Source organism: Rhinolophus ferrumequinum, chromosome 6 (assembly GCF_004115265.2).
Source record: "Rhinolophus ferrumequinum isolate MPI-CBG mRhiFer1 chromosome 6, mRhiFer1_v1.p, whole genome shotgun sequence".
NCBI classification, from domain to species: domain Eukaryota; kingdom Metazoa; phylum Chordata; class Mammalia; order Chiroptera; family Rhinolophidae; genus Rhinolophus; species Rhinolophus ferrumequinum.
The window spans coordinates 67,950,630-68,022,718 of NC_046289.1; the positions used below are offsets into that span (position 1 = coordinate 67,950,630).

Consider the following 72,089-nt stretch of genomic DNA (forward strand, 5'->3'; position numbering starts at 1 on the left):
AAGAAAATGCTGTGGATTTTATGGATAAGTGCCCTTTAAATTCAAGGAATGTACACACAAACATTATGAATCTAATCTAAATTGTTTTCCCAGGGCGCCATGGAGAGCCTATGTGGCACCCGCTGGGAAACTGCACGTACCTCCTGGGGAAGACATCGCTCTGCTTTCTAGTTTCACAGCTCCGACCTCTCCTCCACGTTTTCCTTGAAATGTGTTTAACTTTGAGTCACCATCTCTAGTGTTTGCTTACTCACCTTCTCAAAACCAACAGGTCAAAAGTCAATGGGTACTTTTTAAAAGTCATGACTGTCATAGGATGTATGATTCCCATGACAGCTGCGGCAAATAACCAGTCTTACAGATGTATACTACCCAGAATGTTATTCTGTGGCGAAGATTTTACCGGAGCTGCTCCTTAGGCCTACAAATAGGCAGTTTGCTTGGTTCCTCATTCCTTTCCAAAGGCACTTAGGAGGGGTGGAAGCCTAGAGTGAGCAGTTAAGTTCCTCCATGTGAGAGCACAAGTGAATTAAAGTTCCAGTGACTCGAGTCTCAGAGGCAATTACAGAGGTTTTCAGTAGTTAAACCAAGGTAACTTGCAAAGAACCCAATTCCATTGCGGACTTGATCTTTAAATCAATATTTTCCACAGACATTATATATGATAGCATATATAGGCTGGGAAACTAGGAATGGAAGCCCCAGAACAGATTTAAAGGGGAGAAAGCGAGTCTTTATATGAGGCTGAAATTTCAAGTATTATCTAGGGCAAGAGTTTTTTAAAATCTTAAATTACCTGTCACTCTATAGCAGAGAACTGTTCCAGGGACTCGACTTTGCTCTTACGTAGTCACTCCACATAATGTCAGAGACCCCTGAAAGGGTACTTTGCAAGATATATTGCAAATGGTTACACAATTCCTTATTCCTCTGGCCTGGAGAATTAGGAATTTGGAAGGTTTTTTTATGTGGGGTAAGGGAAAGAGAGGGTAAAGAACTGACATGGAAATGTATTTTTAAGGAAACTAAAACCTGGGCAGTTTTTACTGCATAGCCACAAGATACTGGCTAAAATAATGTAAAGGACGAAAGTAGAGAGACTGAACTGATGGCAACTAAGCATAGGTTCTGGAAAAACCCTTTCAATACAATTTAAATGGAGGAGGACATCACTGATTTCAGATTCATTCCAATTTCACTGGAAGGGCTGAGGAGCAAGGAGTTCAGATATAGCAGTTGCTAAATGACCAGAGTAGTTGGTGTGGCTATTACACGGATTGTGCGCAAAGAAAAACCAGTCAGTAGTGTCCTTTGAACCCTGACTGCAACAGAATACCCGTGTTGTGTAGTATTGCAGATGAATCAACATCTTTGTAAGTGTTTCATGGGGCTAAAACTTAGGTTTTGGAGTAAGACACACCTGGTTTCAAATCCTAGCTCCACAGTTACTAGCTGGGTGCACTGATAAATTTACTTAATCTCTTTAGGCTCAATTCCTTCACCTTTTCAATGAGTTTATTAATAATATCCATCTCATACTAAAACAGATTCTATGTGGAACATGCTTAGCAGAAGTCCTGGCACTCGGCATGTGCACAGTACAATTTAGCTAATTAGTTACATGAAGAAACTACCGTGTTTCCCCAAAAATAAGACCTAGCCGAACAATCAGGTCTAATGCGTCTTTTGGAGCAAAAATTAATATAAGACCCAGTATTGTATTATATTACATTATGTTATATTATATTATATTATAAGACTGGATATTGTATTATAGTAAAGTAAGACCAGGTCTTAAATTAATTTTTGCTCCAAAAGATGCATTAGAACTGATTGTCTGGCTAGGTCTTATTTTTGGGGAAATAAGGTAATAAATGGGAGCTGATATGATCATGGTAAACGTAATACAAAGTGTTTAGAGTAAGGCAGTTCTGAAAATCAGAGTTGGCTTCATGCAACTGAAAACCCTATTGGTAGTACATTGGGTTCAAAAAAAAAAAAAAACTTGGGTTCATCCTTATTTTCATCACTAGTGAAAACAATGTGGAGGGGCCACATTCTAAATGCTTTCTAACAGTGGCAGCAGAAATGTTATGATTAAAAATAGACAAATATGAAGTATTGAATATTCTTGGATAAGAGTGATTCACTATGTGTTCCTCTTAGGTGAGTATGTATTAGAATCTTTATAACTTTAGATAGAATTGATAACAATACTGAAAATAAGACATCATGAAGACTCGTTCTCAAATGACTTTAGGTTGTATAAATGAATCTTTTCTTAGTGAAACAACGAGAAGGATGTCATATCTTTCTTCTATTCACAAAGCCTAAAGTTTCAAATATCAGAAACATATGGTTTTAAAGTTCTGTGTCTGAGTCTGCAACATTGATGGAGTTTTATGTAAAGATATAAAAATCTGTGCATGGACTGTCACAATCTGTTTCAGTGAACAGAACCACTGTTGCTAAACCAATATTGATATTCTTAAATGGGTTGCAATGAGAACCACCTGTAAGCCAGACAAGTTTGGGAGTGGTGAAAATCATCAAGGGATCCAGGTCAAAAATAATGTAAATAAGATGGGTAAAGAGAGGTTGAACAGTATCAGTGAGTCACATGGTGATGAAAACCTCAAGAACAAAAAATGTAGAAACAGGTGCGACTTCTGTCAGAAGCATGGCAGGGATATGTTTCTGAGGGATGAAACTATGATTTACTCAATGGCAGTCTTGAAAATTGGAATTCCTGATCCATTCACCTTTTATATTATTTACCCTAATTATGCTAGGCATAACGTCGTCAGGAGAACCCACAGCTCCAGAAAGCATGTACGATATTGACAAACAGAATATAAATTTTGAGGCCAAGAACTTCCTGGAACAGGTACTTAACAGTCTTCACAACTGTCTTGTTGGAGCAGGACAAGTTGAGGGATTGATACAAATTTGTCAGCTGTTTTATACTTGCCAAGGTGAATTTCCATATCTTATCTCGTTTGACCATGTGACCCTCAAGTGGTAGGCAGGGTGAAGGTAGTCATGGCCGGCAAAAACATTTATAAAGTGTTTTGTTCTAGATGAATTTGATGAGGCATAGTAAAAATAAGATAAATGCAGATCAAATGAATTAAATTGAATCTTTTCTGAGCATTTGGTGTTCAAAGATTCTGACCTCATCCTTGGCCAACTCACATTAATAAATGTCCTAGATATTTTTAAATGATATTTATGTGGTGGTAGTGGTGTAGGATGATCTGAGAAGATTCCTAAACCCAAAGAGTTTTAGAGTACAGAGGAGAAATGCATGTTAATAATTAACCTTAGAACAAGCAGAGTAAAATAATAGACAGGTGGAGAGAGATTATTGCAAACGAGTCAAATACACGAGCTGTGTAATCAATGGCCTCGTTCTGCCATATATTAGAGGATAACCACAGGCAAGTTATTTTACCCACTAAACTTCAGTCTCCTCTTTGATAAGTACCACCTAAGATAATGTGTCTAAAGCCCTTATCATAATGCCTGGCATATACTGAGTATTCAAAGGTGGTAGCTATCATTATTAATCATTATAAGCTAAGTGCTATGATTAGGGGCATTATGAACTTAAAAAATTTTTTAAATTTATTTTCAAATTATGGTTAACATACAATATTATATTAGTTTCAGGTGTACAACATAGTGATGAGCCATTTATGTACCTTACGATGTGATCACCACGATAAATCTAGTACCAATCTGACACCATACATAGTTATTATAACATTTTTGACTGTATTCCCTATGCTGTACTTTATATCCCCGTGACTATTTTTATAGCTGGCAATTTCTACTTCTCAAGCCCTTTTACTTTTTTCACCCATCCCCTTAAACCCCCTACCATCTGGAGATCATCAGTTTGTTTTATGTATCTGTGAGTTTGTTTCCATTTTTGTTTGTTCATTTATTTTGTTTTTTAGATTCCACATGTAAGTGAAGTTATATGGCATTGTTCTTTCTCTGTTTGACTTGTTTCCTTTATCATAATTCCCTCTATGTCCATCCATGTTGTCACAAATGACAAGATTTTATTCTTTTTCCTAGCCGAGTAATATTCATGTTATAGATACATCACATCTTTATCCAATCATCTATCAATGGACACCTAGGTTGCTTCCATATCTTGACTATTGTAAACAGTGCTGCAATGAACATAGGGATGCATATATCTTTCAAATTAGTGTTTTGGATTTCTTCAGGTAAATACCCAGAAGTGGAATTACTGGGTCATATGGTAATTCTAGTTTTAAATGTTTTCCATAGCAGTAGCTGCACCGATTACAATCCCACTAATAGTGCCGTGAGGGTTCCCTTTGCTCCACACCTCGCCAACATTTGCTGTTGATTTATTGATGATAGCCATTCTGACAGGTGTGAGGTGATATCTCATTGTAGTTTTAATTTGCATTTCTCTGATGATTTGTGATGTTGAGCATCTTTACATACGCCTACTGTCTACTGACCATCTGTATGTCCTCTTTGGAGAAATATCTATTCAGGTCCTCTGACAATTTTTTAATCATATTTTTTGGGGGCAAGTGTTAAGTTATATGAGTTCCTTATCTATTTTGGATATTAGCTCCTTATTGGATATATCATTGGTGAATATTTCCTCCTACATTATGAAAAACTTGATGACATGTCTTTGGATCTGATTTTTGAAAGATTAAAATTTCAACATAGGGAAGTACTATGGTATAGTTAATTAAAACAAAGTGAAATAAATGAAAAAGATCTTGAACTTTGATGTTAAAAGACTTGGACCACTTTCGTATTTTGGTCAATTTTCATTGACTTTCTATTATATGTCAGGCACTGGCTATGTCACTTACCTGTGTGAACCTCAGTCTCTGGATAAGAAAGTTGAAATAGAAAGTATATCTATTTCTCATGGTTGCTGCTGTGAGGAAGAAATGTTACAATGTTGGAGGAAAGCATATTATGATTCAAAAATTATTGTTATATCATAATTATTACTTTAAGGTGAACAGATGGATGGGAAAGAGCACTTTAAGATGAGAGACTGGCATGAATTAAAGGCATGGAAGTGCTTGTATAATGGTACACAGAGTGTTTAGGAAATGACCCAAAGGTAGGAATGACTGGAGTGTAAGGGTATGAAAGAATATACTTTGATGGAGTACTTTATGGAGGGGTCTTACTGCTGGACTATAGGGTTTCAGCTTTATTTTGTGCCCAGCAGGGAGTCAATGAATGTTGTAGAAAGATTATCCTACTCTACATTACAATAGGCTGGAAAAGTGCCCTTTGGTACATTATTCGTGAGGAGATCATAAGATAGTTTTATCTTTAAGCACTGGTCACCATCTTACTTTAGTTCTGTCCCTTTTCCTGGCCCTGGCGTATGTCATTCTTTGACTATTCTCAATAATTTTCAGCCTGAGGTGTACATTAACAATCTCCTATGGAACTTTAGAAATACATTAATGCCTAAGCTTTGCTCCAGACTATTGAATTAACATCTGAAATGTAAGGCCCAGGCTATGCATTTGAAAAATCAGTACAGGTGATTCATGTCCAGACAGGACTGAAACTACCTTTTGAACTTCCTTTCTACCCAGTAGTACCTTATGATTTAGTGAGGAGGCTCGTTCAGTTGCAAGCAGTATCCATATGTTATGGTGGTCTGTTGTTAAGGTATTAGTGAATGTAAGAAAAAGAGGAATCTTGCCATTTGGCCACAGCTCGGGAAACCAACAGCAGGGTACTCGGTAGTATGGGATAAAGAGAAACCACTGCATGTGAGGGTTTCTGGGTGACTAGATCACAGTTCAGAGATAGGAAGGTGACTTGGGATTCAGCGAAGTAGCTGAGTAATCAGCAGAGCTCCACAGATCCCTTCTCATGTTGTACTGTATGACTCCACTACTTTCCCAGTACCTGTTACTTCTCTGTGTGAATTCTTACTCCAGCCCTTACTACCAACTCACTGACTCTCCTCTATATCCTTGATAGAAATTCCTGAGGAGGACAATTGAATCGGTCCAGTTACTCACGGTGGATCATCTGCCTTCAGTTAGGTGCTTTCTCTTTGGTCAAGCCAGTCATGATTGAGTGGCAGAGTCTCAGGGGGTGGAGTGTGTGTATGATTTCTTGTAGTAGGGACGTGGGTTTCCCAGAAGGAGATTGTTGAGTAATAGTATTTATAGCTAACCTTTCGTTAGCACATGAGATACAGGTCTAAGACTTTTACATATATACTAACTCATTTAATTTTTATAACTGGCATAATTTGAATTTAACACATCAAAACATTATATTTATATAAATATAAATTTACATAAACACATAAATATAAATACATATAACAGTTACTCTGTACTAGGCACTGTTCTAAGTACTTTACAATTATTGACTCATTTAATGAAAATTTATGAGGTAGTTAGTGTTATTTTCTCATTTTACAGACAAAGAGACAAGAGTCATAGAGTTAACACCTTTTCTGAGATCATATGGCTGAAAGTGACAAAACTGAAGTTTGAAGACAGGCATTCTGGGTACATCTTTACCTGTTGTGCCATTCATGGACCCTGGTTCTTCACATGTCAGATAACCTAAGGGACTAAGAGTATAATTCTTTTTACTTATGTACAGGGTGGTGTGAGGCTGGGCAGGTACCCCGGTGCCTGCTTCTCAGTGAACTCGGGTCGTCTAAGTCTGTATCTTGTGCTCTGTTCTACCCTTCACTTTTCTCTTTAAAGCTCTATGTGTCTGGCACTAAGTGCTGAATAAATATTTATTAAATAAATGTGGGATAAATGGATGAATGAGTGAATACACGAGGGAGTGAGATTTCAAAAAAATTAAGAACAATCGAATTGGAGTTTGAAGGAAGATGGAAAAAATCTTTGGCAAAGTGGAAAAAATCACATGTGAGTGTTTGAGAATTCCGAAATTAAGAATGATAGCACTGCTTGATTGCCTGATACCTCAAGGGATTCCACCAAGACTTGATGAAATCTTGACTAGATTTTTTGCTCCTAATCTTCTTAGTTTATAAAATTTGGGCAATTTGACACCCCAGAATTTAGAAAATCGTTGCTGCTTTTCCAGCAACACCATTATGACAATCAGTCATCATTTAGTATTTTGTTGTGAATCTTGAGAGCCATAGCGAAAAAAGAACAAAAGGAGAAAAAGTTAAGTAAAATCTTAACTTTGCAACACGCGGCATATTGGCATTTATTTGATGGGACTTTTATTTTATCCCTGCATTTTTTTTTTTTTAAAGGAAAAAAAAAGTAGTGATTAAAAAGAAAACTCAGATACATTTTTGGAACATATTCTTCAAAAATGTATTATGAAGAAAATGTATGTTTAGTTACTCAGCAGGGTAAGGATAAGGTCATCAGGGAAAATGGGATGCACACACTGAAAAGGAAAACCAACAGCAATGACGGCCCATTTCTATTACTTCACTATGGAAGAAGCAACAGACAGAGGAAAAGAAACTAACAGCTGCAGATGTGTAATAAACAAACACAAGGGACTAAGTAGGAGCTTGATGCCAAATTAAACCTGTGCAGGAACCTTATTTGTTTCCTTGTAGTTAAAGGAAGACACCACCACTCAAATAGACAAGTTACATAGGCAGGCTATGTACAAACTAGAAACAGCGTTTCTAATCGGAAAAGGTTTTTGTGTCTTTTCCTATGAAGAACTTGGTTTAGACAGCTCCGCTATATTAAAGACGTTGGCTCTAATGAGTTAGTGAGGGAGAGCCTAAGAAATTGTCACACAAAATAATTCTGAAAATGTCACGTGATGCCTGAAGAGTATGCCCTCATTTTAAATGAGAGAAAGGGAACATTTTCCTATTCAAGAGATGCTTCTGATTACTCGACATATGTGGTGGAATCTTACAAACACAATGTGTGGGGTAATAAGATACGCACGTAACAGAGTTATGTTACATGATACCCTGTACTGTTTACACTCTGATTCTTTTTCAATAAATCAAGTTTTAATTCTGTGAAATGGAGTCATTTCAATTTATTTACATGCATTTCATACGAGAAAACTAATTCATCTTGGATATCTCTTAAATGGCTTACAAACCTCCTTCCCATTCCTTTCCTTCCCTCAATTTCCTTTTTTCCCCCAACTCACTCACCAACTGTGGCCAAGGTGCAGAATATAACACAATGGAAATATGCTAAAACCTGGTTTGTAATTGAGATTCTAAAGAGATGCATGTATTCTGAACTGTCTTAGCAAGACTGTAATAACAAAATGCATCTTGAGTATAGGAAAAGATTGGAGGGATAGAAATCTTCAATTAGAATCCCTCAAAACATATCTTTAGAAATTAGTTCAAATAGAAAATTATTTAGATTGACTTATTTACTATTACATTTTATCAAGGCATCATACTTGTTATCTTAACCATTTTTATAGTCACCTGTATCATGGGGAGGAATGCTAATTTTTCTAAACACTATAACCTTGGAACAGAGGCAGAAATAAATTAAATAATATGCTCAAATTTTGAGGCAAACAAAGTAAATTATTTTGGTCAACTCAGTATTTAGGGGTCCCCATTGACCAGTCTCTCATAGCAAGTCCCCTTTCTCTGACTAAATGTGTTAGTTGAAAACCATTTTCTATAGGTAGATACAGAATAAGAATAATTTCCTTGGTTAATGATTTATCGATCATTCCGTAAGGTGTATTTAGTCTTAATTTTTCAGTAGTCATCTTTACATTATCATTGAGATGGTTGGGTGCAGTGCTGACCGTTAAGTCCCTCCATCTGGAGGTGATGTTGATGGAGGGTGGAGTGAGGAAGACATTTGGATGAGTTTCAGTAATAGGAAGAGTTCTGATTCTCTTACTTTTGGATATTTGGCAAACTCTAGAGAGTACAATTAGCTAGTGATGCTTTACAAATGGGAAATCAGTTGAGCAGACTTAAATCCTACTGAGGATCTAAGTAGGATAGGCAGCCTAGGAAATTGACAATGTCCTCCAGGGTACAACCTGAGGTGCCTCAGTGGTTACACAAGTAACGAGTGACTGTATTCAGAACCTACCACTGGAGAAAAGCAAGAACCAGTGTCATCCAGCTCGGCTGATCCCTATGACCCGGACCTGATCTTTAGCTAATTATGATGTCATTAGAATTTCATGTGCACAGCGGTTACTATGACTTCCATCATGCATCTGATGCCATGACAGTTCTGGAGGAAACAAATAAGGAAGAAAAAGGGGGAAAAGGAGGGTCCCGCCCAAGGAGAGGAGATGAATGAATCACATCAATGGGAGGCCACAAATTCTCACCAGCCCTCAAATCTTTTTTTTTTTTTTTTGCCAGAGCCTGAAAGGTTTATTTAACAATTCCAGATAGAGGATCGCCAAATAGATGTAGTCTTGTTCCTAGAAAGAAAGGCTGCAGCAGGCAGGAGGGGGTGGGGGCAGGCCCATCTAATGGAGGCAGCACCCCACTCACGTTGTCCACAGATGCTGCACCCTGCGTGAAACCTTCCCAGGGAAGCCAGTTCTGTCCCGCTCTAATCCGTGGCATCTGCCTGGCTCCCTTGTGCCTGCTGCCTGTGCCGCTCTCCTTCCCCGAGAAGTCTGGGGAGCACCTGGTCCGGTTCTGTGTCTTTTTTTATTTTTATTTTTTTAAATTTATTTTTAATTTATTGGGGTGACAATTGTTAGTAAAATTACATAGATTTCAGGTGTGCAATTCTGTATCACATCATCCATAAATCACATTGTGTGTTCAAATCTTAAGGCCTTTGGCATGGAAATAGCATCGCCAGCCTACAAGGATTCCTGTTTTAAATGAACGAAAAAAAAAAAAGGATTGGTGAAAACATAAACAAAAGAGCAAAAAGAGAAACAAAACAGAAACAAAAAAAAAAGATTGGTGAGATTTGGCAAAATAAAGGGAAAAATGTTAACTTTCTTTGGGGCGGAGGGTGGGGGGGGAGAGAGAGAGAGAGAGAGAGAGAGAGAGAGAGAGAGAGAGAGAGAGAGAGAGAGAGAGAGAGAGAGGTGACCACTGTAGTGGGCTAAACCCATCTTAATTCCTACAAAGATTTTCCTTTCTTTTCAATTATACTTAGCAAGGCTCTCTTAGTCTTCTCACCTTTACTAAATATGGCATTTAGAATAACTAGCCCTTTTACTATTCCATGCATTAAAACTTCTAACTTGTTAGGAGATATTTTTTGTCTCTTGTATTTAACATGATGCAAACTGGTTTTTTGAAAGTATAATAAAAAATTATGTCACAAAAACATCGTCCCTGCACTTCATTTTACTCCTGTCTGGCTTGCCTGCTTTTCTCCTTCCCTTCCTTCATCCCACTCTTCTTTCCTTCTTTCTTTCTTCTTTCTTCCTTCTTTCTGTCTTTTTGTCCTAAAATGTTTATTAAATGTGCAAAACACGCAAGACAGAAATTGATGATTTATTAATAAATACCATTTCAAAAGTTGGTGTATAAATCTAAGTTAGTCATTTGCCTTTTATTCCTCCTTTCAATGGGGAATTGTTTCTTAATGTGTAAGTGTAATGGCTTTTTAGTTTTTAAATATATTAACTGCTCTGCTACTCAGCCTTTTACCAATATGTACACTTTAGCTGGGATTCTTATGTAGCTTCAATATAATTCATGATGATAATGATATGGCAACATACTGAATAAAGTTTGGAACTGTGAAAGATTAATTTATATACATTGTGGTTATAGTGTTATAATTGCTTGTTATATTGTAATCATCTGAAAATTGGAAATCCAGGTGTGGCATATATAATGACTATGTAAAAGTTTATTAGAATGCTTCATTTTCCATCCACGCCAGACAGTATTTTTCATATACATATTTTGAAGTGCTTTGCAAAGGATAGCTTTCTCTTGTCACTGATAAATTAAACAGAATACAAAGTCAGATGCCTCAACTAGGTTACATTTTGAGAATAGAAAAGCTTTTTTATCTTTTCTCCTCTCTATCACCTTATCCTTGATTATATTCATCATTGTTCTCCTCCCTTAATGTTCACTCTAGATAACAGGTAGTTTTGAATGATATTATCCTGGTAGATGTTTTGCCATAGTGGAATAAGGAGATTTTTCACACATAAGAAATGATACTTCTCATATGTAGTAGTTTTGTTTGGGATCTTGCTAACAGAATAATTATAGTCAATATATATGGAAAGTAGCCTGATGATGTAAGAGAAAAATATTAAAATTTGTATCTTTAAGGCCACTAATGATAAATCAAATGTATTTCTTTGACAAAATAATTTAAAAATCATTTTATTACTGCCGGCTACACACTTTTTGTTATTGTAATAATTCTGTGAGTTTTCACATGTGATTGTGGCTTCAATAGCCCTGCATATTTCCTTGTTTTTTTGCCTGAAACTAAATTAATTACTTTGTTTAATTTCATGAACATGCCAAGCTGCAGTTATGAATAGCTACTAATACCAAGTGTTTACATGGAGAGTATGGGATGCTACAATAAATATTTATGCAATTACCTAACAAGTGAGGGCAATATTGTTTCCAGGTAAGCTGGACAAATTATAAGTTTGCTATTTTTAACAGGAAATGAAACTATTGCAAACTCAGCACTGAAGCTTTGTTAAAATCCTATGATGAACACATGTCAAATTAAGCTTTATTAAGGAACCAATTTGCAAATATAATACTTTATAAGACAAAATTTTTAAAGCCAAAGAACCTTGGTGAAAACAGACACACATTGAACACGCATTCTACCAATGCTTTAGGAATACGAAGTATGATTTAAAAAAAATACAGTGGCTATTTAAATAAAAAAAATTTATTATAGTAAAAGACACATTGCCATTAATCCTCCTCAAAATACTCCCCCTCGCTTTGAACACACTTATCCCATCATTCTTGCCACTTTCTGAAGCAGTTCTGGAAGTCCTCTTTCCTGAGTGTCTTTAGTTGTGCTGTCGTGACTGCCTCGATGTCCTGAATTGATTCAAAACATTTACTTTTCATGGTCGCTTTGACTTTGGAGAGGAGCCAGAAGTCACATGGTGCCAGATCTAATGAATAAGGTGGAAAAACGTTGCACGTTGCATACTATAATGTTTTTATTTGATAGAAATTGCTGTATATCATGTGTGGCACAGAGTGCTGTCATGATGGAGGATGATTTACGGCACACTTTAAAACACACCTTCTCTCAACCATAGCTCACACCCGACTGACTGCACTGAACAAGTTGAAACTTGTCACACACTGTCACTAAGGTTCAGTGTGCTGCTTTCCATATTGAAGATCCCTTTCCATTGGATGGCACTTGGCATTAGCATTCATAGTTTTTTTTTTTTTTTTAATTGGGGAAGGGGAACAGGACTTTATTGGGGAACAGTGTGTACTTCCAGGACTTTTTCCAAGTCAAGTTGTTGTCCTTTCAGTCTTAGTTGTGGAGGGTGCAGCTCAGCTCCAGGTCTAGTTGCCGTTACCAGTTGCAGGGGGCACAGCCCACCATCCCTTGCGGGAGTCGAACCGGCAACCTTGTGGTTGAGAGGATGCACTCCAACCAACTGAGCCATCCAGGAGCTCAGTGGCAGCTCAGCTCAAGGTGCCGTGTTCAATCTTAGTTGCAGGGGGCTCTGCCCACCATCCCTTGAGGGACTCGAGGAATTGAACTGGCAACCTTGTGGTTGAGAGCCCACTGGCCCATGTGGGAATCGAACCGGCAGCCTTCGGAGTTAGGAGCAAAGAGCTCTAACTGCCTGAGCCACCGGCCGGCCCCAGCATTCATAGCTTTTGATCACACCGTGTATTTTGACAGACCTTCATGAGATGAAGGTAAATCAGTGCGGGAGTACAGTTCGGCAGTTTTACAAACGAGAGAATTAATGATGATCTAGATAGAATTAGGATTAGGGTAAGGGTAAAGATCTGGTTGCAGGTTAGAGTGTGTTAAAACTGAAATTAGTTTGGGTCTTTCTTTTTAAATGACCTGCACCAAGATTCACTTCCAACTTATTAGAAGTGTATGTGTTCCTATGGGGGTGAGGAGGGAAAGACAGGACCCTCTTGGGCTATAGGTTGTTCTCCCAATTGGGCATCGAACTCTGAGGCTAAATTTAATGTTTAATTATACCTTCTCTTCTTAGCCTGCATTACTAACATTCTACCAGGTCAGAAGAAAGAAAATGTATGAATACCCACAGGTTTGGGTCCTGTGGTGAATACTTCATAGTCGGGGAGGAGTTCTGCTAACCACTGTACCTTCCTCCACCCTCACTGGATCTTTTCTTGTCTTCTCTTTTGGCTTTGGTTCTGCTAAATCCTTGTTTAACTTCTAGGGGTAAATGGCTTTTGTTTACAGTCACTTTCTCTTCCTGTTCCATTTTGATTTCTGCCTGGACAGACGAAATAGAGAAACCAAAAATGCTAAGGCTCTGATAACTACTTATGCTTAGACCTGAAGACTTAGGAGGGGGGTGTATACTCTTAAAACTTTTCCCAGAGTTGCCTACTTATTCCTTTGCCACTTTATATGTATATTTAGAAATTATATCTATATCTATTTCTAAAATTTGGGGCTATTATTAAGGTTTTTGTTGACTTACGTTATTTTTCGGTTATTATCTCTAGGATGTGCAAGTGGGGTTGGGAATGGCATTAAACCCACTGAAAATTTTTGTTGTTGTTGTTCTGCCCTCTTTTTTTAAGATTTTTGGTTTAGAGTTATACCCCTTTTTAGTTTAATTGCTGCTAGTGATCTTCTCGCTGCTTTTGAACTATAATTTGTAACTGTTGGATATTGGAGAAAAGAGATTCTGAAATCTGATTTCACTCTGTTAATTTTACTTAAAAAAAAGCTCAAATCTTTTTTTTTTAGTTAAAGTAATTATTAAAACACTAAATATGCAATTATATAGTGTATTTTTAGTTTTTATATTGTAGTTTTCTGTGAATGTTATCTCTCTGTCTAAAATGACTTTTCATGATGGAATGTCTCTATGTTGGGCAAGTGGCTGATCTTTTTTGGATTTTGATTTATAAGCCTGTATTTTATTGAGTTCCTATGTGACATTTTACACTATTGACCATTTCCTCTGTGTAACTCTATTCTTTGGCTTCTTCTAAACTTTCCTGAGTCAATTCCGATCTTTCATGTTGTTCTTGGTTGGTTTCTCCTGAGAACTTTTTCCTCTGTCTGCTCCTAAACACTGTGTTCCACAGAGGTTTGTCCTCGATCCATTGGCCTTTTCAAAGAATATGCTTTACTGTTATAATCTTATATATTACATACAGTAATAGAAAGAGAGCAGGGGATAAAGGGAAAATTAGATGTTCAGGTGAGGTCATGTTGAGTTTATGGTAACAATGAAATTTTCAGAAAGAGACTGTGCTATAGTATTTAGATATATGAGTCAGGATTAAACAACAAATCTATGCTAGAAATTTAGATACAAAAATACCCTAGAGACAATCAAATACCAAATCTTGCATTCTTACTATGTTGAAAAAACACAGTCTTTCCCTCCTGTGTGTCTCCTTTACTTTCACACTACTACCACACTCACACAAAACACTTTACTTCTGATACTTGTGGTCTCCAAACATGTAGAAGTTTTCCCCCATACCAAGCAATTCTCTGTAATACCAACTGAGTATCTTATAATTTGACTCAATCCTGACACTGTCTACCCAGATATAGCGTCACATCCTACAGGCTAAAGACTCAGTTATACAAGACTGCCCCCCCACTTCAGATGCCAATCACAAGTCCAGATTGTCACCTGTGATTCTGACTAATTAGCTATAAATCAAAGTTTCCCGTGACCCTCTCTTCAGGTTTGATTAATTTGCTAGAGTGGCTCACAGAAGTCTGAAACACTTATTTACACTTACCACTTTATTAAAGGGTATGAAAAAGGACAAAATTGAGAAGTCTGATGAAGAGATACCTAGGGCAAGATCTAGGAGGGTCCCAAGCGTGGGAACTTCTGTCCACATGGAGTTGGGGTATGTCACCCTCCTAGTATGTGAATGTGCTCATCCACCCAGAAGCTCTCTGAACCCCATACTATTGGGATTTTTATGGATGCTTCATCATGGTGGGTATTATTAATCATTCACTCCATTTTAGCTACCTTTTCAAGAGAATGAGGGTCAGGGCTGAAAATTCCAACATTCGAATCATGACTTGGCCTTTTCAGTGACCAGCCTTCATCAGGGAGCCAGCCAGGAGTCCATCCCGAGTTGTCTCATTAGAATAAAAGACCTCCTATCATCCAGGAAATTACAAAGGATTCAGGAGCCCTGTGCCAGGAACTGGGGGCAGAGACCAATATATATTTCCCATTAGCTCACACTTATCTACTGTATCTTCCATACATTTTATTAAAAAAACAAAATTCAACTCAATAAATTTGAAGATCTAATTGGCTTTATTAAGCAATTCATGAATTGGGCGGCATCCAATCTAGCATCTAGTAGTGTGCTCCAGTATTAACAAAAGGATTATATTTAGAGCAGGACATATTTGCAGGGAGAAAGGGGATGGCAGGGATTTTTAATCATGAAGATGGCCTCTTCTTTCTGTGGGGGGAGATGGAGAGGACCCATGTAAGAGATGACTATACTGGTGCTTGACCAGAAAATTCCAGACTGGTGAAGATTACATTTCCGTGAAAGATTGAAATTACTATTAGATCAGGTATTAAATCTAGGCTTTGTATCATGGGCTTTTAGCATGAGTGACACTGTTTTGGGCCTGTGGTTTTCTCTTTAACAATTTAATGTCTGAGCTCGAGGTCTGTAACCCACCACATACTATGCAGTCATCTGAATGTCCCAGAGAAACATAAAAATTGACATGTCTCAAGATGTCCCAACACGTCCCAGACCTCATTAACTGTGCCCCGCTCTCCTGTCAATTTTACTTTTTCTATGGTTTCATTCCTCTGTTTATTAAATCATATCACCTTAAGCCCTGTTGACCTAAATTTCCTGGGAATCTCCTTCATTCTTTTTCCTCATAATCTACAACCAGTCATTGATCAAGTATTACAGATTCAACTTACTGAATATGTTTAATCCATCCACTCCGTTTTGCTTATAATACTCTTAGCTGCAAGTAATAGCTAATCTGACTAAAAGTCATTTAAAAATCCAGGATTTTGCAACCTCACATAGGGTTTATGCAGTCTAGAGCAGCAGTTCAGAGCTATCAGAAGTCTAGAATGGCTTTTCTGCAACTTCTTTGATCTTCCCTTCAGGGCTGCATATACTAATGTAGGAATAAGCATCACTCTCTCATATAACAATATCCAGAAACCAAAAGGATAGGTAGGGTTCTTTCTTGAGGTCATTAATCTTTTTATCAGGGTGGAAAATCTTTCCTAGGAATACCTCCCTAGCCCCACTGCCCCAAACACACACTACCACTATTGGGCCCTCCCTCAGACCCTTGATCAGGGTCTAAGAGCCAGGCTCCTTACCTAGCTGGCCCTCTAGACCTCCACAGTCAGCGGTGGGCTCTGCCAGGAAGAAAGCAGGGTGATAAAATGACTGTTGGGTGTCTGTCATATTCTCCATCTCACCCCCGTTTCTCTGCTTTTGCTGGAGTTTTTATCATGTTTGGTGTAAGCTGTTTTAATAGACTCATGAATGAGTCCTTGTCACCAAGATCAAGTTTACTGGAATCAGCTTTCTCAAATACATTGCAAATATTAAGAAATATTTCTTTTAATTTTCCCTTCCAACATTTTCCATATTTGGTTAAAAAAAGATTTGAATATTAAAACCTTAATTCATTGGGGAAAAGATAGTCAGAAGTTAGATCCACAATTAAAGTTTCCATCTAAAAATTATGAATGAGAAACTACAACTTTTGAGAATCTGAGGGATGATAGAGGAAACGTTGTCTGAAATATCATTCCTTTTTTTTTTCTTGTTAGTAGAAAAAGTATCACTCTGGGATTGGGGGAGTGACCTCCTCCTAAATTATTGGACATAAATCTAGTCACTATATTTTACAAGCAAATAATGTGGACACCTAATATATTTTATATTATGGGTACATCTGATGAGTTGAAACATATAATTTTAATAAAATCATAAATTCTCAGGGGAATCTATACTTTAAAGAAACAGTACTTTGGTTCTTTATGAAAAAGAAGAAACTCTTGTAAATAAGTTCAGATTTAGGAAACATTGCTTTCTGAGGTCAAGAAACATCTGGTATGTATATATATATGTATATATAGTTTTAATAGAAGTTCAATAAAATATAGAAATGTGACATAGTCTGCTTTTATGCAAATAAGGAAGCTTTTGAGATTACAAACATTTTTGTTCAGCAATCTTTTGGAAAAATGATGATAGCCTCATTTTTGGTCTTTTTATGTCATGAAGAGGTCATTTCACTTTATTTAGAGAATTTAAAATTATTCTTGAATTATTCCTTTTTCTTGAATTAGTAATTTATGTGCAGAAACTAAGATTGATGTCAATGGTATAGTTGTAACATTTATGCCTGGCTGATAATATTTTGGTAAGAACGTACACTCTATACCTGCATACAATATTAATAGAAAAATAATATATTTTTCAGAAATGGGATTATAATGTTTATAGTGTTTTACATCTTGCTTTTTTTCACTTATATCATAGACATTAGAATACATTTTCTACTATACCAAAGTATATGTTAATTTTTTTGCAAAAAACTAATTTTTTACTTGTGTTTTAAGTTAATTTTAAAATTAGTATTCCTTCCTAAAGCATCCGCACTAATATCTATGCAAGGACTAATAGCAGCGGGTAATCATGTTGGGCTTTTAAATCTATTTCGTAGTATCAATAATATATAATGTATGTATAATTTATGTTACAAATACATCCAGTATGGAAAAGAGGCCAAGTGTGGACAGTTTGGAAAAAAAATCAAAGAAAAGGCTAGTTGTCCTTCATTCATTGAAAGTCTGTCTTTTCTCCCAGCCTCCCAGTTCAGCTATGGACTGTGATAGCTGGGAAAACTTGACCAAAGGAGACTGGACTCTCAGGCGCACGTATCAAATGTGCTTTGTGGATTTTACTTTCCCCTCTGGAGCTCCTGACTCCAAGCTTTAGAAGAGCAAATTCCTGAGAACGCCTTGTAAAAATGCACATCACTCGCTTAAATTTGATTGGGCTCCTTCAGGAAGAAGGTCACATTTATGACTACTCAAGAGCTACATCTCAGGCATCATTCCATTTCTTGCATGTAAGTGAAGTGATTGAGGAAGAGCCTGACACTCAGTAAGCACTCAGTATATATTATTATTCTTATTAAAGGATGTTCTGGCTTTAGAATCCTACCAAATACCAAAGTCTGGGCCTCACTCCAAATATTCTAATTTCATTGGTCTGAGTAGAGGCCCAGGAATCAGTATTCGAATAGCTCTCTGGGTGCTTTGAATGTGCATCCAACATTGAGAGCCAGTAATCTCTATAATAGGACATTGTGTTAGCTAACTTTAATTGCCTACGTATTTTGTTGACAGGCAGTGTCCTACACGATTCACACATTCATTTAATTCTCACAACAATCTATGATAGGGATTATTATCACCATAATGAACATGAGAAAACTGAAGTGCAGAGCCAAGTAGCTTGCCCGGTGCAACACAGCTGGCAAATTGCAGAGCTAGGATTTGAACCCAGAATCAGAGCATGCAGTAAAAAAGATTATCCAGTCATAGGAGAGAAATGCTGAAAGCTTTCTCCCGTTTCCACCCATAGGAAGTTAACATCATAGCAATACTAGAACTCGGGTTCTAGTATTGAAGGGCTAGTTAATAGGTATGTATAGAGATTGGAGACCAGAGAGAAACAGATGCTACTGGGTGTCTTGACCTTGTTTAAGGCAAGGCTTAAGCCTTCTATAACTGAGTGGAAAGTGGAAGTCCGTTCTGGTCAATCTCTGAAATAAATGATACATAATAAATAATAATAAATCTCTGGTAAATTTTCAGTTTAGAATTTTGTAATCTACTAAATAGTTAAGTGAGGAAAGGAGAGTATTTACTAACATGTTTAGTTAGAAGTGAGGGTTTATCCAAAGTTCTTATTTTAAATTTGCCCAAGTCAAATTTTTTTTGAGTTTCTAGTTAGTAATTTTTATTTTTCTCACTGTTTTTATTAAGATATTTGGTTTAAATTGGAGGTCTTTAGAAATTGATTTCCTGATGAGGTCATGTCTTGACAATGCTATAAAATAACATAGTTGCCTCAAATTGCTGGTGTTACCTATAGAATGAGTCACATAAGTCATAGATATTTTAATTTCCACATTCAGTGACTCAGTCACATTTGAATTTTGACATTACCGACCCTACTAACTTAGACAACAGATGTGGGTTTGGGAGAACTAAAGGATGCCAAACTTTTGAGGGAAAAGTAAAAGGAGCCACTTTTAGGGCACAACGTTCTTTTGGGAAAGATAAAACAGGTAAAACCTTGCAGAACGAGAGGGGAAGAGACCTCATAACTTGAGGATATCACCAAGTGCCTGAGTGCTGGCAAAATACGGCTGTAGTAGGGAGATATGATGACAAATATCCTCTGCTTAACCAGTCTGTGTGTTTAACTGGTAAGTATGGTTGTGGATTTTCCGTAATATGCAGTGACTAAAGCTTACAGATGATTGAGTTGTATAAAATCTACCTGCTCAAAACTTACTGAATAATTAATGCATATTTCTAATTTTCTTATTTGTGAACTCTGAATTTGGAAGAGTCAGTGATTAGAAACATAATTAAAACCAACTGACTCTTGTTATTTTATTTTTCTCTATTGATGCTTTAAGCCCATCAAAATGTGATGCCTACTATTCAGTCTTCTAAAATTTGGGAATTCTCTGGGTTAGTATGAACTATTCAAACACTCCAGTTATTAGGAATACACCTGTAACCACAGCTGGGCATAGATTTAATTAGATAAATCCCAGAAACTTTAAACGTTAAGTTAAATGTTTGAATGGCAGAGAGAAAAGAGGAAGCAGTGATCAAGCAAGCCCATTGGTGGGAGGCACAATTATTATTTAATGTTGATATGTGAATAGAATATATATTTTATTTTATTTAAAAATTTATTTTCATTATTTTTAATTACAGTTGACATTAAGTATTATTTTATATTAGTTTCAGGTGGATAGCATAGAGGTTAGACATTTATATGACTTACGAAGTGGTCCCCCAATAAGTCTAGTTAGTACCCACCTGGCACTTTGCATACAATATCATTGTTAATACAATATCATTAACTACATTCCCTATGCTGTACTTTCATGCCTTGACTGTTTCATAACTACCAATTTGTACTTCTTAATCCCTTCACCATTTTCACCATTAGCCTTCCAACTCCCCTCCCATCTGGCAACAATCAGTTGGTTTTCTGTATCTATGCGTCTGTTTCTGTTTTGTTTGTTTCTTTAGTTTGTTCTTTAGATTCCACAAATATGTGAGATTGTATGGTATTCGTCTTTCTCTGTCTGACTTATTTCACTTAACATAATACCCTCTAGGTCCATCCATGTTGTCGCGAATGGTAATATTTCATTCTTTCTTATGGCCGAGTAATAGTCCATTGTATATATATATTACATCTTATTTATCCAACTGTGTATTGATGGGCACTTAGGTTGCTTCCCTATCTTGGCTGTTGTAAATATTGCTGCAGTGAACATAGGGATGCACGTATCTTGTGGAATTAGTGTTTTGGGGTTTTTTTGGATAAATAACCAGTAGTGGAATTACTAGGTCATAAGGCAGTTTTATTTTTAACTTGTTGAGGAAACTTCAAGCTGTTTCCCACAGTTTTCCAAGTAGCTGCACAAGTTTGCACTGCCACCAACAGTGCATGAGATTTCCTTTTTCTCCGCATCCTCACCAACACTTGCTGTTTGTTGATTTATTGATGATAGCTATTTTGACAGATGTGAGGTGATATCTCATTGTGGTTTTAATTTGCATTTCTCAGATGATTAGTGATGTTGAGCATTTTTTCGTATGTCTACTGGCCATCTGTATGTCCTCTTTGGAGAAATCTCTATTCAGGTCCTCTGGCCATTTGTTAATTGGATTGTTTGTTTTTTTGGTGTTAAATTGGATGAGTTCTTTATAAATTTTGGATATTAACCCCTTACTGGTATATTGTTGGTGAATATCTTCTCCCATTTAGTAGGTTGTCTTTTCATTTTGTTGATGGTTTCCTTTGCTGTACAAAAACTTTTTAGTTTGATGTGGTCCCATTTGTTTATTTTTTCTTTTGTTTTCCTTGCTGGAGGAGATATATTAGAAAAATTATCACTAAAAGCAATGTCAGAGAGTTTACTGCCCTGTTTTCTTCTAGGAGTTTTATGGTTTCAGGTCTTACATTTAAGTTTTTAATCCATTCTAAGTTTGTTCTTGTATATGGTAAAGGAAGGTGGTTCAGTTTCACTTTTTTCATGTGTCTGTCCAGTTTTCCCAACACCGTTTATTGAATAGACTGTTTTTACTCATTGTATATTCATGCCTCCTTTCTCATAGATTAAATTACCATAGAGATGTGGGTTTATTTCTGAGCTCTCTATACCCTTCCATTGATTTGTGTGTCTGTTTTTATGCCAATACCATGCTGTTTTGATTATTATAGCCTTATAGTATAGTTTGATATCAGGTAGCATGACACCTCCAGCTTTGTTCTTCTTTATCAACATTTCTGTGACTATTCAGGTTTTTTTGTGATTCTATATAAATTTTAGGATTGTTTGTTCTAGTTCTGTGAAAAATACCATTGGTATTTTGATAGGAATTGCATTGCCTCTATACGTTGCTTTGGGTAATATGTATATTTTAAAGACGTTAATTCTTCCTATCCATAAACATGATATATGCTTCCATTTATTTGTATCTCGTTCAGTGTCTTTTTCCAATGTCTTACTACTTTCTAAGTACAGGTCTTTTATCTCCTTGGTTAACTTTATTCCTAATTTTTTTTAATGCACTTATAAGTGGGATTGTTTTTTAAATTTGTCTTCCTGATTGTTAGTGATGTATGAAAATGCTACCAATTTCTGAATACTAATTTTGTATGCTGTTACTTTACTGAATTCATTTATCAGTTTTAACTTTTTTGGTGGAATCTTTGGGGTTCTCCAAATATAGTAACATGTCATGTGCAAATAATGACAATTCTATTTCTTCCTTTCCAGTAGGGATGCCTTTTATTTGTGTGTGTGTGTGTGTGTGTGTGTGTGATTGCTGTGGCTAGGACTTCCAGTACTATGTAGAATAAAAGTGGTGAAAATGGGCATCTTTGTCTTGTTCCTTGTCTTAAGGAAAACACTTTTAGCTTTTTCCCATCAAGTGTCATGTTAACTGTGGGTTTGTTGAATGTGGCCTTTATTATGCTGAGGTAAGTTCCCTCTATTCCCAATTTGCTGAGAGTTTTTATCACATATAGATGCTACATTTTATCAAGTGCTTTTTCTGCATCAATTTACATGACCATAAGATTTTTATTTTTCATTTTGTTTACGTGGTGTATCACGTTAATTGATTTGCAGATATTAAACCAACCTTGCATATCATGGTGTATGATATGTTTAATGTATTGCTAAATTGGGTTTGCTAATATTTTGCTGAGGATTTTTTGCGTTTATGTTCATCAGGATATTGGCCTATAACTTTTTGTTTGTTTGTTTTGTTTTGTTTGTTTGTAATGTCTTTGTCTGGTTTTGGAATCAGACTGATGATGGCTTCATGAAGTGAGCTTGAGATCTTACCCTCTTCTTGAATTTTTTGGAATAATTTGAGAAGGATAGGTTTTCATTCTTCTTCAAATGTTTGGTAAAATTCACCTGTGAAGCCATCTGGTCTAGGACTTTTGTTTGTTAGGAGTTTTTTGATTACTGATTTGATTTTGTTTATAGTAACTGGTCTGTTCAGATTAATTCTTCTTGATTCAGTTTTGGAAGATTGTATGTCTCTAGGAATTTATCCATTTCTTCCAGATTGTCTAATTTGTTGGCATAATTGTTCATAGTATTTTCTTATAATTCTTTGTATTTCTATGGTGTCTGTTGTCAATTCTCCTCTTTCATGTCTGATTTTATTTATTTGGGTCCTCTCTTTTGTTCTTGATGAGTCTCATTAAAGGTTTATCAATTTTGTTTATCTTTGGAAAAGATTTTTGTTTATCTTTTCAGTTCTTGGTTTTATTAATCTTTTGAATTGTTTTTTTAGACTCTATTTCATTTATTTCTGCTCTGCTCTTTATTAGTTCCTTCCTTCTACTCACTTTGGACTTTGCTGTTCTATTTCTAGTTCCTTTAAGGTTAGACTATTTATTTGAGATTTTTCTTTTTCTTGAAGTAGCAGTTCTGTATTGCTAAGAATTTTGCTTTTAAGACTGCTTTCACTGTGTCTCATAGATTTTGGATCATTGTATTTTCACTTTCATTTGTCTCAAGATATCTTTTCATTTCTTCCTTGGTCTCATTGATAACTCATTCATTATTTAGTAGCATGTCTTTTAGCCTCCATGTGTTTGTGTGATTTTCAGGGTTTTTTTTCTTGTAATTCATTTCTAGTTTCATATCATCGTGGTTGGAGAAGATGACTGATATGATTTCAGCTTTCTTAAATTTATCCAGGCTTGTTTTGTGGCATAACATGTGGTTTAAGAGAATGTTCCAAGTGCATTTGAAAATAATGTATTTTCTGCTATTTGGGATGAAATGGTTTCAAAATATCAATTAAATTCATGTGGTCTATTGTGTCATTTAAGGGCACTGGTTTCCTTGTTGATTTTCTATCTGGAAAATCTGTCCATTGGTATCAATGGGGTGTTGAAGAAATAATGACTGAACACTTCCATAACCTGTCAAAGGAACTAGAACTTACAAGTCCGGGAGAGCAGAGAGTCCTAAATAAGATGAACCCAAAGTCCCCTACTATGACTGTATTACTGTCGATCTCTCCCTTTATGTTGGTCAATATTCGCTTTATATATTTAGGTGCACCTTTGTTGGGTGCATAAATGTTTACAAGGGTTATAACCTCTTGTTGGACTGACTCTTTATCATTATGTAATGTCCTTCTTTGTCTCTCATTGTAGTCTTTGTTTTAACATTTAGTTTGTCTATGAATATTGCTCCCCCAGCTTTTTGTTTGTTTGTTTCCATTCACATGAAATATCTTTTTCCATCCCCTTACTTTCAGTCTGTGTGTGTCTTTTGATCTGAAGTGGGTCTCTTGAAGATAGCATGTATATTGGTCCTGTTTCCTTATCCATTCAGCTACCCTATGTTTTTTGATTGAAGCATTTACATTTAAAATGATTATTGATAGGTATGTAGTTATTGCCATTTTATTATACTATCTATCTTCTCCCCTTCCCCTTCTTCTTCTTAAATATGTCACTTTAGTATTTATTGTAACACTGATTTAGTAGTGATGAACTCTTTTAGCTTTTTCTTGTCTGAGTAGTTCTTTATCGTTCCACCAATTTTAAAATGATAGCCTTGCTGGGAAGAATAGTCTTGGTTGCAGGTCCTTTCATTTTATCACTTTGAATATTCCCTGCCAATCCCTTTTGGCATGTAAAGTTTCTGTTGGAAATCAGCTGACAGTCTTTTGGGAGCTCCCTTGCAAGTAACTAGCTGCCTCTCTTGCTGTGTTTAGGATTCTCTCTTTGTCTTTAACCTTTGCCATTTTAATTGTGATGTGTTTTAGGGTGGGCCCCTTCGGGTTCATCTTGTTTGGGACTTTCTGCACTCCTGGACTTGTAAGTCTATTTCCTTCACCAGGTTATGGAAGTTTTCAGTTTTTATTTCTTCAAATACGTTCTCAATCTCTTGTTCTCTCATCTTCTGGTAGCCCTATGATGCAAATGTTGTTACACTTGATGTTGTCCCAGAGTTCCCTTAAATTTCTTCATTCTATTTTTGGATTTTTCCCCCCTTTTGCTGTTCTGATTGGGTGTTTTCTACTACCTTGTCTTCCAAATCACTGATACAATCCTCTGTTTCATCTAATCTGCTGTTGATTCTTTTTAGTGAATTCTTCATTTCAGTTGTGTTCCTCATTTCTGACTGATTCTTTTTTTATGCTTTCCATGTCTTTTTTTATGCTTACTATATCTTTGTTGAAGTCCTTACTAAGTTTGTTGAACATACTTATAGCTAGTATTTTGAATTCTGTGTCTTGTTGTTTGCTTATCTTCATTTGATTTAATTAGTCTTTGAAGGTTTTTTTTGTTCTTTCATTTGGGACATGTTTCTTTGTTACCTCATTTTGGCTGCCTCTCTGTGTTTGTTTCTATGTATTAGGTAGATCTACTACATCTCTCATTCTTGGCTGGTTGGCCTTAAGTCATAGGTGCCTATGGAGCCCAGTGGCACAGTCTCCCTGATCACCTGTGCTGGGTGCTCCAGAAGTGTCCTTTTTTGAGCTATGTGTGCACTACTGTTGTCGTTGAGCCTTGATTGTTGTTGCATGTCAGTGGGTGGGATTGACTCTCACGTTGACTGGTTGTGAGGATTAGCCATGACCACAGTGTATGAGCTGCTGTGCAGGGGCCGATCCCTCAGAGTGGGATTCAACCTACTGGACTCTGATGCTTGCCAATACCACCCTTTATGTGTGCTGCTTGTGGGATTAATCAGGTGGTGCTGTATTGTGGTCTAAAGCTAGTATCCAAGTGTGTTGGTTCTGAGGCCTCATGAGATGGGCTCCCATGCATGCTATGTCAGCTGTTGCCTATGACCAGCCCAGGGCTACCTGGTAGAAGCTAGAAAGGAATCCATGGTTGGCTGCTGCCTGTGCTGAACCTGGAAGCATGTGGAGAAGACACACTGTGAACCAAGGCTGGCTGCCACCAATATCTAGAATATATTTTTTAAATTATCATTATTAGGAATTGGGACTATAACCACTAGCGAAACCAATAAACAAAATTTTATTTGCAAATTACCTGGGGAGGGAAGGAGAGGAAGATAATAAAGAGAAAGTTAGACAAAACAGCAAAACTTAAGGAAAGGGAACAGAAGAAACAATAATAAATTATAACAAATACTAAACATAAAATCAGATTAAAGGAATAAAACCAACCATCCTAATAAATGTAAATGGAATGAATATCTAGCCATAGGTATTCATGGTAAAGAATAATGGTAAAGAATAATGTCTCTTCTATACTCTTTTGTTTAATACTTTTAATTATCTGGCATGTGATGCAATTTAAAACTTTAAAATTAGAAGTAATTAAAGGAGGTTGACTTTTATGCATTTAGTTATGGAAAAATACCATTCATATTTTAAATTCTGTTATTTCCTTAGTGCATTCTTACTGAGAAAGCCATACATAGTTTTCTTTCTTTAAATGTTTAGCTGTTGCTTTGGGTTTTAGAGATATTGAGCAAAATGATAATTTAAATTTTATTTTGAGCAAATATTAAAAATATGAGATTGTTTTCTCAAAGTTCTACCAAAAACTGACTCTTTATGATGATGACCAACTACCAAGCTATTTCTTTTCTCATCCCATGAAGAGTTGATTGTTTTGTGTGGATATAATAATGATGTTTTTATTATATTTTTAACATGTTCATGGCTTGTTAAACTACTAATAATTATTTATTTTATCTTTGTGATAATTTAAGATATGTATTATTTTTAAAAAGACAGAGGATTGTAAGAAAAGTGAGTATTTTCTTAAAGAGTGTATAAATGAGATATAATATATTATACATTGTCTTATACATTGATGAAGCTAGATGTTTAAAGTCAAGTTATAGTTTCTGATTTTTCCTTGTTATTGAATTTTACAAAGGAATTACAATAGGGAAAGAGAGAATTAATAAGTAACCATTAAGCAGTGATAGTGACTAAGTTCAGATGAGTATTTACATTTCAGCTCATCTATGGCAGGTCTGAGCCTAATTCAGTATTGTCTTTTCATTGCATTTGACTCACATTCCCACTTTTAAAATAATGTCTTTCCTCTTCTTTTTCTTTCTTTCTTTCTCTCTTTCTCTCTCTCTTTCTCTCTCCTTCTTTCTTCCTTCCTTCCTTCCTTCCTTCCTTCCTTCCTTCCTTCCTTCCTTCCTTCCTTCCTTCCTTCCTTCCTTCCTTCCTATCTTTCTTTCTTTTTAACATTAAAGAAAAGTTTCTGACAATTTTCAAAATTGATGCCCAGGTTTATAAATTGCTCATGAGTAAGCATTGTCAAAGGGAGAATCTAAACCAAGCTAATCTCTTACCAGTAGCTCAAAACCATTATTTCCTACGTTTCCATTCTTTTTTTTTTTTTTTTTCTGTAATCAAAAAGGGTCAAAATCTATTCTCACATTTCCACTTCTCTCTGATTTCTAGAACACAACACCCAAGTCTTTGATTTTTTTTTCCCTTGCTAGTTGCCATACAAAGAATTATACAGCTCAATAAAATGAAAGACTCAGCACTCTGTGGTTCATACAAGTGGCTGAAGGGATTTTGAGATAGGTTAATGGTTCTGATTGTTTTCTCATATTGATTTTTAGGATGATTATATTTTATTTATGGAAGTGAAACTTGGACTTGCATGTGAACTGCCTTGAGGGTAAAATAGGCCTCTTACAGTTTGAAAATTTTTATGTGCATTTGTAATGATTTGCAGAAAATACAGAAACGGGGATATGCTGATAAACACTTCTTTCATTTTAAGAAAAGATTATGACTTTAGAGGACCTATCTGGAATAAGATGTTGAATTAGTTTAATTGAATTGACCATTTTTGGTAGCCCACAAAAGCAGAAACAAAGGTGGTTCTTTCTGGCTCAAGTTCAAAGAAAGGTCAAAAGGGTTGATCATCTAGAGTAGGGTGGTATGGGGATGGGGAAAGTACTATATCTTGGGTGGGTGGGAAAGCTGGTCAACTCTTTCCTGCTTTGCTACTATAAGCCTTTCAAAAGGCAACTGCAGATTCCCCTTACATTAAGTCGGGATCGCTCTAATTCTGGAATCCTGAGATAAATGTATTTTTCTCTATACAGTATTGGCTTGAATTTTTTGGATCTATTTCAAGTGGAGCAGATGACTAATCACCCCCTTCTGCTGGTTGATAATGGGTTGTCTATAAAACCTTGTTTTTGTACGGTTCCCTTATTGTGAAGTTCACGTCTTTTGAGGAACGTTTACAACTGGAAGGCAAGGAAAATGTCCACTCTAGGGTGTAGTAAAGCTGACAGAAAATAAATAAATAAAAATGAACCACTAAATGTTGTAGCTCTGTTGTGTTTTACTTTCCTGAGAGAAAGTGGCCCTGACCCCCATGCATTACTGCTTTTGAGATTGTAACAGCAGATGTTATGATATGACAGTTGGTGAAGACAACTAAAGGTGTTTATAACATTGCAGGATTGTGCAGGTGACTTTTAAAACAAAGGATTTGGAAGTGATAAAAAGTGGAGACTGGCAGTAGAGATGCTAATAAAGCCACTAGCTACTGGAGGCAATGTCCTTTTTTATTTTTTTATTTTATTGCATCTGATTGCAAATTAAAGTGGAAAAAAAATTAACCCCAGGCAGAGAAGAATATTGAGCCTCTGCCTCAGTGGTTTTTCAGAACAAGAAAACATAGTCTTTGATTTTTAGATTTGATTTTTTTTTTCTTTTGCCTGCTGGTTGCCATACAAAGAGATATAGCTCAATAAAATGAAAGATCCACAGCGCTGTGTTTCATAGCAAGGGCCTGGAGGGATTCTGAGCCAGGTTAATGGATATGATGGTTTTTCCTTCATTGATTTTTAAGATGATTATATTTTATTTATGGGTGAGAAAATAATAGTTAATCTTAGATTTATTGAAAACTTATTGCAAGGCTGCATGAATTGATAACAATAACAGTACGTTTAGGGCAACAAAACTAGACTTGTCGTTAATCTCTTAAGTGCTGATGTGCAAGGAATCTATTGGCTTGAAATTAAATGTGCTCTAACCCACGACTGAATCCAGGTGGGAAAGAGTTATATCTTTCGGGCTGCTCTGAAAGATTTCATTACACAAAGCTTTAGTACAGTGGAGGTGTTTCTTTCTTAAAAACTATGTGAAAAATCTAGGAGGTAAAAGCTCAGGGATATCAGCATGTTGTTCTCTAGAGGCTTTAAGAACTGGTTTCCAAGTTAGCCTGTCATTCATCAGCTAAAAAAGCCTACTGGTCAACCATTAGAGTGTCAGAGATTTGAATCTTAAACCAGGATGTGTGGGTTCTAAGATGCAGAAAAAATTCAAAACATTAGCTTATGTTAACTCAGAATTCCATTGCCTTAAAACTATTATAATTTGTTTTTATGTCCAAAATGAATTCAGGGACCTTTTGGATTTGGAGCAAATGGATCTCTATTAATCAAACCCGGACAGTAATTTTGCTCAATAAGGAGAGAACACTGGGTCTTTTTCTCTCAAAGGATCGAATAATTTCCATACAGTCACTTCGTATCTGTGGCTCAGAAATGCCAGCTAGTGGCCCTTGATATGCAGTGTTTATCAGAGATCAGGAGTGGAAAGGCAAAAACATACTCCCCCACAATTTAATTAGTCAAAATTTTTCAGATAATTGAATGTTTATGCAGAGGGAGGAGAGAAAAATATTCAGTGTGCACTAGAGACAGGAAATTTTGAGCACTGTAGTTACTAAAAATAACAATGTAACATTGTTTTCCAGAATTTCAAAGTTTGCTTTTATTAAAAGTGCCACTGAGTGCTCACTTCAGCAGCGCATATACTCAACTGGACCAATAATAGAGATTAACATGACCCTTGTCCAAGGATGAGATGTAAATTCTTGAAACATTTTATGTTTTTGCATATTCAGCCATAAGTGCAACAGGTATGTGCAAAAGCTATAATAGCTTAATAGCATGCTACACTTAAGTAATACTAAAAATGTATTACTGTGAGTGGTCTGTAATTGAGCTGAAGAACACATTTAGCAAGTCCATACACAGGTCAGTGAACAGATGTAGTATGTTTACTTGTAGAATGTTTCTTTTAAAAAAACTAGTGGTGAACACATTTGGATCATGTGTATACGTTTATAAAAATAATGATTTGATTGTGGTCATTCTTCAAAAAAAAATGCCATATTAACTCATGCTGTAGCTAATATGAATGGTTGAAGCTGATTTTTTTTTACCTGTGTTAAAAGACAAACTGAAGCATATTAAAAATTTTAAGAGTTTATCTGAACAAAAATTGATTCAAATCAGTCAGCACCAAACTGGACGTGGTTAGGAGTGCTCAAGTGACAGGAACTAGAGGAAAGACTTTTATAGAGAGGAGGCAGATGCAAAGCAAGGAAATCATTTGATTGGCTGTAACTTCAGAATTGGCCTTATATGAAAAAGCCTAGTAGGCTGTTTGTGATTGGCTGCCTTAGGTTTTGATTTCTTCACCTTGAGGCATTTATAGGTTTAGGTTTCGGTTAGCTTAAGCAGGCTGCTAAGGTATTAGAACACCCTCAGTATAATGACCTCCTTGTTTAATTAATTTAACACCTGTTAAAGGCTAATGTTCATTTCAAATCACACTATGGGTCTTGTTTTCCACAACACTTAACTTAAATGCTTGGTTACTTTTAGATAGATATGAAAATAACTACCCACCACAAAAGCAAACACCAATATCGCAGCAAGAGCAAACCAGCATTCTAAAATGGATGCCAGAAAGCATGAACTTTCTGTCTGAATCCAGGATATGAACAAAGGTAGAAGACAAAGAAACAAATTGTAATAAAATTAATGAAGTTTCCTCTTTTACTTGATTATTCCTTGCTTCCTATACTAATCCATATTACTTAAAGTTCTACATTTAAAAGAAAAAAAAAAAGAATTAGAATAAGAGTATTCCAGAAGTTGTCTCTCAGGTTCATGAAACTCTGGATAAAAAGGAAAAAGTTATTTTTTGAAGAGACACTTCGATAACTGAATATCAGTAAATAAAGTTTTATATTCACTTTAAAGCCATGTAGCATTTTCTTGTTAAGAAAATGGAGAAATTCAAATAAATCTTTAACCAGTCTATAAAGATAAAAGCAGAGAGACAGAATATTTGAGAAATATTTAAAGAAAAAGCCAAGAAGGAATTTGATTTTAGACAAGAAACAGATTTGAAATGAAGCAAGAAATGACTGAAATCTTGAGTACACACACACACACACACACATTCTATTATCCCTTAATTTGACTCCATTTTTCCTAAAAAACTCTAGTGAATATTTTGTTTGAGCCAGGACAATAAAGAACATAAATATTCTATTATGAGGAACCCCATTTTCTCAAGATTTTGGCTAATTTTAAAATATTTATGCAATTGTAATAATGAGGTTCATGTTTTATCAAAATGTGTCGTGACTCTTTGATTTAAAAAAAAAAAAATCCCACCCAGATGGTCTAACTTCCCTTTATCTTAAATCTATCCAAAACTCTTTCAGTAATATGGAATTACAGAAATTGAAAAGAGGTTAAGGGGAACAGAATATGCTACCCCCAAATATGCCACTTTGGCATGTAGATTATTTTGAGCTGGAGGCAATCAAGACATAGAAGACACAAGAAAAACTTTTACCTCTTCTATAACTGTCTAAAAGAATTTAGGTGGGGACCTGGCCCAGAAAGAGAGCTATTACCAGAGATAACTTTTCATCTGAAAGACCAGCATGATAGGGTAAACATCTGGTTACCAAACAGCTGCTTTTCTTATCTTCCTGTGAATTGCCCTCCTCCCATTTTGAAGCCCCAGGCCCTCATCCCATTTCCTTAACTCAGGATGTTATATAAACCTTGATTGCCTGACTACCTTTGGGTCTCATTTTTATGGGACTCCCACATGTAAGAAATTAAATTTGTTTTTCTCCTATTAATCTGTTTCATGTCATTTTAGAATTAGACCAGTCAAAGAACCAGAAGGATAGAAGAAGAAAAAAAGTTTCTACCCAACAACAGCATCTTGGTAGGTTTTCTTTTAACTAAATATTTTTTCTGACATCAATAGTTATAGATATTTATTCTTAAAAATTTGGAAAATCTAAATGAACAAAAACAAAAAAAAAGCCATTACCCATGGATCTCTAAAATAGAAGGAATCTCTGTTAACATATAAAAACAGGGTTGGAATTATACCTAGTGCTTAGTTACCTGTTTTTTTTTTTTTTTTTTTTAACCATATTTACAGATATCCTCTGCTTTCCCAAAGTTTGCAATAAACCACTTTGCTAGTATGAAAGACTTCCATAGTATATAGTAGCAGCTTTTTTCATAAAAGCAAAAATCCTCTTTGAATTTCTATCACTTAGTGAAAACAGGTCTTTTGTAAAAACAAAGGGGTGTAATTCCAACTTTCGGTAAGTGGAAGTGCCATTTTGGCTCATGAAAGGTTTCAGAGGAGTGCTCTACTTTCGGATGGGGGGAGGAAATCTGTAATGAGAAAAGTCCTTTTAAACAAAACAATACATAACTATAGGCAGGTCTTTCAAATGATTTAAGTATATTTAATCACAGTAAGTTAGAGTCTACATATTCTTGGTCTTTTGGGCCAAATTATATTGCTGTTAAAATTTTGCTTTTCCACTTTTTATTTCCTTGTGTTTCTGGAGGTAAGAATTCAATTGGACCAGAACAATGCATATTGCTTAAGGTTCAACTTATTATCTTTAAGGGTTTGTTTTTGGTTTTGTTTTGTATTCCTGTGATATTGTGATATAATAAGAAACATAAATATTTTGTGTTTTTTTTTTTTTATCCCCAGCTCTTGTCCAGAGCTCTTAAAATCCTTTTAATTTTCGAAGTGATAACACCAATAGGAGCATCTTTTGTTAAAAGACCTGGTTTTTGTCCCTGGCTCTTGAAACAGCACTGGAGCATAAAGTGGAGCATAAAAGAACTTCTTTTGTTATTCTTAACAAGCCCCTTTCAACTGTACCTGAGTTTATATTACTTAGTTTATATTAGGGATTTTTGGAAATCCCTTAAGGATGGGGGACTGGTTGCCAGGGGAACCAACCATGTGATTAGAAGTTTCGAACTTTCAGCCCCCCACCTCCAGGGAAGAAAGGGACTGCTGGAAATTGAGTTAATTACCAATCGCCAATGATTTAATCAATCCTGCCTATGTAAAGAAGCCTCCAGAAAAACCAGGTTACCTGAAGAAATTCAGAGAATTTCTGGGTTGGTGAACACATTGAGGTGCTGGAAGGGTGGTGGTCCCAGAGAAAGTATGGAGGCTCTGTACCCTTCCCACATACCTCGCCCTAGGTATCTCTTCCATTTGACTGCTCTTCAATTATAGTCTTTATAATAAATGAGTAATAGTAAGTAAAGTGCTTCACTGAGTTCTGTAAGTCATTTGAGCACATTATCAAATCCAAGAAGGGGGTCAGGGAAACCCCAGTTTAGACCTGGTCAGTCAGAAGTACATGGGATAGCCTGGGATTTGTGATTGCCGTATGAAGTGGGGGGAAATCTTGTGGAACTGAGCACTTAACCTGTGGGGTCTGTGCTAACTCTATATAGTTAGTGGCAGACTGTTAATATAAGGGGGAAAGAAACTCATACATTGGTGTCAGATTTGTTGTGAGTAGGGAAAGTATTTTTTTCCTTATTTCCTGATTTTGGTATCTGTCTTAGCCTCATCCAGCAAGTTTTTCAGTCTGGCATATTTTGTATACTTAATAGATTTAATAAAATTTGTTTGTGAGTAAATACGTATTATGAAGATGTGTGACTATTCAGAGTAGTAATTACAGCTCTCAGAAGCCTCGTTTTTACTCTAGTTGACATAAGACATTAATATTTCAAGGAGAATAAAATTATAATTATTAAAAGTCTGATGCAATAATTTACAAATTCTTTGATAAAGTACTATTTTTTTTGGTTCTTGCATATATAAACATCTTTCTCATTGATTTAGCACAAATTTAGCATTGACTTAGCATCAAGAATAGTAATAGCTAAAATCATCATTAGCACTCAAGACAACTAAAAACTCAGGATTTCTAAGAATTCATTAAAATTATATAAAGTTGCTTTCCTATATACCACAGACCATTCATAGTCTACTAGCAATATATACTATTTACTGAACAATTATTATATTTTAGTATGTTTTCTAAGGGTTTCTCCTGCTTTATCTCAGTTAATATAGTATATAACAACCCAATGAGGTAGGTATGGTTATTATCCTCATTTCACGTATGACACACAAAGTAGTTAAACTTTCTCAAGGTCATCCAGGAAATTTGACACCATAGTCTGATTTTTAACCTCTATGCTATACTATTGATAAGTATAAATAGTATACTTTTTATACTTGTAAATATACTATAAGTATATTTAGTATACTTATAGTATATTTAAGTATATACTTAAGGCCATGCCTTAGCCTCACTTACCACTTTCCCAAACAATTCTCTTCACCCCACTAATGTTCTTTCCATACCCCAAATGTAACTGACTCATTGATTACTTTAGATATATGTTAATTATTCTACCTAGGATTTCTGCATTCAACCAACCACTCATAAAACATACTCATCACATTGTATTAATTATGATTTTGGTAGCAATAACAGAGACATTTCATTGCCTACTCAATATCTATCTCCTCCTTTTAATGAAAAAGATACTCAGGTTTCCTTGTAGCTAGGTGTGACTATATTTCTAAGTTCTCTCCAATGAGATGTAAGTTGTAGTTCTTGTAGAGGACAGAGAGGGAAGTTCCTTAAATATGGAGAAGGGTTGTCTTGCTGCCATTATCTTCTTTTTGCTAGAACTCCAGCAACCAGATTATGACCTTGAGGATTAAGGACAGTCAAGGAAAAAGATCAAAGAAGCCCATGTCGCTGGTGACTTCAGAAGCCCCCATACTATCTCCGGGCTCCTCACCCACGTTAGGTACACCTCTGTAAATAGTAGCTGAATGCCACTGATATATCTGTGAAGGGTAAAACCTGAATTTTACCTTTTTTTCCCTTGTATATCTAATATCTAGACCTCAGTCCCTAGCATAGAATAGGCACCTCCAAAGTGCTATTTCAATATGTGGAATTTTTTCACCAGGAAAATGTAAGTAATATTATCATAAAATACAACATAAGTAAATGCTAGGTATTTATGACATTTTTTTCCTCTTTAACTGGATCCTGTAACTACGTTTAAACAACCTTCTTTACATCGTAAGATAAGGTATCAAATATATGCATATACTTTTGTTCACTTTTGTATTCCATTTCTTACCAGGTTTTTGGTACTTGGGATAAAATGCAGAATGGGATGATAATGGACCTGATTTAGGTTAATAATACCTCTACATATGAGCATAATGTTGAGGCTTGGGCGAAAATAGGATATATCCTTGAATCATCTTGATAATTGCCTTAGCAGTCCACTTTAATAGAACCTATTTTGAATGTGGATATGCTGCTGCTTTTAGAATATGTGTTGCCTCCAGGGAAGAATTATGTTAGATAATCTGTATAGCATCGAACAAAACTCTTTACTTTGAAATGTTTTGTTCATATTTAGTTTATGGTGCCAAATTATTTCCTTTGTTACGATGTTTACAGAATCTGAGAAGAAAACATGAGGTTATATATTGCCCAAGTCAAATGCACAAATAACTGATTTGGAGGACAATAAGAGATTAGGCAAATAAAATAAGAATGCTATTTTAAAATGTAATATCCTGAAACATACTTGATTACATACTTATGATCCTAGATAGATTGAACCAATAAAATCCAAGAAGCGTTTTATTTCCACAATGTATGTGTGCAGCAAACCCTAAGCGATCATTTTAAGAGGCTTGTGGTGTCCGACCAGTTTTACTTACGTATCTCTGGCATTCTCCCATAGAGACATCGCAATAAAAATAGACACTCCTGCTCAGGTTTTTATTTGTAATTCCATGATATTTGTGCATTTGAGGGTATTTATTGTTCACTTCAGTAAGCCCATCTGATTTACCTTTTCAATAAGAAATGATTACAGTAACGTTTAGAAGAGGTGTTCACTACCTCTTCTACGGAGATGCCATTTCTTCCTTTTTTCTAAGCTCACCCTTTCCCCAACCCACGTATAAATTATCAACAGGCTGAAATTACAAATATCCTTCCTGCTTGTTCTCTACTTTATCTTCGTAAGAAATACTGAGAAGAAATTCAGGCCAGCAGCTTAATTATTTCTTCATTTTTCTCCTCTTTGATGTCTCTTGTACTTGAACTGTAAACCTTCAAAGTCATCATTTTTGAGCTGTAAAATCCCTTTATTCATATTGATACTAACCTTAGAAGGTATGAAATTTTGTCCTATTTTTCCAGTGTAAAATGTCCTATACATGACACCCAGAGGCTGCTTTCATGAATTGTGATTGGCGACAATCAGTTTTCAGTTGCTATATAAAGTGGGCAGTGTTGCTTTCTTTATGAACTTGAGATCTTTCTCAGTGCCGGGGTAAAATTATAGATAATGGCATTTTACTTTGTGTCTGTGAATTCCCTGGCTTCAATATAGAATCACGAAATCTCTTGGGTTTTTTTTGTTTGTTTGTTTTTATTATTGTTTTTGTTTTAAATGTCAAGAAGCTCTGTGGCTCTGTTAGAGAGGTGGCATCCCTGTTCTCTGGGGAAATCCTTATAAGGAACACTATCGGTCCTCTTCACTTGTTCATTCTATTTCTTCTCATTTTGATGGCTCCTCATTCTGGAAGCTTTGTCCAAGACTCCTTACATTACCAATACTTGTCAACTTCTTTCTCCATCACATTAAATTTCTTCATGGTACCAACATCTGTGACTGTCTATATCCCTATCTTTCTAACATCTATTTATGTATGTTACCTGGGAAACGTGATAATGTTGATACTGATAATTTCTAAACACAGTAATGTATGCTTTATACACATATTTTAATTTAATTTAATCCTCAAAAGAATCCTATAAGATAGTTCTTACCACAATTCACAGAAGAAACTATATTTTAACTTTTCTACTTATAGTAATAACAGTAATCATTTGTTTAATGCCTAATGTATAGTAGGCATTATACTAGGAGACTTACTTATTTTTTTATGTGATTATTTATTGCCTTGTTTGAAACTGAATTTAGAGCAGCTTAATTTAACTATTCTCTAATTTTCATACCCACTCTCAAAATGGAAATCTCATTTCAGAGATGATGAAAAGCTCTTCTAATTTATTTATGAAGCTCTATTTATTCATTTTATATTTATATAAACAATTGATTAAATGGCACTTTTGGGGGAACCTTGTCCTGATTGCCTACTCTTGCCTTCTTTTGTTTATCATAGGCCCTCACATAGCCAGAGTTTTTATTTATAGCTCTCGTTCTACTTTATATATTTACTCACTTTATAAATGTTACTCTTTATACAAAACTAGAAAATATAGCTAAATGAAAATACAAAAGAAAAGTCTGTTTCCGCTTCTCCTGCTTTACTGTCTGTCAGCCTTGAGCTAAAGAGTCACCTACCAGGGGAGCTTTGTGATCCCTAGATTAGGTCTTTCTTTGAAATGTTCCTTTAGTTCTGTGGAACCGCCTTCAAAAATTTTAGCCGAGTTTTGATTAAGTAATTACGTTTTTTTTTTTAAATTAAGACTTTGTTTTTTAGAGCAGTTTGAGGTTCACAACAAAACTAAGGGGAAGGTAGAGAGATTTCTCATATACCCTCTGCTCTGCCCCCATACATAGCCGGCGCCACTCTCAACATCCCCCAACAGAGGGGTATAGTTGTTACAATCAATGGACTTACAATGACACATCATTGTCATCCAAAATCCATAGTTTACATTAAGGTTCACTCTTCATGTTGTACATTCTATGGATTTGGACAAATATATAATGGCATGTATTTAGCATTGTAGTATCATACAGAATATTTTCACCGCCCTAAAAATCCTCTGTGCTCTGCTATTCATTACTCCCTCATTTTTAACCCCTGGCAACCACTGATTTTTTTACTGTCTCCATAGTTTTGTCTTTTCCAGGATGTCACATAGCTGGAATCATAGAGTATGTAGACTTTTTTCGGATGGAATTCTTTCACTTAGTAATAAGCATTTAAGTTTCTTCCGTGACTTTTCATGGCTTGATAGCTCATTTCTTTTTAGAGCTAAATCATATTCAATTGTCTCTATGTACCACAGTTTATTTATCCATTCATATCCTAAAAGACATCTTGGTTGCTTCCAAGTTTTGGCAGTTATGGATAAAGCTGCTGTAAACATCCATGTGCAAACTTTTGTGTGGATGTAAGTTTTCATGTTTTCAGTAACTTATTTTTTCAAAGTAAGTTCATTCAGTCAATATATATTTATCCTTACCTTCTTATGTACCAGGCACTGTGCTAATTCCTGGGGAGAAGTGCCTACCTTCATGTCTGTTGTTCCTGGAATACGTGGGGTCCATGAAGGCAGGCGTGTGTCTAGTGTGTTCATCACTGTACTCACAGATTCCAACATGTTTCTTGACATGAAGAGCTATAAAAGATGTATCTATATCAAAGTGACTGAGAAAGGTTGAAAGGAAAAGGATAAGTAACAGGCAAATGCAAATTAAAAACAAACCAGGAGTGGTATAGTCAGTCCTCTGGATTGCAGGTTCCATATCAGGGAATTCAGCCAACCACAGATCAAAACTATTCTGGAAAAAAAACAAAAAAAGTTATGTTGTTGCTGAGTTAGGCCTACTATGTAGTTAGGCCTATGATGATTGTATCTGTACTGAAGATATACAGATTTATTTATTTATTTTTTACATTATTCCCTAAACAATATAACAACTATTCATATAGCATTTACATTTTATTAGCTATTATAAGTAATCTAGAGATGATTTTAAATATACGGGAGGATGTGCATAGGTTATATACAAATAGTACACCGTTTTTATAAGAGGCTCGAACATCTGCGAATTTTGGTTTCTGCAGGGGGTCCTGGGACTAATCAATTCCTCACAGATATCAAGGGATGACTGTATAATAATATTAAACATTATAATATTGTTGCAATAACATTATGCAAAGCATCTTATAATCATAAAGTTATGGTCTTCAGTGAAAATCTGGTGTCAACATTTATGTGCTGTGTCACAAAGCATTAAAATTTATACTTATTCCCTAAGTAATGCACCCATGGAGGAATCTTCCTGAACTTTTGTATGTGTATTTTTTTCAGTTTCTTTTGCCACAAATCCCCTAGGCATAATAAGTCACATGAAACTCTTGGATCTGCCCTCAACTCCCGAAATTCAAATGGATTTTTGGATACAACTCATGATTATAGTGAGGAGATTCATGAGTTATCATAACATATTACAAAAGCTGGGGATGTTATCGTTCCTGAGTTAACAAATCCAGGTGTTTGCCCTACTTTGTGCATTTGTTGTTGTTGTTCTTCTTCTTCTCTGGTAATGCTCTGTTATGGTCAACTCAATTCCATGTCTCTGTGATTCTAGAATCTGTGTTCCCTATACCCTATGTGGTCTCGGACCTCCACTGCACCCTTCCCCATCCTTTGTTTCTTGCTGTGGTTCTATCGGTCAATTAGGTTCTCTGTAATAGAAAAAGTTAAATAAAGGGACACAAAGGCAATGGAGACCTTATTTTAAAATGTTGAAGGGAAATAATTTTAAAAGTGGATTTTTAAAAAAATCCAGTAAAATTCTCATTTAAATGTAAAGTATGATGAATATATCCTAATGCATGTAAGAAATCAGAAAATATGTCACACAAAGACATTCTTTGTGAATGTAGTAGAAGTTGTACTCCAATAATCAGAGACATCAGTAAATGCAGGAGGTAGCAACGACATAAGTGGAACGTAAGAGTGTAAGTGAATAACCTAAGTGCTAGTTTTATTTTTTTAAAGCATGACAAATAAAGCAAACAAAAATAATATTTGAACAATACAGAACTGAAAATATAGACATGCCACTTTGGAGTGGGGATGGAGGAGGAGACTAAGTGTATGTCTTGTTTTAAGTGGGAGAGGTAAGGATATAGATACATTTAAGAAATTATTAGGGAAAGATAAACATAATGTAAATGAGCACTGACCAGAACAATAGAAAGTGAATGCATGCTTTTAAAGCTAGAAGAAATTTTGTAGTTGCTCATAGAAAGGAGAAAGAAAATTAATAATTATAATAAATATGAAAAATATGGGGAAGAAGTATTCTAATGTAACAGTAAATGGATAAAATTCAGTAATGAAGCATAGCAGTACTGACTGAATTAAAATATAAGATATATGATAAATGAGGCACCACAAAGAAAGGATAGGCAGCTGGTGTTGAGGAAATTAGCTCATTAAATGCAGAAAATTAAACCTGAGTTCCTACCTTATACTATATACATAGGTAGATACCAAATAAAGATAGGTGTAGAAATAAAAATATGAGTTGATTTTTAAGAATAGTTTTAATAGGAGAAAAGTAAGAAACATAACATGATTTATAGCATGGTATCATTGGTGTAATTTAAACATGTATGTACAACAAACAACACTAAATATTTTATTTAAAAAAAGCGAATACTGGCATAATAGTAATAGGAAGGGAAACGAGGTCCTTAAAAAGAGTTCCAGGCATGTAATGGAGATGAAGGATTTATACGAAATAAATGCTTCTTGATAGTTTTCTGATTCCTTGAAAAAAAGTAGAACATGTGTGTATTTGAAGAAACGTAATAAACATATTTAAGTAGATGTCTAGGAAGGGAGAGTAATGGAAGCAGAATCTTGACATGGAGGAGTAAAATAAACAAGAGAAGACTGGTGTCCCAAGAGGGGAGAGGGAGAGGGAAAGGGGGAAGCAAAGCGAGAGGACTGGCTCAAGGGAAGCAAAATGGCAAGGGAATCTAGATTATCAGCTCCCTCTTCAACTGCACCAGTTCTCTTTGTTGTGCTCAGTAATGGGACTTCTGAGTAAATTTCACTTAAAAAAATTTCTGTTACTAAAAACTGGTTTTAAAGTCGTGGACCTAGTGGAGAAAGGACTGCACTTGGAAACAGGAGCCTTAAATTCCACTACCTGCCCCAACACGATCTGTGTGTCTTATGGTAAAACCCTGAAACCTTTTGTCTTTGATTAGAGGACAACACCTCTGTTTTTCTTAATCTCTCAAGGTTGTTATGATAGAGGAAATGAACCCGATCACCCTTGAAATTATATCTCAAATCTATGAGTCATGAAAGAGAATACCTGTTGCTGTGCTGTATTAATGTATAAGATTGTTCTTGCCCAGAAGTTTCTTTGTAGCACCTGTAGGCATTAAAAAAAAATGACATGGGATCAAGTTTACAAATATGCCTGTGGAAATCTCTGTACTCACCCCAGACGCCCCTCCTAACCCCGCCTGAAGTGAATAATAAGATGAGGTCCTCAGATATTCTGCCAGTCAGGTATTCCCTCATTAGAAGCAGTTCTAGGCTAGGTTCCCTTAGGACCAAATAAATAGGATTATTTATAAAAATGTCTTATGTCTGTTGTTTCCCTTCCCTTTTGCTGATTTATCTCTTTAATTAGTCCAGTGGTTCTCAAACTTTTTGGTCCCAGAGACACTTTACACTCTTAAAAATGATTGAAATCCCCACAGAGTTTTGAGTTTTGTGGGTTATATCTATTGATATTTACTATATTAGATATTAACACTGAGAACATAAAAAGAAAATTATTCATTAATTCGTATAAAAAACAACAAACCCATTATAGTTAACATAAAACATATTTACAAAGCAAATAACTATATATTCCAAAATAAATAATCATGTTTTTCAAAAGCAAAAAAAAAAAAAAAAAAAGATTTGTATTTTTTTTGGTACTTTTGCAAATATCTTTAGATTCTTATAAATGCTTCCAGAAGAGTACATTCAGTAAAATGTTGAGTTTAGGCATCAAATATTGTCTCAGAAAATTTTAAAGAATGGAATGTACAGCTTCCACAATTAGAAATTAGCCTAAAATCAAACTTAGTCTTATCTGTTATTGAAGGAGTAATGTTATCTATTTTAAACTTCATTAAGGAATCCAGGAAAAATTGACTTCAATATATTTGTCTCACAAATTACTTTTATAAGGAGCATTAAACCCATCTGGAATAATATTAGGTTGAACTATAACGAAATTCCTAATGTTCGACCATTTCTTTGACTCATGAAAACAGAAATTTCAAGTGGGTTTTTCTAATATGAATAGGAGAGTACAGCCTATTTGTGTGTGTGTGTTTAATTAAAAATCCGTATTAAAGAGAATGTTTATCTTCCCTAAAGAAAAATTGAAATTATACTTCAAGAATAGTAATCTTGGAGCAAGTTCCTGAAAAAGTTTGGAGAGATGGTTTCTGGGTTGAGTCTTGAATAATGATGGAAGATTCAAGATAGCCTAGAAGCTTATGATCAATTTGTCAGTTCTCATCTTGTATTTTTGATTATAGTACATACTATTTTGTTTGAGATGAGAACTAACACTAACTTTTTTTTAAAATCAAAATACTAGATATCAGGGGCAGGGTTGGTTATACAAATCTTCAAATTGTATATTTTTATTATTGCTAACTGGTCTTATTAGAACTCAGAATTATAGTACCAGTATAGCAATAATACTTTTCTTTCACTAAGAAGCAAGAACATATTTATAAGTTTGTCTATTCAAAACACTTATTGTGAGCAATATATCTACTCTTTTATCATATAAAAATATATCCATGTAGTGGTATTTTTTTTACTACAGTGTATTCCTTTATAGACGGAAGCCCATCCTATCAAACCCAAAAGTTATGTAAAGATATTGTTTGGCATTGATGCTTCATATTTTAAAATAAAAATAGTTACTGTGTTCTGATATTCTAACGTGCTACAACCAAAGCAATCACTTTTCAATTTATAGTGCATCTAAATTTTAATTATTATTTTTCCTTGAACTGCATACTAGTTATAAATTATCTGAAAGGCAGTGTGAAATGTCAACAAATCTTATATGACAGTATAGGTCATTCAATGTCTTAAATCAACAGTGTTTCATAGTGGGAGCAAGGGAACCAGAATTTTTAGCCAAAAGAAGGCATAGGAAAAGACAGAAAGGCATTCTCTTTTACTGACATTGTACAGAAGATCCATTGTTTTAAAATTTTATTTATTGATTTATTTTTGCCATGATCGCTCAGTTCTGTAAGTATCCAGGTCCATGGCTAATTAAGATAAGATACCTGTATTTATCAAGTACACTTTATCACAGACTGCTCAAAGCTTTCTACCTCCAGTCTTAAAGAATGTCCATCAAGTAGAGGAACTCCTAAATAAATATAGGTTAGTAGAAATGAAAGTAATATAATACAGAATATAGTTTTCAGCAGAGATCCTGTTCAGGAACAATAATAGCCATTTAATGACTGGTATCAAGGAAGCAATAAATGGTGTCCAAAAAGAAGAGAGCAGGACTGTGGCAGCCACAACCGGGTGTTCCTGGATCCTGTGTCCCACATACCATCCTGTCCAGTGAGCATCCCACTAACCAGGTCACGTCTGATATGTCTGGGGAGGAAGGGGAAACTGAGACATTGATGCTGGCTACGGAATGGGCTCTGGGAATTTGTCAAACATTCGTAAGTCAATCAAAGAGAAGGCAGACTCTTCTCTAATTATTAAGTCATGTTCCTTTTTGTTCCTGAAAATCATAGCAGAAACTTTAAATATACTCAGGCAAAAGAGCATACATAATTGCTAAGTTTTCTTTTAGTTTATTCTTTTAGAGAAAAACTAACCCCAATTCTTTTAGCTTCTTCTCTTAAGACATGTTTCTGTCCAAAACATTTTTGAATCTCCATTTCCTGATTTTTGTGTTTTCTATATGGTGCCCGTGGCATCCAAAAGCCAAATAGTATATATTTTATATATGTAAATTATATATATATATAAATATATATATATTTGTGTATATATATATTTATATAAATATATATATATATATTTGTATATATATATATATATATATATATATTTATATATACAATTTTAACAATGTCACCCTAACTTTCTTCACCTTATCTGTGGTTCTGATCCATTTTCCTTTCACCAGTCTCCTAAACCAAGCCTGATAGAGCAGATAGGTTTAGTAGCACAGGACTACCTGAATTACCTGTTTATTCTCATAAAAAGCTACGAAGGACATGTGCACAGAAAAATGACCATTTATTTGGAATTTGGAACAAACAAAGCATTGCTAGATATTTTAAGTAGAAGTCTTATTTACCATTTTAGTTTTTTTTGACGTCACTGATTGCATGTAATAGTGATTCAGGTAATACACTCATAGAAATACTGTGGGGAGCAGGCACATATATTGCCCTTAATAAGAATCTTGAAGTAACTATTGAAAGTATTACCAAGACCAGGAATAATATTACACAGGTTTCCCTGTGTGATATTCCCAAAGTTTTAAAACTATTTTGAAAAAGAGAAGTTTGAACAAATTTGACTAAAGCCATGAATTATTCTTTATCTGTTTCCTTGTTACCATTCATGGTTTGACACTTGTGGAGTCAACTGTTGTTAGCATGATGCATTAGGAAGAATTCCTCTCCTGAGAGCCAGTGTAGCTTAGCAAAGTGATATTTAATGTTTTCTATGATATTTATTTAACTAAAATGGATGATTAGATGTTAAACAGAACAGAGGTTAATGATCTCTGTTATTGGTATTATAAAAAATTAAAAAAGAGTAAAATAGAGTTAATGATGTATGCCATTATTATTATGGAGATTAAAAACATGCAGTTGTTGGCTGCCATGAAAAAAATGGGCACCAAGCTGTGAGTAATTAGCAAAAGTATATTATCTTCTAACCTTATAATTCATTTATGTGTTTGAATGTAGTACTTTTTAATGTTGATCTTCATTGGCTTAATGTAAAAATAAAAATCTGTACATAATTTTAAATTTAAATGATGAAAATAAATGCATGATGATTTTCTACATCTAAGAAAGAGCTAGTGAAATTTATAGCCAATACCAAAGGAAACAAATGGGAGGAGACGAGATAGATAACCAACAACTTCTGTACATGGAGAAGTCAGTGGAGACTGGAGACCTAACGGAAGAAGATTTGGAGACCTTTACCTTTGGGAGCAAACGAAACTTCTGACTCTCCGACTACCTTCAGCAAAGCAGGACTGGCTCCTTTGTTCTTTGGGTTCTTCCATGAAAAGACTTATTTTGTTTTGTCTCTTTTTCTACAGGCATTAGTTTTGACTTGCTTGCTAGATTTAGGACAGAAACATAGTGGATGCCTAATTGCCTTTGAATTTCAGAGAAACTATGGATGCTATTTTGTTATAATGCTTTTATGTGATATTTGGGACCTAATTATACTAATAGATTAGTTGTTATTTACCTGAAATTCAAATTTTACTTGGAATCCTGTGTTTTATCCGGCATATCTAATCATGTTAAGCTTTCTGAAATTTATTGCACTAGCACTGGCTAATAAGTTCAGACATTAGATTTGAAATGGAATATTCTCAAATGCACACAAATGGACATATTCCTCCCTTGCAATTAAATTCAAACTTGTAATGTTTTTCTAAAGTACTTGTTTGTACAGAATTCACAAGAACATTTACATCTCTTTATAGAATGTGTCTCTATATACTGTTGGCCTACCTAAATTTTTAAATAAGGGTGCCTTTTCTTGGTTCTTCACGTCACTGGTGTCATAGCTAGAAATTCTATGCTAGAAAAGTATGATAGATCGAGAGGAGTAAACAAGGGTAGAAACCATATGATAGTGAAAAGCATGTTAAAGGCTATTTATCTGTTGCTTACTTTGGTCATCCTTCCATATTCCTTCTGCCCACATTCCTATCCCTAGTCACAACATGGCAAGTAATGTTCAAAGAGCTATAGATTTCCAAGGAGATTATTAACACATAGTCTTTCTATTCTTTTTATAAGGAACTAATAAGAGATTGAGAAGAAAGGTTGGGATATTTGGGTTCTAATGAAGTTTACAAAGCTAATTTTTAAAGTTAGTTTTTTAGAATAAAATTTTTACATCATTACATGATTTTGTGCTTCGTGCCTAAAGTGAGGGAAAAATTTTAGGGGAAATATGCTTGATTCAGTCTTCTTAAATTGGTTTTTGAATTGTGGTCATTTGCTTCTGATTATAGGTTATTCTAGAGGGAAGGACATATAGACTTTCTGAATTTTTCTTTTTTTCTTAATTTGGTAGACTCCACATCTTTGGAGGAAATGGAAAACTAAATTCACCTTTGATCTTGATCTAATTTGGATGCAGATCAACAAAGGTGTCAGTTTCTACGAGGGACAATTGTTTATTTCTGTGTTGCTATCAGGGAAGAGTGTTGTGCAAAAAGAATCCCTGTATGTCTGATATTTACACAACTTAAACATGTCAAGTTCTATCCTTATGTTTCAGTTGGCATTTGTTTAGAGGCAAGTTTTTTTAAACTTGTTAATATATTTTGTATTCATACTGAAACTTATGAAAAACTCAAAGTCTTTGTGTTGACTCCATTCATTAGACCAAAGTTTTATTTTTGCTTAACACCTTTCAAACATTGAATACTGTGTGGTTGTAGAGTTACATTAAGGTCAAACCATGTAAAATTGCCAATATTTTTCTGTTTTGCATGAACTAAAACAACAATTTCAAATATAATAAGCTTTTTTGTCTTCCCAGAAGAAACTTGGAAATATAAACAATATAGTACATGGCAATACATGGAAAGTTGTAGTGATGTCGACCAGTGCTTTTCACATTTTCATTGTCCATACAAGTTACCACCTGTATTTTTATTTACCTGTTTTTTTTTCAATGAGTCACATTTTAAAACTTAAGTCAATTTAACTATTTTAAGTAATAATATTCATTAAAGCATGCTAGTTTAAAATGCTAGCTACATATTTTCTAATAGCTCTCATGTTTATCAGATTACCTTAAAATTCACCTTACCTATTGAGTGGGTTTCACATCACACCATAGCAAACAGTGGTTTTGATAGAGAATGCTATAGGGGTTCCACTACATTGGTTATTTTTCAAATATTTTTGGAAATTCAGCAGACATATACGCTCCCAGAGGGAAATTTCTACTTTCAATAACAGAAATCTGAAAGAAAAATGGAGATGACAATTTTTTTCTTAAATTTTATATTAGGTTATAGGATATATTAGGTTAAACCATAAGAAATCAACATTCTTCTGGATCAAAAATGTTTGCATATTGGCAATTTCATAGCGCTTAATCTATATGAAAGCATTCCTGTTCCTGAGGGAAATTGAACCAACAATATAGTTGGATTACCTGTGAAGACATGCAATACATTTCTCAGAAAGGATTTCCTATTGTCCTTTGCCACAGGGAATTCATTGAAGGGACTCATTCCCTGGGCCATTTCACAGCAGTATTTGCACTGACCTTTTACATAGGGCTAGTGAAAGTGGTACAGGCAGTAGTGGGACTAGATAAAGTAGCATACCTGCTTATGTTTACCAATATCCTACTCTGATTAAGTGAGACATCTACAAAGAAGATCACCTTTTAATAGATAATTTCTCTTCTATCCACAGCTAGTCAAGTGGATAGAAGTATATCAACATAGCTGGGAGCGATCATCATCTTGCGAAGTAAATGGAAGGCAGACAGGCATGAATTGTCCTCTTTCAAAGGTCAGATCATGCATTGGTAGTGTTATGTTTGGATGCAGTATGCCCAAATGCCTTGAGTTTAATTTTTCTGATGTCACCACTTGGATCTCATAATATATGGTGACACTGGGAGATGGTAAGAAAATCCCAAGAGATTTCAGTAGCATGAAAGAGTTTTCTACCTTCTGCAAAGCCAAATATCAATGAAAACATGCCTAATTCTTTTTATGCAATTAATTTTTTCTCTTCCACAGGTGTTTATCATTGTTTCTTTTTTTAAAAAGAGGATTGTTTTGGGAAATTGAGAAGCAATTATGAACTCTATGAACTAAATGAAATGCATTATACAGAGAGAAATTCAAGCAGTGTTAAGTACATAAAGTACTTAATTCATATGTGGAAAAGATACTGTTTCACCATATTCTATAATTATCTTTTGAGGGATAGTATGCAGAATACTTTTCTAATGAAAAGACATAATTGTGGTTGGAAGGGTAGAAGCAGCAAAGTAAGATGTGTTAAAACAAGCATAGAATTTAAATTGCTAATCACATAGAAAGTGTCCAATAAATAATTGCCTTATTTAAATACGTGTTCCAAAATTATTTGAAAATGATCAAGTCAACTTTAATGATTTCTTTATTTTTATTTAATGCCTCTAGCAACTTTTCTATGTTTTTCTTTTGAAGTTTAGGTACAGTTCAATCCCAGTGATAACATTCTGAACAATTTTAATTCATTGTATTTAATTAATACAAATGACGACTAATATCAGATATTTTATATAGATTCTACACTGGATTAATATATATATACACACACACTATATATATATATATATATATATATATATATATATATATTCTTTTTTTTTTAATTAAAGTTTATTGGGGTGACAATTGTTAGTAAAGTTACATAGGTTTCAGGTGTACAATTCTGTATTACATCATCTACATATCACATTGTGTGTTCACCACCCAGAGTCAGTTCTCCTTCCATCACCATATATTTGATCCCTTTTACCCTTATCTACTGCTCCCCTCCTCCCTACCATGTGTCTGTGAGTTTTTGTTTCGTCATTTGTTTGTCTTGTTCCTTTGTTGTTTTCAGTTTTATATACCACATATCAGTGAAATCATATGGTTCTCGACTTTTTCTGTCTAACTTATTTTGCTTAGCATAATAATCTCAAAATCCATCCATGTTGTTGCAAAAGGGACTATTTCATCTTTTCTTATGACAGAATAGTATTCCATTGTGTGTATATATACCACATCTTCTTTATCCAATCATCTATCGAAGCAGAATTTGGTTGTTTTCATGTCTACACAAAAATCTTAGCATGAAATTATTGAGTAGAAGTTCTTAACTATTGTATCTAATAATTCCTGAATATAGTATTTTCAGTTATTACTTTAACATATTGTCTTTGAAATATCAAATTTTAACTAGTGTGCTTCTCACATAATTAATTAACATAATATATCACTGAGAAATGCTTCTGTCATAAATATACCTAGAAAGAAAACATTGATGTTGTATATTCAATGTTAAATAAAATTTTATGAGGCAATTTTTCGTATCTGTATTAAGCCTATTTTACTGAATATATTCTGTTAGAAGTTTATATGAATGAATAGATAAACATCTTTTTTTTGAGTGGAACATCTTACATTTATCAAAATGTTTGGGCAAAAGGAGCTGAGATATCTTCATTAATTATTCCAAGATTTCTACAGAGTATCAGTAGTTTGGGAAATTTTATAGTGCTGTTTTTCATTTCCTGTCAGACAAAACTATAGGCACTTTATGCCATGATTATTCACTTACAAATTATATTTTAATAGATATTAGCTGTTTAGATTTGTTTGTTTAAAATGTCATGTTCATTTAGTAAATAAATAAAATCTGAGCTTTTGATGGTAATGAATTTTCATTCTGCTTTATTTATTAAAATGCATTAAAATTATGTTATAATGGTCTTGGGAATAAAAGTGAGCACATATAAGTGTTTTGGTAGAAATGTATTTATTGTTCTAGTCTAATGAAAACTTTGTAATTAATGCCATTTATGAAGGGGTGGTGTTAGAAGTACAACACTTATAACTAATTTTTTTCTGTCATCCTTACAATGATTTTGAAAACATTAGGTTAAATATAAAATTTGGTAGGAAAATTTGCACTGGCTCACCCATATTAGCCAACATGAGTTCTTTTGGAAAAGATCTTAGCATTTTCATTTTTATTGCTATGTTAGATGATGATTACATAATTTCAAAATAGCCAGAATATGAATGCATAACAGAAACAAAAATATGTTGAAAAATTTTGAGAAGGTTGTACATTCTTCACAGGATGGAAATGGGTTAGCAAGTCATTCTTTCAAATCAGAGATTTATTTTCACATTATATATTTAAAAGCTATAACTCAGGGACGGCTTGTTTTGTTTTCTTCCATTATCAGCAAGAACCTTAAAAATCTTTAACCTTTCATAGTACAGGTTCAGTATTGGCTGTCAGATAACATGTTTCACAGGTTAATTTTTCTATTGGATTTTTGCACTTTTGACAACAGTCATGACATTATAACTCTTTAATTTCTTCAATGAAGCCCAATGTCAGAAGGAAATTGTTTCTTGTCTGGATTTGTGTTTTGTAACAACATACCCAATACAGTAATAACTCATGTATGATACTAGGATCATACTTTGTATATAACAGTTATTGAATGTATATTATTTAGAATGCAGGGTTCATCCTGCCTGATTTTCTTTTATCACGAATCTTGTACATCTATATCATCATATTTTCCCCCTTCCATTTAATTATTAAGTAGGAAACAATCTTGATATAACTAGTATGTAAGAAAATACTATCTTAAATTTAAGGTAATTTAGGGACAATTAACTTAAGTAGTTAATATAATTTTCAACACAATTAAATTTATAAACCTGTTTCTATGTTTATGTGTGAATATAAAGTACTTTGATACTGTTATAACTTCGAAAAGTATTGCATTGAAGAAAAAGACTTCACTTCTGACTATCATGTGCAATGACCAAAAAAAAAAAAGCACATTAATCTTTATAAAGAGTGCAATTTAGAGTCACTATTTTATCATGAAAATAGCACAGAAGTGAGTTTAATTAAATTCAGATGTCAGCAGTACAATATTTTCAGGAAAGAAGTAATTTCTTTGTTTAACTTCAGCATATAGTATAGTTATATAAAATAATTTTCCATATAGAATAGAACAAAAAAGAGACCTCCGTTTTTGTCAATATAAAGCATAAGAAACAAAATTTCCATTTGTATAGAGTATCTTATGGTTTGGAACAGGATCTTTGAAAGAGATTATGTGTTTAGAAATTTTTATGTAATTTGACATCAATTCAATATTTTAATTGTATCTTCAGACCAACTGTAACTTATTGGCCTGAAAAGGATTGGAAATTAAGAACAAAACAAACAAACAAACAAATAAAATCTGGTTCTGTACCTCAGGTAATTTGAGAAGCAGTGACTGAGAGTTTTAGGTTTAACAGGCCCATGTACTACTCAGACATTGGAGAAAAAATGTAGGGTTTACAAAAATTGGGAGATCATATCCGATATTCTTGCAAGGGTGACATGTTCAGATAAACAACAGTACAACAACAAAAAGCAAATAATGAAAAATAAACAATGTTAACAATAAATCTGCTTTGTAGAGGGGGATTATGGGGATACTTCAGTACTGGGTGAATGGAAAAAGTCTCCCATGAGAATCTCTAACAATTCTTTTTTACTTCCAGTCATACTAACTGGTTCCCCCCAAAAAACTAAAAGATTAAGTATTTCTCGTGTAAAGTTGCCAGACGTTACCTTCTACTCAAATATTACAAGGACCTAAGTTTGCTTTATTCTAATTAGTTCCCTTCCAATTTATATGCTGTTATTGTTCAAGTTAATGATACTATCAACATTAGAACCTGTTAAGTGATATAAATTAAATATCGAGGTAACTACTAAAAAGTAGAAATTAAAGACTGAGCTGTAAAACTAGTAGAGGGAAATGTAATAAGAAACATAGAGAAAAATAAGTTGATATAAGTAATTCCAAATATTTAATATGGATATCACAACATATATTAATATAAATAGGCTAAATTCTTCAATAACATACAAGATTATTAAAATGGAAATAACAAGAAAATCTGGCTATATGTTCTTTATATGAGACATAACTGAAACATCAAGACAAAGAAAGGTTCAAAGTAAAAGTTTAAAAAGAAAGCTATACTTGGCACATTCTAAACAAAACAAAGAGGATGAAATGGACTATACGGTACAAACATCCCTAGAAATAAAGAGGATAACAATATGTTAGCCTTCTATCTCTGAGCAATGAATCTGGCTTGTTAAACCTAAGCTCTAGGGCATATTAAGACTTAAAATAAACCATACTAAGATAGTTTGGTGTTTGTGCAGAGATGAACAACTAGACTGATGAATCAGATTACAGAGCCCAGAAATGAACCCGTGTATTTATTAGTATTTGATACAGAACAGAGTTGGCGTTCAAAAAAATATGGCTTATTAAATAAAAGGACATTAGATCCATAGCTCACAACATGCATAAAAGTCAATTCTAGATGGATAAAAACTTAATTTTGAAAACCAGCACTTCAAATTTTTAGCATCAATCATAGAGAATATCTTTATGCACATGAAGTAGAGGATGATCGCTCAATATTTAAAAAGCCCAAAACATAAAGTAAAAAGAAATTGATAGCTTTGTCTACACTAAAATTAAAAACTTGTGATTAAAAAAGTTGAAAAGATAAGTAAAATGGGATTAGAATCATATACGTATATATAGCATTATCCATATATATATATATATATATATATATATATATATATATATATATATCCATGAATCAAAAATAAATAGATAACCCAACAATTTGGTGAAAAAGGTGTGAGAAAGTTTTGAACAGTTATATCTTAGAAGGGGAACACAACTTTTAATAAACATATGAAAAGTTGTTTAAGCTCATTAGTTATCAGGAAAATATCAGTTAAACACCCAATGATATCTCTACCAGACATAAATTTAAAAGTCTGATAAGACCACATATTTTCAGGAACAAAGGGAACTCTAACACTCTGCTGTGGGAATTATAAATTGGTGTATGTTAGAAAACCTTTCTAACATATTTGCCTTTCCAAGGAAAGTTCAAAATGCACATACCCTATGACCAGCTATAGATCTCCAAGAGTCACTCTCAGACTGCAAGAGGAGGCTCACACAAGAACATAACCCTCCACATGTTTATCAGCAGTGCATAAATAAATGCTGCTAGATGCAGACAAGGGAATAGTATAAAGATTGAATGAGGCAAACTATAGACATGAACATATCTCAAAACTTAATATAGAGTATCAAATCACGTCACAGAAAAGTTTCCTCAGTATAATTTCATTTATGGTAAGTTCAAATTCAGGCCAGAAGAAATGGGTTGTATAACTACATAGATATATGTGGCAAAATCCATTTAAAAAAAGAGAGAAAATGAATAATACAAAACTTATTGGTTATTTCTGATAGGGGAGTAGGAATTACAAGCAAGGATGACAAACTAGGAATCTTTAGAGATCTCTGTTAAGGTCCCCTTATATTTTAGACTATAGTAACATTTTAGATAATCTGTAATATTTGGAAGGTTTTATTTATCATCCAGTTCTTTTATTTGTGAAATTTACAATGGATGTTGTCACAAAACAAAGACTTACATGCCAGGTATTGTGCCCAATGTGTAACTTTTCATTCTCATATCAGCCCTAGAAGATAGACACAATTTTATACTCTTTTCACTAATGGAAAAATGGGTTGAGAGAGATTAAATGACCTGCTTAAGATCACACATCTAGCAAGTGGTCTGAAACATATTTTATAGCACCAAAACCATACTCTGTAAGCACTGCATTGCATTATTTCCTTTCATGGAAGTTTTCTAAATATTAATCTTTAATTTTTTTTTCTTTTTGTACATTTGTTTCCACCATTTATTATCCATTTTACACGTGTTCCTTTATCTGCATTTGTCTATCTTCTAAAATTTTAATAAGACTTATGACCATGGTTTTACCTATTGAGATGTATTCATCTAAATACAGCTACATCTATCTAGCCAAACTGGAAATCACTTCAGTAGGGCAATGGAACACTGGTAGTCATTTTATTACTATTCTTTAAAGTAGCCATGTTTGTTACATATACTCTTCTTTAGGAATATTTGATAACAAAATTTGGTTAAAATAAATGTATGCATCATGATCTAGTTAATATTTTGAGATTAATATACAATGTCTTATTGAAACGTTGGATACATTAAATGAACTAATTAATCAAACAGAAAGTGAAAAAGCAAAAATAAAGATTTTGGGCTGAGCTGGGTCCTAGTTGTCATAAAAACTGTGCCTTAGTTAAATGATAATCAGGTTCTTAATTTAACTTTCTGTTTATAGGGCAATATCCTGAATTGTCAGTGGTACACAATCATATATATATATATATATATATATATATATATATATATATATATATATATATAAAATCATTTATATATATATATATATATACATATATAAATGAAAATTTATTGGGGTGACAATGGTTAGTAAAATTACATAGGTTTCAAGTATACAATTCTGCAACAATCTATATATATTTTTGACAACTTGTTATTTTGACTAATAAATATATAGATGATGAGGTTACTTCTTCAAAATACCTACACAAGATTTGGCTGTAAATATTTGAAAGATGAAATAAACATATAAGATAATAATGTTTAGATAATAGTTTAGAACAATAATGTAAGAGAGATCACAAAAAATAGGTCAGGAATATTTAGTTTCAGACTAGGCAGAACCGAGCAAGTGACACGCTCACTGTGTATAATACATGTTGCCATGAGCTCTCTGTGATTATTTCAAAATGCATATCCAATTTGACAAACTGTTTCGAAGACTACAATGGCATTAACAATCATTTGAACCAAAATGACTGAAAGGTACATGTGGATGTAGTTTGACAAAATTTATCATCAAAACTTGATAAAAAGGAAAAGTTCCCTCCCACATTTTATTTTTAAAAATTTTTTTCTTTTAATTTTTTAGTTTCAGCTGTACAAAGCAACGTGATAGTTAGACACTTACATCCCCGCCCCCCAAGCTACTATCTCTCTGACATCTTATACCTGTTAAAATACCATTGACTATCTTCCTTATGCTATACTCCACATCCCGTGACTACGTTTTATATGTGATAATAAGTGGAAATGGTCTCATTGATTTTCACTTCCAAGCCTTATTTGTCTCTAAATGATTGCAGGGATTCTATTTGTTTGAAAAAATTTTCATAGCAGAACATTTTCTCAAATTCAAAGAAACTGAAAAACTTCTGGTGAAAATATGAAAGTGTTAGATTTCTTCATCTCACATAATCATTATTCTTGGCATTTTTTTGTGCTTTTAATTTTCAAATGTTCTCAACTTTTGTTTTGGTCATAAGTCTTCAACAATGTCAAAGGGATAAAGTATGACACAAAAGACGGTTGCACCCATAGCCCATGATTTCCATGTATTATTCTGTTTCAGACAATAAACCAAATTCATAGCTTGGTTCTTTATTGAAATTCTTTTCCTTTTCTAATAATAAGAATTTAATTTTATCCCACAACTTCATTTGATATTAACTGGGACCTTATATTTTAGACTATAGTAACATTTTAGATAATCTGTAATATTTGGAAAGTTTTATTTATCATCCAGTTCTTTTATTTGTGAAATTTACAATGGATGTTATCACAAAACAAAGACTGACATGCCGGGTATTGTGCCCAATGTGTAACTTTTCATTCTCATATCAGCCCTAGAAGATAGACACAATTTTATACTCTTTTCACTAATGGAAAAATGGGTTGAGAGACATTAAATGACCTGCTTAAGATCACACATCTAGCCAAGTGGTCTGGAACATATTTTATAGCACCAAAACCATACTCTGTAAGCATTGCATTGCATTATTTCCTTCATGGAAGTTTTCTAAATATTAATCTTTAATTTTTTTTCTTTTTGTACATTTGTTTCCACCATTTATTTTCCATTTTACACGTGTTCCTTTTAGCAAACCAATTTCCACCATCCTGTAACAGTAATAGTTCTCCCATCCTTAACCAGTGTTTAAGGTCTATGGAGCAACAATTGGAGACTTGAGACCATTGAATTTAAGTTTATACTTAAAATTTACTTGGCAATTGCTCATTTCATCATATATATATGTGTATATATATATATATATATATATACACATATATATAGGCATACGTATACGCATATATATGTATACGCACATGCACATTTTGTTGTCAAAATATGTTGCTTTATCTGCATTTGTCTATCTTCTAAAATTTTAATAAGACTTGTGACCATGGTTTTATCTATTGAGATGTATTTATCTAAATGCAGCTACAGCTATCTAGCCAAACTGGAAATCACTTAAGTAGAACAATATCATAAAAAAAGTTACCCCCAGAAAGAAACAGTGCAATGGGAACCTTGGCTGTGAAAAATTATTGAAGGCAAAAAGTTACTAGGATTTTTTTCATTAAACTCCGCAATTAAAGATAAACAAAAAATAGGTATACATAAATACATCAAACACTTGTAAAATTTTGGTTGCTTGAGCTAACTATATTTTCAGGTGCATCCCATTCCGAACTTTGTCTGCTGAAATGCAGCACTGTAATGTACTTTCTGAATCCTATAAGGTGTAGTTTTAAAATTAAGGTCACAAGAAGGTGAAGACAGGCAATAATACACTTGTTGACCCTTCACAGGAATTCCAGATAAAACCCCAGAAGTTGAGTCAGAGATAATCACAAGATCTGGAATTTACAATAACAAACTCTCCATATATCTACCTGTCAGACTTCTTCCTCTTAGGGAGTTACAAAAGGTCACTAAAATAGCTTTTTTTCCAAGAAAATGTTTTTTATCCTTCTTTAGGGGGTACTGAGAAGTTATAGTATAAATTAAATAGGGCCATTAAGATTCTTTTTTTCATTAACACTGTTTATTCTTAAAGGTCCATATATTAAGAAATGTTAGTGTTTCAGGAAGATTGTAGTAAAATTTGATAAAGAGTCATAATAACAACAAAAAAGGAAAACAAAAGATCGGTCGCTTGTGCAAAGATCAACTATTAGCAAATGTCACAAGATTGAACACATGAGAAAATTCTAATTTAAATGAAATTTAAGACAAAATCCACCCAATTTTATCAGTCCTGATCCAGACATATGCTAAGGTGAGGTAGTGTGGTATTAAAATAAAGACATCCCACGCTAAATCCTTTTTTTCTGTTTTTTTGCTAGTAAGTAGAAGAAATCATGAAAATACTGTTAGTTATAATTATGATTTTTCTAGCAATAATTCTGTTGATCATATTCTGTTTTCTTAGGACTTCATAGGCAATAGAAAATAATGTAAAGTTATACTGTTTAAATTTTGTTCAGTTCTATAATATTAACATCATGATTTTACTTGCTTTTGCTAACACTTGTATGAGAGCAACTGTAGTTAAGTGTCAAAGAAATACATCCATGCTCTTATTTCCTATCTTCCTGCTCTCAGGGTTTTGGTTTAAAGGTCAAATATTACAGGACATTCAATTTGTTTTCATGAATTACAGCATAGATATGTCTTAAAATGAACATATACAGTATGTTTGCACTTTATAATATACCCTAGTAATGTATAGTGTTCGTACAGCATTTCTAAAAAATATGTATATAGGTTCCCTCCAGCTTCTAATTTACTGTAAGTCTCAAAGCTTTTAAGCAACAATTGAGTTGTTTAGTAGGAAAAGTTTCTGATTTTTTTCATATGAGTATATGAGTTGAAATCATGTGGGAGTTCTTTTGATTAAAAAATGTTATCTTTTTGTGGTTAAAACAATGGTTAAAAAATCACTGCAATACATTATATTATCCAAGAACATGATACATCTAATCTTAATTCAATGACATTTTTTTAAAGAGAAAAATACAATAATATCTTATTTTCGTATCTTATATGACTAGGACTACAGGCAGTATTGTTAGAGGCAATAAATATTTTCAAAAGCCAACAACAGGCATATGTTGTCACTTACCTAAAGTATCTTATCTGTCAGGGGTTCATTCTGCATGGCCTTGCGACTTTCCATTAACAGGAGATGGAGAGGGAAGGAACTAACATTAATTGAGTGTGGGCCATGCTTGTTTTGCTTACTTTTTATCCTCATCCCCAATAACAATATTAGGCACTTGATGCTCAGTACATATCTGGTGAATAAGTTAATCTTTTGAGGCATGGTTGGCAAACTTAGATAAGTTGGTAAACTGAAGTTATTTGACTCCAGGCTAGGGACTTTTCCCTTTATCTTTAAATAAAATGAAGTCATCAAAAACAGTCATATATGAGACTGCTGTCTATAACACATGACTATAGATATAGATATATGATAAAATAGAAATTTAAAAATAAAATACTGAGTTTCTGCATTATTTACAAAGTAACCATTTTATTAGTATTAATATTTAAAATGTTACAGAAAGAATATTTTTAAATTAAAGAGGCAAACTTTTCAAATCCTCTGACTAATCAATTTACATGAAACAATTAGAAGAGCCAATTGTAACTTAGGCTTATCTACCTATTTGAAACTTAATGATTCTTGCTTATCTTAGGACAGTTTTACCCAATTATTCCTTGTTTCTTTCAAAAACATGGAAACTTGATTGGCATTGACATTGTACTATGTCCAACCAACTAGCAAGTTTAGAAAGTGTTGCTTCCTGCTTGTAACATGTGTGTTCTTTTTGGTCGGGTTATGAATTATCAGGTTACATGACAATAAATAAACAGTAAGTAAGTTTATAAATATTATCATCCATTTCCCAAGTTTTTACTTGTAAGTTAAGTACATCGTTTTTCCAAAGCTAAATGAAATTTCTTACCCAAGTTTCCGTGTTTCTTTTAGGAAGTCTGAATTAAGAAATCAAACACTATCACCTATGCTTATCTCAAACTTTCTATTTGGAATCAAATTTGTTTTTAGATCATTTTTATGGTCTCTTACTGGTTTGTGTGGCATCCTTAACTCTGTTGCATCTGATAAAAGGCATGCTCTGTTTTTTACCTTTTTTTAAATTAATTTTATGTGGAATTCAGATGAGAAAGGATGCAGTATTGCTTTGACTGCCTGCCATAATATAAAATGCAGTAAAACGTACAGCTGGTGATAGTCTATTTAGAATTTTTTAATGAAATATAAAGGAAAAGACCAGGTGCTTAATTTTTCCATATTGCATTTCATTTTAAAAATTCATGGTATCTTCCTGAATAATTTTTACTCATGCAGATGTTCTGAATATTGGAGACAGACGTTTATTTTATTTCCTTGGTTCCCATTTCACACTAAGCTTTTGCACAAAGAAGATGAGTTGAATGGCTAAATTATTTGTGAGTCAGGATTCCAAGGATAATTATTCTCAGATAATTGCCAAATGACTCATGACAAGACTTTCAATGATGTGTACCTTGGTTTTTCTAGTTCAGATCTGGAGAATAATGGTTGTTTAACATAATGGAAAATAACTTTAGGCTATTTAAGAAGAAATACATGTCAGTGGGAATGTGTTAAATCTTAAAATAATAGACAGCCCCATTTATATTATTTGTTAGAAGATGAATCATTGCTGTAAGAACTGTATTTGACAAATTTCAGAATTTTGAAATTCCCAAATTTCAAAGGTACTTTTTCTTCTTTAGCTTGATAAACATCATGAGACATTCAGTCTGAGTCATTTAGAATTAAGTGACTAGAAGTTATAATGATGATTTAAGCTTTGCTCCCCAATTACCTGTATACAAAAATCTCAACCAATATCCTATCCTTTAGATAACACATGGATACATAACTGGATAACTTAGAATCATTTGCCTGATATTCATGGATAACTCATGTGTTTAAGTCATGACTTGCCAGTTTAGTTAATGAATGAATATTCAAAGGACATCGGGATATGTTTTGTGAGTGATTATCATTACCAGGAATGATGAGGATGAATTCATTGTGAGTTAGGTTTCTTCCTGTATTTAATAATCTTCATTTTTCAAAGTTATATCATTCTGGAGAGAAAAGTTACTAATGGATTTCTATTTGACAAATGATCCTTTAATGTTAAATTATAATGCATATGACCCTTTTAAAAATAATTATCTTCTCACTGCTGCTGTTTATTCTCTCCACATTGACCCCACTAACAGGAAAAATATATCAGCCTGGGAAAGAGGAATCCCCAAATCAAAGCTTTGTTCTACCTCTGTTTCCCATTAATCGATTCAAGTAGATGTAAAAAAGAAAACAAAAATCTCCTTAAAAAAGAAAGTCCATTGTCTTGAATGACTACGTATTCTTGCTATTCATAAATTTCATTCTGTTTTCCTGATTTACCCAAAATAAGGCAGTTTTCCTGTTGAGGTTAATTTGAGATATGTAAAATAACCCCATCCTTTAAAAAACAAGGTTGAAATATTTTATCCTGGACATCAGTGACAGTCATTTGTTTTTTACTATATTTAGATTATCTCAGTATTCTTCTTAAGTCACAAGTGGACCAAGATTGTGTTCTCATTTTGGTATAAGGTAAGGCTGCTGGGAAGGAAAATATTAAAAACTGAAAAAAAAATACACATACAAAAAGAAAAGGATTCACTGTTTCTGGTCCCAGCTACCATATTGTGGCTAAAAGCAACTCCGTGTGACCTATTATTCTGATTACTTTTCCCCTTGATTATAAACTGTACCCTAAATATTCTTGGGCATACAAGAAAACAATAGACTCTAATAGAAAGTTTGTGTAAGTGTGTGGGAAGTACAGAATTGAATTAGTTCTGTGCCTTTGGAAAAAATTGTCATCTGCACCAAACACAACATGTTTTCATCATTTTCAATATGGCCCCAAGAAAGATAATATTAGGTTGGTGCAAAAGTAATTGTGGTTTAAAATGTTAAAAATAATTGCAAAGACCACAATTACTTTTGCACCAACCTAATAGTCCTGTGGGTTTCTCAGTTTTGTGATGAAAAATATCTTTTGTTGTTTTCCATCGTGAATTGCTTCTTTCCTCTCTCAACAGTAGTGCTATCTTGCAGGGTGAAAGGGGGAGTGCTCAAAGTTGAACAGTAGAGCAGAGAGAGCTCATGTTGTCCGATGTCAATAGTAAGTACAAATTTCCTCATGGTAGAACCAAGTGAGGAAGGTAGGAGGGACGAGGAAATAGTGGGGGTTATGTAACCCTACACACTCACAGACACACACACATAGGAACCAAGGAAAGGTCCAAAAGCAGGAAAAAGCAACCCAATAAATGCTGCCATTGAAATTCTCAAATTTCGTATTTTTTTCTTGATAAAAAAGGGGCATATGGGAGGGACTATCACAAATGTTAAGTGCTCAAATTTTCAACTATGGAAAATCATATAACTGCAAAAATTGTGAAATATTTGGCTTATGACATCAATATGTTAGCAGAAATCAATATTGCTAATGTGTGCTAGGGAGAGCAGGAATAAAACAGAAAGCTATGTGGAAGAGACTGAGCCGGTAAGAAGTATAGATATTTACCTTGCCATATTTTCCCCTGGAAATAAATAAAATCACACAATGTGTTTTTGCCCAATCTTAATGTGATCAAATGGCTTTGCTTTTAAAACAAAAAGTAAGGGTAGAATTTCATCTTAATTGAATTAAGCAACAAGTGTGCATGTGTGTTTGTGTGTGTGTGTGTGTGTGTGTGTGTGTATGCTTAGCTGAATAAACACAGTGATCAAGTTTGAGTTTAATGGGCTTCCAAACTCAATAATCGAGAGCATTAATTTTTAAAGATAGGAAACTGATCCAGTACAGCTAGCTTGGCTGACAGCTTGGACTTGATATGTTCTTTGTATTGTGTCCCTGCTTGGTGAGTGAATGAGGTCAAATGGTGATTCAATTGGCAGGTTTTTATTTCTCTTCCTTTTCTGATTTCATGCAAGTGATGATCTCGCTGTACCTTTATTTCTAACATTAGGACTAAACTCTTGTGTCTTCCACCAACTCCTTTATAGGCATGAATCATTTCACACCTGTAAATCACTTTGTGTCATTCAGGGAAATGTGCGATGTAAATACAAGGTAGTTGTGTGTGGGGTGGGGAAAACCCCACAAAACCAGAAGTTAATTTCCTTCAAAAAGCTGATATTTTAAGGAACATAATGCTAGCTTTGTCAAGCTGTGTTGCCAATATTTTGGAAACAAAGTTTTATTGTGCCAGAGGCAACCAGTGCAGGTGAGTTCTTTCCTAATGAAACAAAGTGAAAAGGAAACATTGAAGCCTTTACAATCATAAAGGTGTAGGAGCAATACTGTGGAAAGACAAAGCCAGGATTACTCTGATGAGATTTAAGTTTGATTATCCTATTGTGTTATTTTAAAAATTTTAAAATTGTAAATATAAGAAAATAAATTTGTGGGTTTTAGACTTTCCCATTAGTACTATACAATCATAAAGTTCTTAAGAATGGGTCATCATACCCTTTTATCTATCCTCTTAGGAATCAATAGGTTGTTTGTATATTAATGTTATAGAGAACCTTATAGATTAGCTTTAAGGAAATGAACAGAAGTCAAGGGCCTCAGTTACTAATTTGGTTCCTGTCTTTGAAATGCCTACTGGACATTAAAAGTAACAACAAATGAAATACCTTTCAAAAAGAAAATGTATTTACCCACTGAATAATGAATAGGGAAGTGTGTTTCACTGTGAGCAAAGGCAATGCAAGATAATTGCTAGCTTTGCCACAGATCCTCTTTGTAAGATAGAGAAAAAGAGGAGATAGGAAAGAAAGAAGGAAGGAAGGAAGGAAGGAAGGAAGGAAGGAAGGAAGGAAGGAAGGAAGGAAGGAAGGAAGGAAGGAAGGAAAGAAGGAAGGGCAAAAATAACACATACTTGCCTTGCTTCAGCATTATTGGGAGGGGGACAGCATTTACGTCAAAGGTTTTTTACAGTTTTGTTTTAAAAAGCTTTTAAGGGGGACGTGGTCAGATATGGAGAGAAATGTAGGTTCTTTATTTTCTTACTGGTTTACCTATTTTGTCCTCCACATGGCTAGGTAACTAGGGGGATAGATGGGAGGAGGAGGGGCTTAAATTTAAGCCGATCTAGTAATTTCAGTCTCATTCGGGTAAATGTCCAATCTTTCACTTCTCTTTCCTGTCTTCTCTAAGATGGCATCTGAGTGTATGACGTGCCTAACATATTCTCAAGGAAAATTGGACCTTGAAGCCATGAGGTCCTCCAACTCATCTGGTCTCTGTGCAAATTTCCTTTTGTGTCTGCTGCCTGTTTATCCAGCTGGATGTCTTGGCTAAGGGGGGTTGGGGGGGGTCCACAGGTGGGGCCCTCCTTGCAGCCTCACACAGTTCCCCTCCGAGGTTCTGCCTGGCTTCACTCCCATGATGGCCAACTTCTATGATGAACCTCACGGAGAACCTTGCTGGCTTTCAACTAGGCTGTTTTCTGAATTCCCTGTTCTAGAGACTTCTAGGTTCCATCCATAGCATATAGGAAACAAATGGTTCAGGAAAGCTAAACTAGCAAGCCCTGTGTGGAATGACTGTGCAATCACTACCAAATTAACGTTTCTATGGCCACTTTATTGGTATGCTCAGGCAGGGGCACCTGTGAACCAACTTCCTCCCAGAGTCCTTCAGTCTGGGTATTCTTCTGAATTCATCTACTATACCAACTTCTCTTCAGAAAAGGAAATTCACTTTTCTCATCCCCAGCTTCTCATGCTTCCTCCCCTTTTTTCTTCCCACAGCCCTCCAGGGCTGAACATTAACAAGGTAAGTAAGATTTTTTAAATATATATTTTCTCTTTTGTGTAGCTGAGACTTCTCTTATATCCCAGTCTACTCTTTCAGAACTTAAGGCCTGTTGCTAAGTATTATTCACGGATGGCGATGGAAAAGAGGGAAAGAATGGCCTAAGTGAAACTAAGTTGTGGAGTTATTTCCAAATATTTGACCCACTGCAAAAAGAGCAGAGCTGCCAAGAAATTGGAGGTTGTGGATCCTGGAAGGGTGAGATAAGAAAGGGCTTTAGAGATACAGGCAGCAATGGGCTTAAAGAAGAAGTTAGCTGATAAGAAACTCCACTGAGAGAGCTGGCAGAAAAAAATTTAAATTGCTTTTTTGCTGGTCTCCATTCTGTGCAAACTTGTAATACATTTTATCACATGCAATAGCTATGATGAAGCAGAATTCCATGCTTTACATAGACTAGGGTAAGGAAGGAGAGCAGCTCCAGGAATCAGATGACAAGCAAAGTTCTAGAGAGAATGAAACTGGGGGCAAGAATTGAGTATATCATGTAGGAGAATAAAAACTACCATGTTTCCCCGAAAATAAGACCTAGCTGGACAATCAGCTCTAATGTGTCTTTTGGAGCAAAAATTAATCTAAGACCTGGTCTTATTTTACTACAAGATCTGATCTTATATAATAATATAATATAATATAATACCCGGTCTTATATTCATTTTTGCTCCAAAAGATGATCTAGAGTTGATTGTCTGGCTAGGTCTTATTTTCGGGGACACAGGCTATTTGCCTTTCCCTTCCCACTACCATCTCATATGAAATTCCCAGCAATTAAAAAGTGAATAAGAAATTCCTTGGTAAAGTTACTGGGTTTGTTTTTTTTTTTTTTTTTTTAAGTTACCTCTATAATCAAAACACAATATGGTCAGAAACAATTAAAGCACATTTAATTACAAGCACACCTTGGAGACATTGCAGGTTGGGTTCCAGACCACCCCAATAAAACAAGTGTCATAATAAAGTGAGTTGTAATCCTTTTTCTGGTGGAGGGTCTTGCCTTCAATTTGCAAAAAAAACGCAACATCTGTGAAGCAGAATGAAGCAGAACGCAATAAAACGAGGTGTGCCTGCACATAAAGTTTTCTTGAGAGCAGAATTCAGATGAGGATATGTACATCTTTACCTAAAAAGGGTCTATTTGGTTTATCTGGATGTATTCCTGGATCAACTGTCATAAAGAGGTACTAAAGTAATACTTTAAAAGTCAGCTTCAACCATAAATAATCTTAGAAAAATATGGTAACTGTAGGTGATCTGATATAAAAAGAAATTACTTTTAGGTCTCCTGATATTCCACCTGTATCTTAACATAAGATTTTAGGAGCCTACAAATTTTGCCAAATGTGCTTTAGTATCACTGGAAAGACACTTGGCTGGCGTTCGTCTGTATCATTTATTTTCCCATTTATTTTTCTTTCTCTGCCTCCATCCACTCTGGGCTCTGTAGGAGGAACCGTTGCTGCAAAGTCGTTTCCAACTTGTGCTTTCCTGACTTTATTCTTTTTGGAGATAATTAATTCCAGAATTTTCATCTATTCTTTTATAGAAACCTAGCACCATTTTCATTAATCATTTTTGTTCTTGCCCTTCTCTGGGCCTTCTCTCTGTGGCTTCTGAAGTCCTGCATATTCCAGGGAAACAGCCAATTATGTATAATCTTTTGCAAAGTATAAAAAAGATTATCATCTTTTTCCTACCTTTTAATTCAGTATAATAACTCATTTGCTTGCTTGACCACTGCATTTTATGCAATAAAATAGTCATGTGCAAAATGACATTTTCGATGTGAGTTTGAAGAATCTGTATTTCATTAGGACCTCATAACGTGAGTGACTCTTTGGATACTATAGCGTGGCAGGGAGCCTGTTTTATAATGGTGTATTTGAAAGATATATTTATTGTTCCCCCTCCAGAAAAAGCCAAGAAGTGCAGGAAAACTAAGTTAAACTTTAGTCTTGGGGCAGAATCCCTGGGGTACATTTGGGGCCATCAAAAATCTGACCCCTCTTCCCAAACGAAAGCAAAACTTCCAGGAGTTCTTAGTCAGCTTATAAACAAAGAGGAGAACATACAGAAGTAATGAAATTTCCAACTGTGGAGAAAAGCACTCATTTATTTTTTTAAAATCAGGGAATGATTGATGTGGTTGCAATTTGATGTCTACTTTTAAAGAAATTCTTTATTTCACTGTTCCCTCCACCCCTGCCTCCAGCTATTTTATAGCAAAGCAATACTCATCTTATTTAGACTTCCAGGGTTGGATTAAAAGAATGTTGGCTGATGTTTTCTGGTCTTCCTCGTCTTCACTCCCTAGTAATTCCACATTTGTTACAGTGATGCAAATAGTGCAAAAGTCATGTCTATTTTTTACCCCCTAAACTTCCAATTGCTTTTGAGGTACCTGGTTATTTTTCGGGGATACTCTCTTTTTAGCCAAACACCTACAACACGTTTGGTTCAGTGGGTGGTGAGACTGAATTTATTAAAACTATGACTAAAAAATTTCTGTGCAGGTGACAACACTGGTTTAGCACTCATGCTACCTTTTCTTTAATTAATCTTTTTTTTTTTTTTATTTGGTTTCTCAAGGCGAGTTTGGGAGGACCTTACATAGAAGACAAGCAGCTTACAATTTCCTTCCAGAATGCCCATGTTAAAAATCTTTCTAAACTACACATTGGCGCACACAGAGACACCAGAGAGGCAGAAACTGACGCTCCATTTTGCTTTCCATATTTTTTGTGTCTTTAGGAAAATCCTAAAAAATCTGAGTGCGGATTTTACCAGAGCTAAGGATAAGAAACCTTCCTCTCATTCCTTGTTCCTTCCTGAAAAGATCCCTGAGGAATTATTATAAGAAGGGTCTTCAATGAGATTAATGGATGACGACAAATATGTGTAAAGTAGCCAAGTCATGAACGGTATTTCAGGCATTCAGATCTGCACACAGAGGTCCTTAGCATTACATGGTTCTTTGTAATAGGAGCCAAATTCAAAATGCCAAAGTGTCAGCCACCAAGCAGGTTCAAAAGTTTGCTCTAATATATGGTGATATCATTTGTTTCAGTTACCTGGGAACTTTCAGTGAGGGGTGGCTCCGTTCCTTTCTACTTCTCTTACGTGGATGCCCTTGTCACCGATTTCTACTTACAACCATTTATGACTCTAGCAGATGTTTCTGATTTAGAAAGAGTACTTTTTGAACCATTTCTTTCTAACTTCCTTCCCCCACAACTCCCCCTCCCCGGTCCTCTCAGGAGCTAATTCCAGTCAGGTTGGAAATTACAAGCATGTTGTTTAGTGCTGGGAATGATGTGCTGACTGATGAGCAGAGGTAGGGCTTGAACTGGGGTCCCGAGGAACAGACTTCAATAGATTAGAGTATCAGTCTACTGAGAAATGTGCCATGCAGAAGCTTGATTTCCCTTCAGTGCAACTTAATTTTTCAGAGTCTGTAACTGAGACTGGCAGTTCTGAGCCCCTTGTTCCTTCAGCACAATTTATCAGGACAAGGTCAGAGAGAATTCTTTTGGGCCTGTTTCTCATGAGCGGTGATAATTATGCATATAGACAGCCCTGCTCGTATTATGTAATGTACTGAATGAAGCAGGGAGAATGGTTTTGATTTAGAATCAGAAGCACCGTCACCAGACCCAAATATGTCCAACATCCAACTAACCCAGGAATCACCTCTCACGTTCTGGATCAGATCCATCAACACACCCCCAATGAGGACACATCCTTCTCTTTATGACTATTGATGGGCTTTCAGCCTGACAATGCAGAAATGTGCCATTGACGTAGGCCATATTCAGAGGAGAATGCCTTCTGGGATTTCTCCGTCATCGGCCTAAGTGGGGGTGGATTTGGTGGCAGGAAATGTCTCCAGATAATGCATTCTTCTAATTTCTTTTTCAAATACTTGGCATCTTAGCTATTAATCAGGGAAGCTCCCACTTTTCCTTGTCAGAGCCATTCACTCATTTGGCCCAGGTTTTGGCTGAGGGAATGGATGAACCGTGTTCAGTTCATTGCAAGGCTAAGCAGATCAATGTTCCTGTCACTGTCTGGTTAGATGATATTTAACATCACTCTAAACAAAAGCATTTCCAAGCGAAGGGGAAAAGTGGTAGTAAAAATAGGGCATTTGAGTGGATGCTCTGTGCTAGACTTCCTGACCCAAAACGCAGAGGATTTTGTCAACACTTAAAGCTCCTTTGGACCCTTAGGGAACATTTATATTTCACAAGCTGGAAAGAACTAATTGTGGTAGCTCTTAGATGGGACTCATTTTAACCCTTATCCCTAGAAAATAAGGAAATCTAGGAAGATATTAGGCTTACCTATGACTCATAGGATAGTTAAATGCAAGTAAACCAGATAGTCAAAGGTTCGTATCAGAGAGGAAAAGTATTAAAAGGACCCTTGAGTAACGAGTGGCCCGGGTGACACGTTAGGGCCACCCAGAAATTCTTCCCACACATTCATTGCACTGGACAACGCAGTTCACGCCAACCTTGCTCACTTTCTCACTTTTTTCTACGGGACATTACTCTTGCTTTCTTGTTGGAAGTAAAACAAAGACACGGACCAAAAATCTCCTGTTCTTTATTGAATGACATATTGTATCATACAATAGACAGACATAGATTTGCAGAACGTGCCAGCCATGATATTGCATTGTGTTGTGACACTGATTTGTAAAAATAGGCTTGTTAGCCATTTGTTATTGGTACCTTGTTTGCCAGCTTTTCTTTAACAATTTTCCAAGGTTATTTCTTTTCATGTGTGACTGAAGAGAAATATATTTTTATTTGAAAACTTTTCTTTAGTAACAATGAGAATAAGAGGAATCCAGTTGTGTGTGTGAGTGTGTGTGTGAATTTTCCTGATTTGTACATTTTCTCTTTCTCTTTACATCATTTCAATTCAATCAGATGTCTCAAGAACGTGGATGCCAGGAATGATGACTCACTGAAACCTTTACTGGGATCCACATCCAATGCTGGTGGAGAGTGCTGGAACATTAAGGTATGCATGGCCTTTCAATAGAGAGAATACATTATGCTTGGCAAATTAAAGAACTGATATCTAATAACTCGGTATATCGGAAACCAGACTATAGATAAATATATGCCTGAGACAAAATATCTCAAAATATCATTTTGAGTCTCAGATCGAAATACGCCTTTACTGGCTCAAGTGATATAAGTTAGAGAAGATTTATCTTGCTGACCATATATGGATACCTTATACAACAGAATACTTATACAACAGAACACAATAGTGTTCTGATGACCATTTTTTATTTGTTAAGATTTTAAATAATCAATGTGATAAAAAAGTCAAGAACTTATTTGGGTTAATCTCATATTTTTCCATTTGTGTTTGTTTATATGTGTTTCTGTGTTATATAGTCTATATTTTCCATTGCCTTCCATCTTAAGCTTTGCCACAAATTCTGTGTTACATTATGGCTTACTAAGAATATTATTGGGACCCTATAATTTTTTAATATCCATGGAATATGAATACATATGAATATATATACACACACGTATATTCAAAAACCTATTTTGCTTTTTCTTTTCCTGGAAATAATAATATCTCTTGGTCAGGCATTTAAAAAATCAAAACCATTTCAAAATATATTCTTCAGAAAAGCAAATTGGACTTAAAATAGTAGTTTTTATTGAGAAAACCATAGTGGAAATTCACTTTTCATATGTTGTGAAAAATTCAAAACCAAATGAACAGAGAAACCATAATATGAATAGTTTTCTTATTTTCTGAGACGAATTTGTGGCCTTCTTTTCATGTCTCACCGTTTCATTTTTCACTATCCTCAATTTTTCTTGTGAACAGCCAAATTAGAAGACAGCTTTAGTTTCTATCTGAAAATCTTGGAAGGTAAATTTGTAATCCATCAGCTTTGGGTTTGAGATGAGCACAGTTTTGTATTCATATACTAAATATTTAAAAAATGATCTTTTTTCGTATGTGCAATTCAAATCAGTTCCTCTCTCCCTCCGCCCCCGCAGCAGACCATGTGTGAAGGTCTATAGAATGGTGTAGAAGGAATATTTATGCTCTAGCTCCTCAAATCAAGGAAGACGCCCAGTGATATGTGCACTTGAACAGGCTGATGCTTAGAAAAAGTAGAGACAGTTACACAAGAATGTCACAGAGATAGCAAAAACAAAAACAAAGACCTAAGTGCAAAGGACATTGAATTTCAATACAGTGAAGAATGGATAAAAAAAAATTTTTTTGAGCTGGTACAGTTTGTGTTGCATAAAATCTGCAAGAGACTGCCTCAGCTAGTCATGATGATGAAACAATATTTCTTAAACAAATACATGGTTACCAACTGGACATTTCCAACACTAATTATTCTAGTTTGCTGAAATCAGATGCCTTCTAGAAATTTTATTCATTAGTATTAGGTATATGTCCTTAATACCATTCCAATTATTTTCTGATTCTTGGCCTTGACAAATGTAGTTTTGCTAACCTCAGTACTTTTCAAGAATGTAACCCCCAAAGTTAATGAGAGATTCCTGTATAGTTGATGCAGAGCAGCCAAATGGTACAACATCAGTTTAGCACTAAATCAAAATGATTTATTTCAGTAAAGCAATCGGGAGGTTTTTTTTTTTTTACGAAGATGAGTATGAGCTCACTTAGCACCCTTAGGATTCATTTTTAAGGTGGCAGAAATGGTGCTATGCTGGATTCAGGCTTAGTCCTGACGGAGAGGCTAGGTGGCCACCGGTCACCTTAGAACCTCAGGGGGTTGCTGAAGTCCTCTAATAACTTCCATACTTGTGCCTCTGTACAAGCAGGACCCACGCCCATTCACTGCATGAGAGTGAGCAGATTGTAAGATGATTAGTGATTTCAGCTAATCAGGAAACAGTTGGCAATAACTCGGTTCTTTTTCTAACTTTCGGGCCTGTCCTGCTGTTGCAGAGACAGTTTTTGCTGCTGATGAGGTAGGTAAGATTCAGATTTATACCAAATGATGTGTAAACCATGCAGCCCTGCCTACTGGCAACCAACAATTGCCTCTGTTGGGCTCAAGCCAGCTTTGGCCTGGACCGACTGATTTTGCTCACAGTGAAATGGGGCATAGGGATCACCAAGCCAGACAAAACTGGGCTTCATCCCCAGCTATAAAATTGCCTAGATGAACCTTTGAGCAGAATTCTCAGGCTTGCCATTCTCAATAGTTATTCTTACTCTACACCACTCCCAGCCTAATGGAGGGAAATTTCTCAAACAACATTAGGTTTTTACTTTGGTAGCATCTCTAGAATTCTCTTAACCTCCCTTTGTTCCAATAGTCGTGTAGTCCATCTCCTCAACACCTTAAGTGCTTTGCTTTTCAGGCTTTGGTTTCCCAGATAAGACTTAGATTTGAAATCTAGAGATTGTGGAGCAAAACTACTAGCATATTTCTGAAAGTTCTCACTCTTATTGCCCAGAGTTTGGTTGTCCTCCCTTGCTATTTTATTAATAATTTTACTCCTTAAAAGCAACTCAGGCACTTGGAATGTAGTCCTGTATCTTTATGAGAGACTCAATTAATTTTCATATATATGAATATATATATACTTTTTAAAAATGCCCTAATAACGAATACAAATAAACTGCCATTGCTATGAATTTCTTTTTGGGGGTGGAGTTGGCCTTTATCTGGTAAAATTCCAGTGGGCAGAGAGCTTGAGCCTGGTGGTTAATTTTATATCAGATTTCAGCCAGCCGGCAGTTACTCTTGTCTGCCGGTAGACTACTTTCTCTGTCACTTGGTATTAGATGTATTACACACCAAGCAGTAATTATCTTTGACACATAATTATTATGGTTTTGATGACAAAAAAGTCTTTTCTTTCCCTGCTTTCATAACATATATTCCTGAAAGTCCAGGCTTGCAAAATGCAGCTAAAAATTAAAAGCACTTGGCTTCAGATCGAACTTGAGGAGAGGGAATAAAACAAAAGAATTGTGTGTGCATGAGGGAGGACAGTTTGGGGAGGGCAAAAATTAGAAAAAAGAAAAATATACAGATGACTTGAAAGTTTCCCAGATGATCTCACATAAGTAGACGGCTGAACAGGAATGAAATCTCTGAGGGTCATTAATGCCCTGGGGAAAAGCTGCCAGGACACAGCCAGACCAGGTTGCCAGCAGGAAAAGGGTGCCTTGAAAGTAATAAACTAAGGCTTGGACTAAAAGAGAAAGGAGAGAGAAGGAGGAGGCTCCCAGCAAGGCCACACAAACCCCACAAATGAGTTTCTAATC

General features: G+C 34.7%; 1 non-coding gene across 1 annotated transcript; it reads left to right on the forward strand.

Moving 5' to 3' along the window:
• Positions 1–29,788: 29,788 nt before the first annotated feature.
• On the forward strand, positions 29,789–29,892 carry LOC117024252 (U6 spliceosomal RNA). The gene has a single exon (XR_004423338.1). It is a non-coding gene; the product is annotated as a U6 spliceosomal RNA (small nuclear RNA).
• Positions 29,893–72,089: the final 42,197 nt, after the last annotated feature.